A 72089-nucleotide genomic window follows, 5' to 3' on the forward strand; every position below is an offset into this window, starting at 1 on the left:
CAAGTAAGATGAGAGGAGTTATCCTTCAACATAGCCCACAAGCAAGAAGATCAAAGGACTTTATATTTTAGGGATAGTAAGACAGACCTTCACTAGTATACGCAAATAATTATTGAGGTGGTAGGATGTAATTCTTTCTTTTGCTATGTTCATGGCTAAGTATACAACTGGGTACCACTAAATACTTTAAGACAATAAATGAATTCAAAATAAAACCAAATGAGAAGGCCGTTACTCTACTTTCATAACTGAATGAAATCCTGTCTTTTATCTGAGGGGCTATAGTTCAGTCCTTTTTTGTACAGGTTATTATTCTATTAAGCTAGTTACTAGTGGCTGTACATCAACACTTGGCCGGCCGCGGTGGCCGAGTCCTTCTAGGCGCTACAGTCTGAAACCGCGCGATCGATACGGTCGCAGGTTCGAATCCTGCCTCGGGCATGGATGTGTGTGATGTCCTTGGGTTAGTTAGGTTTAAGTAGTTCTAAGTTCCACGGGACTGATGACCACAGAAGTTAAGTCCCATAGTGCTCAGGGCCATTTGAAGCATTTGAAACCCACTTGTTTTGGTGAGTGAAGAAATGTAATACGACCACTATAGTTTTAGGTTAAGTTTATTTAATGAGACGGGATTCGGTTTACACGATGCTACTCTAGGCTTAACTTAAGTTCATTTAATGGGACCGGAGTCGCTTGGTGGTGGGTAAACAAACAACTTTATAAGATTTTATGAGATATGAAATTAGTAAGGCAGATGCTGCTTCATAGGAACATTTATAGAATAAAAATCCCATTCAGCTGCCGGTAATTTCGTAATTTATACCACGACCGGTTCCGAAGTATAAAGCTTCTCCTTCAAGTGCCACCAACTGTGAACAAGAGGTGGGGCGGCTATCGTACATGTACTATTGCGTTCACAGATGTGAAAAGTGGTGTACTTAAATATGGGGAAGTAAATGTGTGGCGGTCGGGACAATAATTCATGGCGGTCACACCCACGTCAAAGAAACGCAAGGGCATGGAACAGAAATGCTAACTTTGGGGATTGTTCCCAACAGAAATGAACTTAGTAATGGCCGGCCGAAGTGGCCGTGCGGTTAAAGGCGCTGCAGTCTGGAACCACAAGACCGCTACGGTCGCCGGTTCGAATCCTGCCTCGGGCATGGATGTTTGTGATGTCCTTAGGTTAGTTAGGTTTAACTACTTCTAAGTTCTAGGGGACTAATGACCTCAGCAATTGAGTCCCATAGTGCTCAGAGCCATTTGAACCATTTTTTTGAACTTAGTAATGATGTAAGTAAGTAAGTTCCTGAAATCGCTGGTAGGACCAGCAACCACAGCGCCCGCTTGGATAGAGCGACACGGAGGTGACTGATGCAGACGGTCGGGAAGCAAGCTGACTATGGGGACAGAGGCGACTAATGCAGAAGCCATTGAGGTGGGGAACCGTAGCACGTAGTAAACGGGGGACGACTCGTCCGTCCGGTTACGTAAGTGTGGTTCACATGATCGATACAAAGTAGAAACACAAATTCTCTGACTCATACGCAGTTAAATATTTGTTTACCTTAACTGATAACTAAATAACAGCACCATCAGAAATGTAGTTAGGTAAAGAGTATAAAGATTACTCAAGGAAATGGAAGCAGTATCCTCAGAAATGTGGTTGAGTAAAGAGTGTAACGATTACTCAAGGAAGGGTAGCAAACTACTAACTACTGAAACAAAATACTATATGTGATCAAAAGTATCTGGACACCTGAATGAAAATTACTTACAAGTTCATGGCGTACTCCATCGGTAATTCTGGAATTAAATGTGCTGTAGGCCCACCCTTAGCCTTGAAGACAGCTTCCGCTTTCGCAGTGTTAGAAGGTTTCTTGGGGAATGGCAGCCCATTCATCACGGAGTGCTGCACTGAGGACTGTTATCGATGTTGGAAGTCGGCGTTCCAAAACATCCCAAAGTTGTTCTGTACGATTCACGTCAGGACTCGGTGCAGGCCAGTCCATTACAGGGATGTTTTTGTTGTCTAACAACTCCGCCACAGCACGTGCATTATGAAGATACTATCGCCATCCCCGAATTGCTCTTCAACAATGGGAAGCAAGCAGGTGCTATAAACATCAATGTAGGCCTGTGTTGTGATAGTGCCACGCAAAATAACAAGGGGTGCAAGCCCCCTCCATGAAAAACACGACCGTACCATAACACCACCGCACTCGAATTTTACTGTTGGCACTGCATACGCTAGCGGATGACCTTCACCGGGCATCCGCCACACCCACACCCTGCCATGGGATCTCCACGTTGTGTACCTTGATTATTCACTCTACACAACGTTTTTTCACTGTTCACTCGTCCAATGTCTACGCTCCTTACACCAAGCGAGGCGTCGTTTGACATTTACCGGTGTGGTGCGTGGCTAATGAACAGCCGCTTGACCATGAGATCCACGTTATCTCATCTCCTGCCTAACTGTCATAGTACATGCACTGGATCCAGATGCAGTTTGGAATTCCTGTGTGATGGTCTGGATAGACATCTGCCTATTACACATTACGACCCTCTTCAACTGTTAGTGGTCTCTGTCAGTTAACAGACGAAGTTGGCCTGTACGCTTCTGCACTGTACGTGTACCTTCACGTTTCCACTTCACTATCACGTCGGAAACAATGGACGCAGTGATGTTTAGGAGTGTGGAAATCTCGCGTACAGACGTGTGACACCCGACCACGTTCGAAGTCCGTGAGTTCCGCGTAGCGCCCCATTCTGCTCTCTCACGATGTCTGACTGCTGAGGTCGGTGATATAGAGTACCTGGCACTAAGTGGCAGCACAATGCACCTAATATGAAAAAGTATTCTTGGGGTGTTCGGATACTTTTGACCACCTAGTGTAGGTGTCATGGCTAGCAGCTTTGATATTAGAAACTTAAGGTATTGACCACGTATGGTCGTAACAAAATAGGCACTCCTCTTGTACGATGTGAGATAAAGTAATCTTGCCGTCTCGTGATCGGAAAATAATAAACTACGTCTAGTGAAATTAATATGACAAATGAGATATGAATTGATGAACGATAAGTTAACTTCATTTTAATATAGAGGTGACATCCTCATACAAGAAGAAATAACTTATAAAAGTGCTTATTGTATAACGAGTATTACTTTTCTCCTATAACTTGTTACTTTTTTTAAATATTAAATGGCCATTTGACAGTGTGTTACTTTATTTATCTTCTATAATACCTAGATTTCGGATTTTATGCCATTATTAAGTACAGTACAATGCTGAAGGTTGTTACACCGTTATTATTTCATATGTGTTAAGATTAAGGCAGACTTTACCTGCTCTGGACTGCCTTAACAGATAGACGTAATAATGGTCTAACAACTTTTATCATTGTACTTTATAATGGCACAGCCACACGTAATGGCCGAGTGGTTTAAGGCGAGATGTCACGAAATGCGCGGCAACTCCTGCCGGAGTTCTGAGTTCTCCCTCGGGCATGGGTGTGTGTGTTGTTCTTACCATAAGTTAGTTAAGTAGTGTGTAAGTCTAGGGACCGAGGATGATCTCTGCAGTTTGGTTCCTTAGGAATTCACACACATTTGAACACTTTATAATGGCACCAAAGCCCAAATCAAGATATTACAGAAAATAAATATAACAATACGCAGTCAAATGGCCGTTTTCTCTTTTAAAAAGTATTGCACGAGTGTGACTCTACACCATCGAGAACTTTTCTCCTTTATCTTAACGTGGAGCATTGCTTGGTTGTTACCACTGTGAACTCCACGCAAACGCTGCTGCTATCGGATGTTAACTCGGCCACTGCAGTTGTCCGTGGCGAAACTTAATGCTTGAAATTTCGTATACTCCGTACACTCTTGACAATGAGGATCTCGGAATACTGAGTTCCCTAATGATTTCAGAAATGGAATGTTCCATGCGTGTTGCTCCTACTACCGCTCCACAATCATAGACAGTTAATTTCCGTCGGCGGCCATGGTCACACTGAGCACCTTTTCACATGAACCACCTGAGTATCAAAGACAACTCTACCACTGCACTGCCTTTTTATACCTTGTGTCAGCGATTCTATCGCTATCCGCGTATGTGGATATCACTATTCCATGTATTTTGTCAACGTTGTGTAATATACGTCAAGTTTTAACATAAGGAAAAATGTTTCTAGTTGCTTTGGACACTGAAATGTAACCGCCCCCTTCCAGAATGAAGGGAACAGTGAAGGGACTCTATGATATTTTTTTCGTTTTCTTTCTTAGTCTTCAAAAGCTAATTTAAAGACATTGATGTTTCATTGAAGTGGAAATAGTACAGTTCCCTCAACAAAACGATTCTGATGCTACTTAACCTCTGGCTTGTATTTGAATGAGCATATAGTCCATGTAACCACAGTTAAATAATAAGTTATGACGAAAGCAGCGTATTGTTGCGGTACATCATTTTAATATAATTATTGCATTTTAACAGCTCCTCTAAAGGAACAATTGGTAAACTTTTACTGAAAAGAATTAGCCAGTGTGATCACGATTTCCTCAGCCGCCATTGCGGTCATCTTATTTATCACATAGGACCCGCATCTTTTTACGAAGTCTCATTTTCCAGTGCGATCAGAATTTGACTCCCTTATTAATAACTTCAAGCTAATCTTTTCTCTGGCCAACGTGACATATGTCTCATATGATGTGAAGCCCCGATTCGTTAATGAATCACTCCAACTTCGGACAATACTTGATCGGAAAGATTTTTAGTAATTTTTTTCCCTGCTCGGATCGGATACAAATGGCGTTACAACTGGTGGTAAATTGAAGCGTACACTATCTGAAATTACACCGTAATCCCCGTATTCAAAATAAGACGTATCTATCGTAACGTCTGATACTGCAGTTAGATGAGCAATTCCTAAGCACTGTCGTTGCAATTGAACCAACCTACGACGAATCTTCTCCTATTGATCGTACCTCATAAGAGTCACCTGCTCATATGCAGCACTCTAGAATCAGTCGAACGAAAGATTTGTGACCCTCTTCTTTCATGGTGAATTGCATTTCCTTAAGATACTTTGGAGAAAATACTTACGTGGCCTTCTATTTTCCGACAACTGCATTTACGTGGCAGTTTAGTTCAGGTCGCTCTGGTCGGTTCCGCGCAAATAACTTACGTTTACTGTTACCTGTGACTTGTTGCCGAAAATAAATCTAACAGTGTACGTCATATGAAGACGTTTTGTAATTCAGTGTTGAATCTAGATGTAGTTTTAATTTTTGGGCCAGTTCATTGTTGTAAATGCGCTTGGCACATGGTCTGTGCTAGCATGGCGTGTACTTACTACAACAAACGTAAATGGAATGAGACGCCTGTAGAGACGGATTTAACATCTCAGTGTGATTGAAAAATAAAAAAAAATGTCAAAATGCATTCTAGGAGAAATATGTATGAAATATAGTACAAATCGCAAGACGGCTCTGGTGGACAATTAGTACGACTGGTTAACAAGACAATTGCAGTGGTATTAAGTATTTGCAGGGACCTTAACAGACGACTACTTTAGTCAATTGTGTAGACAACGGCTCGTCAATAACAATAATTCTGCATGGATGGGCATTTAAACATTTACGGGGGGGGGGGGGGGGGGAGGTGGGGGGGGGGGACGTGGACAGAAATATGGAAAGACTATTGACACAACACACTACCATACCTATTACGGTGTAGGGAAACTGTTGGTTTCGAAACAACTTCTCGGAATAGTTACTTACAGGTCCCGAATGGTTTTCAATGAAATCTTGTGCCCTTATTACTGCAGAATAGTGGAAATTTCAAGTAACAATAATGGAGCTGAAAAGTGATTACGCATGCTCCCCTCAAAATTAGGCCACAAAAGCTGAGTTATATTGAGATCTAGTGATTGCGGTGGCAACCGGAAATGCAACAATTCATCTTAGTGCTCACAGAACCAGTCCTGGTCGATGTGAGCTGCGTGATCAGTGGTCGTTTCTGTAGTACGTGCCTATCAGTCCTGGGACACTACCACCTCCCATACTTTCAGTCCCATTTGTATGTCGAGCTTAGGTGTCCCAGGACTTGTGCTTGACATTCTTAGCCCATGAACGGCTAATATCCTGGGACTATTCCATCTTCAGCAAAGGACTACGTCTGTTTCAGAGACATATTTGGATTTTATTCTTGTATCTCCTAGGAAAATTCTATTTTCGTGTCTATGGACTAATTCTTTCCTGGAGCATAATATTCAGCACATGTCCAACCTATTTTCTGGGACACATTCGTGTTCCAATTTTATTTCAACTAGTGGCAACTAGGATCTACCAATTTTCCTGGACTGACAGCCAATGTTCCAGACGTATGTGTTCTATTAAACCGGCAAAAAGCGCCTTAGGAAGGAGATTCACATATACATATAAGCTCTGCAGTTCATCAATGTAACTAGAGTCCAAGCAACGTTGTTGTTTGAAAATACGTTTTATTTAACGACTTGCGGTCTAAATTTGTTTCTGTGGGAAAAGCGCCTGAGACAGTAATACCTAATCTGAGAAATGTGCAGTTGCGACGAATCGCTCAATTAATTCAAGTAGAGTGCACTGGTTATGTGAGAATCTGACATATACTAAAAGCCGTCTCATCACGGAACACAAGCATATAAGATGGATATCAACATTGTCTCTAGAGGCACAATCCGTATGGCCGGTCGTGGTGGCCGTGCGGTTCTAGGCGCTCCAGTCCGGAGCCGCGCTGTTGCTACGGTCGCAGGTTCGAATCCTGCCTTGGGCATGGGTGTATGTGATGTCCTCAGGTTAGTTAGGTTTAAGTAGTTCTAAGTTCTAGGGGACTGATGACCACAGCAGTTGAGTCCCATAGTGCTCAGAGCCATTTGAACCACAATCCGTATGAGGTGGGTACCAACATTTTCTCGAGTGGCAGAATCGACGTCAGCAGACGTAGCACCAGTGGTCGTGTGATTGGTTCCATAATAAGAGTGCATGGTGGCACAGGGTTACAACTAAAGGTCTGTAGTAGTAACCACAGATTAAATATAAAAAACAAGTATGTCTAATATACGAAATGCATGTAGCTTAGTCTCTTATGTAATTGATAATGTTAATCAACTGTCAGTGTGGCTATGACAGATAATGCCGTCGTTGAATACGTAATACATCACAGAGGTCTTGTTGGTATCGAATTAGACAAATACACAGCTACATGTGATCAAAAACATACACACATGGAGTTTGGCTCAAGTGGCTCTGAGCACTATGGGACTTAACATCTGTGACCATCAGTTCCCTAGAACTTAGAACTACTTAAACCTAACTAACCTAAGGACATCACACACATCCATGCCCGAGGCAGGATTCGAACCTGCGACCGTAGCGGTCACGCGGTTCCAGACTGAAGCGCCTAGAAACGCACGGCCACACCGGCCGGCTACACATGGAGTTCAAAATGTATAAAAGAAAATGTAAACAAAAACAGCAAGCGTTCTTGTCTTGCAAATGGGTGTCGTAACAAATAGATGAGTATTTATTGGAAAAATGTGTTTACGAAACTAAATAAAATGAATAAGTTATTTTAGAAATATGGGTGCTTAACTTCCAATCCAATATTCATGTACTGTTACATATAAGAGACGTAACTCTAGATTGTTACAGTGTTCTATGAGAAAGATGTGCAAGACTGCTCCTTAAAAGATGCGTGCATTGAGCTAACACAAGCTTCATGCATACTAATATCTCCAACCTGTAAAAAAAAAAAAAACAAACAAACCTGCTGTGTTAGTGTAACGTGCCTCAGTGCTCATACAGAAGTGCAATAAAATTATCTCTAATGTCAATTCAGTTAACGGTTTTCTTTTCTTTTATAGTACAATCTATGTGAGACACTCACATCTCCGTCCTTTGATGAAGGTTCAGTTCGATATACACAGTTTGTTGTTATGATGCCGCTTGCCTGAGGATGACATTGGCTGTTAGCCGTGTGGAGCCCAGTGCCAGACTGGTGGTTTGCAAATCTCATTATTGCTTTCTGTTGCAATACTTCTCCACTACTAATGATCAGTGGCCACGTGCCACTCCAGCGAAGCAAGCCAGCGACAGTCAGCGGATGGCTACTACCACCCCAGTGGGACAGTATTTATGTCTGCGCCCAATAATGCTGCCGTCACGCCTGGGAAAGGAGCGGGCAGCCAGAGAATAGACCAGGGTTCTGACGTAAACGCCACTTTCCTTCTTGTTGCCTCGCCCATCTGATATAGAATGCCCATGCCCTGGCGACCCTTGCGTGGCTCGCATCTTTGGCAGTTATAAGGGGCATGAATTGCTGCATGCTGGCAGAAGTTCGGTAGTGGCCGGCATAAACGAAAGGTCTATTGCTCTGTGGCATCAAGGTGTCCCAGAGTGGGCTACTGCTCCACCTTGGTCTTGAACCTACGGTAGCAGCTGGCTGTGCCCAGTCATATCGTCATATAAATAGTACTTCTGGGCTCCCAATGCCCCTCTCTCAGAATTCACGGTTATATAAATTGCTCTGAGTTGTATTAGTTGCACTATTGCCCAGCTGCCAGTCACATAGCTCATAATATACACTTCTCGATCTGGTGTGGTGTTACAGTCCTCTCCAATCTGGCTACAACCGGAGTGAGGTGGAGGTATTACAGAACGTAGCTAGGTTGTCTCGCAGTCCTTTTCCATACGTGTTGTTATAGTCAACGTGTCGCCACAGTCTACTTGATGGCCATTTGTGAGGTGAGGCCGTTGTGACTCCGCTTCTGAATATCTCTGAATGCAAGATTAAAGCTCCCATGACTGGAAAATGGACTGAAGCGTCCTATGTGGTAATAAGAATTTGCTCTTGACAGGAAGTGAAACAATTCGTATAATGAATAAAATCTTAATTAAGCTGATTTAATAAGGTGTAGACCCAACTTTAAAAGTTAAGACTAAAGCATGAAAGGCAAAGGTCAACTACCAGACAATATTAGATTTTAGATAAGAGAGACGACTAGCTGTTAAATGACGATTCTAGGTTGTAAAAGATTCTCTTTTATTTCCCTTAACAGCACTCATATCAAAAAATTCTAGGTTATAATGAATACAAGGTAAGGTAGATGACAGCGTGCGTATGTCGCAAGGTGGTTGCGTCTCCAAACTGACTACGTCTGACTGATTTACAGACCAAGAACTAAACAAAATAAACATCATTACTACTGGAACGCAGGATAGCGCACTAAGCTACAAAAATAAGAGTAAATAGCTTAAATTGCTTCATTATTTAACATAAAGTACATATTACATGTATGATATGCTCTTCTGGCAGCGAGGCTCGCAGAAGAAGAGGTAAGTAATATCTGTTTAATCGGTTTAAATAAACAAGATCGAAATATGTCTTTTCATAGATAGTGAAAATCTGTATATGCATAAAGCTGATTATCTGAGATCTCATCTCCAATATCAAAGTGTCACTTTAAGTCAAGGTGGCTGCTTAAATTAAAAGTTTCACTACATGTAGAAGATTTTGCAGATCAACAACATGTCTTGGAGATAGACTTGACGTATCCTGTTAGCTTGTGTGAAGCGGACAACCATTTGACGCTACGTCCAGAGCGTCAGATTCTGTAAAACTCTTGACAACTTCATTGAATAAATCTAGGAAGGTAATTCTATGTAGACGTGAAAGAATGTCTCAATTTATGAATGGATCAGTGTAAAATCGCCGAGGATATCGTCTTCAAGCTGACTCCCTGACTGAAGTCGTATGCTTCACGTCATTCAGTTTTGAAAAAAGAAAAAATTATAAAGTAATGAACAACGTGATTTTCCGACAATACTGCAGAATATTAAGAGTCGTTGCCAAATTCATCTAAGCAGGATGGGTGTTTTGGCGCTGGATATTAAATCGCCATGCCAATATTTAAACGGTCAACTAACTAGACGGTAATTTGTGGCTTTCGAAATGCCTAAGTTTTCAGCGCTGTTTACGATACCTGTGTATGTTGGTATTGGCTTACTATACCTAGCAAAACCCCACATATGATAGTTCCATTATTAATCATTTTGAAGACCCGAAATTACTTTATATGGATGTGGGCTGTTTAATGTCATGTGTGAAGGTTTGGCAAATGTATGATGTGATAAGGTGCCACTTAATATGTCTGGATATACAGCTGAACAAATGCAGAAAGTAATGATGTTGGCTTGATGAAAGAGGAGGCAAACGGACTGCAAACTGTGTAGCACGTAGGCCTGTGATCTGAAATGTAACATTAAGTATACAAGCGGGTCACACTGTATGATGGGTTGAGGGTGTGAGTTGTTCAACCAATATGCGTCATTCCGATTGGCGACTACCGGGAGTGCTCGTAGGATGATATTAGTGCGCCACACAGAGTGCGCCAGTTTTATTTTCGATAGAAGAATCATGTGATTTACAAACTCGTAGAACTGAGAATCAGTCTGTCACATCACGACGATCAGAAGTTCATTTGTGAAGATGGAATCGGAATTCTGCCGTGCCTAGCACAGCTGTGGCAAGCCATATCCTTTCTTGCAGTAGTGCTAGTTCTGCAGGTTTCGCAGGAGAGCTTCTGTGAACTTAACAAGGTAGGAGACGAGAGACTGGCGGAAGGAACTGTGAGGGGAGGTTGTGAGTCATGCTTGGGTAGCTCAGATGGTGGAGTACTTGCCCGCGTAATACAAAGGTCCTGACTTCGAGTCTCGGCCCGGCACACAGTTTTAATCAACCAGGAAGTTCCGTATAAGCGCACACTCCGATGTAGAGTGAAAATTACACGTTGCTATTGACCTTAGTTTCAAAGAGATAAGTGACAGTTTAAATCGTAGTACAATGGACGCTCAGTAATGCTCTAATAGTGAAATACTGAACTTCCTCTCTCTCCCCTCCCATCACACACTAGCTAAACCAGTGTCTATTTTATATATTTAAGGTCTACCCAGTTATTCTTACATAAGTATAAATTACTTGTCTGTTAACAAACCTCTTCCTTTCAGCATAACGTATGTGAGTGTTGCCCGCATCTCGTGGTCGTGCGGTAGCGTTCTCGCTTCCCACGCCCGGGTTCCCGGGTTCGATTCCCGGCGGGGTCAGGGATTTTCTCTGCCTCGTGATGGCTGGGTGTTGTGTGCTGCCCTTAGGTTAGTTAGGTTTAAGTAGTTCTAAGTTCTAGGGGACTGATGACGTCAGAAGTTAAGTCCCATAGTGCTCAGAGCCATTTGAACAATTTTTCTTTTTTAAATCATCAGGCCATACTACTTGTGTCAGTTAGCGAACTCAAAACCAACGAGAATATGTAAGTACCTACACATCTAAGATGGTGTCGTAAAACTAAAAATGTTCAAATGAGTATAATATGCTTCTTCTTCTTCTTCGAGCCTCGCTACCAACAGGTTGTATCATTCCTGTAACATGAACATCATGTTAAATAATAATGCAATGTAGATCATTTCTCTTTATTTTTGTAGCATACTACGAAACACTGCATACCTGTACTAATTAACTTCGTTTTGTTTAATTCTTGGCCTTTAAATAAATCTGAAGCAATATGTTTGGTTATGCAACGATCGTGCACCATAAGCGCACTATCATCTTCTTATTTCAATATTTGTTAAGTCGAAATTGCAATTTATGTTATTAAAGAAATCCGATTGTGATCACAATTAACTTTCTGCGGTATTGATTAAAAATCACACTGTTTTCAGTTACCAGGATCGCGGCTTTCCAACGACTACTGCATGGTTTGAAGCTGAAATCACTTTCTGCCACCAAAAAAGACTCTAAATACATACACTTTCTTACAAGTTTTACAATTACATGGTTCTTTTTCTTATTGGCAATATTATGTATCCCTTCTCTCGGCAACATTGTACATCCCGCATAAATTAAAAAAAAAATTTCTTTGCTGGAGGAAAGAGGTTACATTACACATAGTTCAGATATTGTTAGTTGATCTGGCAATCTAATCGTCTGTCAGGCATCGAAACCTTTGAACAGGTACAAAATGTTGCATTACACGTTCTTGCAGATTGTTAACATCCCCGTAGAGGTTGTAACTTGAGACGTCAGGTGTTCTGTCATACGATTCACTCGTTTGCGGATCATTTGCCTCGGCGTTTCTGCATTGAAGCGCCAAAGAAACTGGTACACGCATTCGTATACCAGATACGTAAAAAGGTAGAATACGGTGCTGCGGTCGGCAGTGTCTATACAAGACAACAAATGTCCGGCGCAGTAGTTAGTCTGGTTACTTCTGCTACAATGGCAGGTAATCAGGATTTAAGTGAGTTTCAACGTGGTGTTACAGTCGGCGCACGAGCGATGGGACACAGAATCTCCGAGGTAGCCATAAAGTGGGGATTTTCCCGTTAGACCATTTCACGAATGTCAGGAATCTGGTAAAACAGCAGATCTTCGACATCACTGGGCCGTAAAAGATTCTGAAAGAACGGGACCACCGACGACTGAAGAGAATCGTTGAATGTGATGGAAGTGCAACCCCTCCGAAAAATTGCTCTGAGCACTATGGGATTTCACGTCTGAGGTCATCATTCACCTAGAACTCAGAACTACTTCAACCTAACCAAACTAAGGACATCACACACATCACTGCCCGAGACAGGATTCGAACCTGCGACCGTAGCGGTCGCGCTGTTCCAGAGTGAAGCGCCTAGAACCTCTCAGCCACACCGGCCGGACACTTCCGAAAATTGATGCAGATTTCAATGATGGGTCATCAAAAAATGTCACAGTGCGAACCGTTAATGGATATGAGCTTTCGGAGCCAAAGGCCCACTCCTGTACCCATGATCACCGCACGACACAAAGCTTTACGCCTCACCTGGGCCCGACAACAACGGTATTGGACTGTTGATAAAGGGAAACATGTTGCCTCGTCGGACGAGTCTCGTTTCAAATTGTACCGAGTGGATGGACGTGTACGGGTATGGAGACAACCTCAAGAATCCATGGATCCTGCATGCTGCAAGGGACTGTTGAAGCCAGTGGAGACTTTGTAATGGTGTGGGGCGTGTGCAGTTGGAGTTATTAGGGACCCCTGCTACGTCTACATACGACTCTGACAGGTGACTCGTACGTAGGCATCCTGTCTGATCACCTGCATCCATTTATCTCCATTGTGCATTCCGATGGACTTGGACAATTCCACGAGGACAATGCGACACCGCACAAACCAGAATTGTTACAAAGTGGCTCCAGGAACACACTTATGAGTTTAAACAATTCCGCTGGTCACCTGACTCCACACACATGAACATTATTGATCATGTCTGGGATGCCTTGTAACGAGCTGTTCAGAAAAGATCCTCGCTCCCTCGTACTCTTACGGATTTATAGACAGCCCTGCTTGATTCAAGGTGTCATTTCCCTCCAGCACTACTTCAGAGATTAGTCGAGTCCTAGCCATGTAGTGTTGTGGCACTTCTTCTTGCTCGCAGGGGCCCTACACGATATTGGACAGGTGTACCAGTTTCTCTGGCTCTTCAGGTATATACAATGGCGTATTCTCACGGACCCCTCAGTCAAAGAACAGCAGCATGCCGATATCAGTTAGAGAATCGAGTTTGATGTTTTGTGTCCTTACTAATTTTGTACCATGAGAAGAGGAGTACTTTTGTGCCACGTAAATCAAAGCGTACTGACCTGAGATATTAAATTCCTGCCAAACACTTACCACATGCATGTATTCTGCAACCGTTGTGGTTTCACCTGTAGTCTACATCTACGTCTACATCCATACTCCGCAAGCCATCTGACGGTGTGTGGCGGAGGGTACCCTGAGTACCTCTATCGGTTCTCCCTTCTATTCCAGTCTCGTATTGTTCGTGGAAAGAAGGATTGTCGGTATGCTTCTGTGTGGGCTCTGATCTCTCTGATTTTATCCACATGGTCTCTTCGCGAGATATACGTAGGATGGAGCAATATACTGCTTGACTCGTCGGTGAAGGTATGTTCTCGAAACTTCAACAAAAGCCCGTACCGAGCTACTGAGCGTCTCTCCTGCAGGGTCTTCCACTGGAGTTTATCTATCAACTCTGTAACGCTATCGCGATTACTAAATGATCCTGTAACGAAGCGCGCTGCTCTCCGTTGGATCTTCTCTATCTCTTCTATCAACCCTATCTGGTACGGATCCCACACTGCTGAGCAGTATTCAAGCAGTGGGCGAACGAGCGTACTGTAATCTGCTTCCTTTGTTTTCGGATTGCAATTTTTTAGGATTCTTCCAATGAATCTCAGTCTGGCATCTGCTTTACCAACGATCAACTTTATATGATCATTGCATTTTAAATCACTCCTAATACGTACTCCCAGATAATTTATGGAATTAACTGCTTCCAGATGCTGACCTGCTATTTTGTAGCTAAATGATAAGGGATCTATCTTTCTATGTATTCGCAGCACATTATACTTGTCTACATTGAAATTCAATTGCCATTCCCTGCAACATGCGTCAATTCGCTGCAGATCCTCCTGCATTTCAGTACAATTTTCCATTGTTACAACCTCTCGATATACCACAGCATCATCGGCAAAAAGCCTCAGTGAACTTCCGATGTCATCCACAAGGTCATTTATGATATTGTGAATAGCAACGGTCTTGCGACACTCCCCTGCGGCACACCTGAAATCACTCTCACTTCGGAAGACTTCTCTCCATTGAGAATGACATGCTGCGTTCTGTTATCTAGGAACTCTTCAATCCAATCACACAATTGGTCTGATAGTCCAGATACTCTTACTTTGTTCATTAAACGACTGTGGGGAACTGTATCGAACGCCTTGCGGAAGTCAAGAAACACGGCATCTACCTGTGAACCCGTGTCTATGGCCCTTTGAGTCTCGTGGACGAAAAGCGCGAGGTGGGTTTCACACGACCGTCATTTTCGAAACCCATGCTGATTCCTACAGAGTAGATTTCTAGTCTCCAGAAAAGTCATTACACTCGAACCTACATCTCGCAGAAAGTGCGGAAATATTGGGTAGCGAAGTTTTATTTGTTCTTCAATCACATCCTTATATTAATATAGGAATAACCTCTTCACTGTAATTAGCTGAAACCGTAAATCATGGGAATACACAGGATTCAGGATTACAGCATGCTCTATTTAGCAAGCCTCTTCGAATATGAAATGTAATTCTTTACGCTCACAGGCAGGAAACTAAACTGTGCATTACGAATTTTTAAACCTATTACTTGCTCAATGACAAAATGAGCATCATATTCACTCACAGTACGGAAGTAAACCGGTATTAAATTAGGGAGTCGATATTTCAGGTTACGTGAGTTGTTGTTACCCCAAGAAACTTGCCGCTCAGCTGGAAGTGACCAAATACCCATATTTCATCGGAACTAGATAATGACTGAATACAAGTAGAACAGCTGATATCACGTTTAAACTGTTTCAAAAGTTTCCGAATTTTAATTAGAGGTATGTCAAAGTGATAAATCACACTGAATTACTGTGCAACTTCTTTAAGGTCAGTGGGCAACCATTTCGCAAAATCTTTTCCGGTGTATGATATACGAAAACTAAGACTCGAATCATATGAGCAAACAGCTTAATTTACAGGTACAAATGGTATGTACCATTCTATGAGAATTGTAAGAGATGTGATGTGCTACTCTCACAACCCGCCACAGGAACGAGGAGCCTTACAAAATCGGCTTAAACTATAAAACGGTGCTCCATCTTTGTGTTGAAAGTTATCATGCATTAAGAACGTTTTAGCGTTGGTGTGCCTATCAAGACTTACTGACTCCTGTGAAGAGGAATCCATAAAATGCTAAGTCAATTGATCACTAATATAAAATGCGTTCAGACGCCTGTGATAAATACACTCCTGGAAATGGAAAAAAGAACACATTGACACCGGTGTGTCAGACCCACCATACTTGCTCCGGACACTGCGAGAGGGCTGTACAAGCAATGATCACACGCACGGCACAGCGGACACACCAGGAACCGCGGTGTTGGCCGTCGAATGGCGCTAGCTGCGCAGCATTTGTGCACCGCCGCCGTCAGTGTCAGCCAGTTTGCCGTGGCATACGGAGCTCCATCGCAGTCTTTAACACTGGTAGCATGCCGCGACAGCATGGACGTGAACCGTATGTGAAGTTGACGGACTTTGAGCGAGGGCGTATAGTGGGCATGCGGGTGGCCGGGTGGACGTACCGCCGAATTGCTCAACACGTGGGACGTGAGGTCTCCACAGTACATCGATGTTGTCGCCAGTGGTCGGCGGAAGGTGCACGTGCCCGTCGACCTGGGACCGGACCGCAGCGACGCACGGATGCACGCCAAGACCGTAGGATCCTACGCAGTGCCGTAGGGGACCGCACCGCCACTTCCCAGCAAATTAGGGACACTGTTGCTCCTGGGGTATCGGCGAGGACCATTCGCAACCGTCTCCATGAAGCTGGGCTACGGTCCCGCACACCGTTAGGCCGTCTTCCGCTCACGCCCCAACATCGTGCAGCCCGCCTCCAGTGGTGTCGCGACAGGCGTGAATGGAGGGACGAATGGAGACGTGTCGTCTTCAGCGATGAGAGTCGCTTCTGCCTTGGTGCCAATGATGGTCGTATGCGTGTTTGGCGCCGTGCAGGTGAGCGCCACAATCAGGACTGCATACGACCGAGGCACACAGGGCCAACACCCGGCATCATGGTGTGGGGAGCGATGTCCTACACTGGCCGTACACCACTGGTGATCGTCGAGGGGACACTGAATAGTGCACGGTACATCCAAACCGTCATCGAACCCATCGTTCTACCATTCCTAGACCGGCAAGGGAACTTGCTGTTCCAACAGGACAATGCACGTCCGCATGTATCCCGTGCCACCCAACGTGCTCTAGAAGGTGTAAGTCAACTACCCTGGCCAGCAAGATCTCCGGATCTGTCCTCCATTGAGCATGTTTGGATGTTTGGGACTGGATGAAGCGTCGTCTCACGCGGTCTGGGCGTCCAGCACGAACGCTGGTCCAACTGAGGCGTCAGGTGGAAATGGCATGGCAAGCCGTTCCACAGGACTACATCCAGCATCTCTACGATCGTCTCCATGGGAGAATAGCAGCCTGCATTGCTGCGAAAGGTGGATATACACTGTACTAGTGCCGACATTGGGCATGCTCTGTTGCCTGTGTCTATATGCCTGTGGTTCTGTCAGTGTGATCATGTGATGTATCTGACCCCAGGAATGTGTCAATAAAGTTTCCCCTTCCTGGGACAATGAATTCACGGTGTTCTTATTTCAATATCCAGGAGTGTATATTACCCAAGGCCATCTTTAGCCAACTGCGAGGAAATTATTTTGGACATGTTTTTGATAAGTTACTAATAGTGTTGTTAACAGTTAGATATGAGTAGCAACCCTATACGTTTTTGCACTCTGATCCTGCTTAAATTAAACTAATCATTGAATTGTCCACAAATCTTGTGGACTGGTCATTCTTTGAAGCCATAGATGTGAACTGAAAAAGAAATTTGGAAATTTGTGGAAAGGTCTTATTGGACCAAACTGCTAACTTAAACTTACACTAAGGACGACACACACACACCCATGCCCGAGGCAGGACTCGAACCTTCGACAGGGGGAGCCCCGCGAAGTGAACTGAAAATTTTGTGGTTTGTTTGTCATATTTTGATACATCCTGAAGCTGTACAGGGAAGTCAATAGTAACAAAATTGTCATATTAATCCATACGCAATAAATGATACAGACTATATCTCTCAAAATCTAGAACATTCAATATTATGCTGCTTTCTCGTACCAAATAGAAATGTGATGTCCCAAGATATCATCTCATCTAAAACAGGAAAACTGTAAGTATTGTAAGAAATTCACCTTCCTTTTACATTCTGATCAATTAACGTCACACATTTTGATACATCCTGAAGCTGTACAGGGAAGTCAATACCAGCAAAATTGTGATATTAATGCATACTCTCTAGATGACGCAGACTGCATCTCTCAAAATCTAGGACATTCCATTTTATACATCCTTCTCACACCAAGTAGAAATGTGATGTCCTACGATATCACCTCATCTAAAACACGAAAATTGTAAGTATTATAAAAAAAGTCACCTTCCTTTTATACTATGATGAATTAACGCAAAGGAAACTGCATCACTTAATGGCAGTGAATCGCTGATCATTAAAGAACTTGGAAATCACACATTACCAAACACTTTGAACGAGATAGGATTATATACTGGTCAATGCAGGCAGTCGAGGTCCTGTCTCCAAATGCCGCTCCGACTACATACAACTGCAGACCTGTGGGATGATGGTTGCGGAAGCGATCATCTTCATTACTTCTAAGAGGGTAGGCTGAGACATTGCTGCTAGACGAATCAAATAAATGCTAATACATCTCTATTGACATGAGTTTATTATGTCCAATGTGAACATCTAGGTGCCAGACTCTAGTCTGTTCAAAATTGCTCTAGTACTGACAACGAGGACGTAAGCGTTAGGGGGGGGGGGGGGGGAGAGAGGGGGGGGGCGAACCGGGCCACCACCCTGAAGCTGCCAATCATGTACCCCAACAGACACTTCATGTTTGCAGCGGGGGTCAGTTGCAGCCATTTTTCTGTCCATGCGTGATCGTTGCGCTCTCTGAATTCTGAGTGTTCGTTGTTACCGTTATTCGTTATTACTGTTGTTCTTTGTTACCCTTACCTGTTGTTACTGTTATTTGTTGTTAACGATATTCGTTGTTTTCGTTATTCCTTGTGTGGTACTGAACGGGGAGTTCGTCGAAAGTTGTAAGTGGAAAAGCTCGACGTCGTTCTCTTGGATAGGGAATTGTCACACGAGGGTAGTCAGGAGAAATGGTTTGAGCGTGACGTGCCTACTTCGAGAATGAAAAACTTAATTTAGGTCCTTTGCTCTCCGTCACCAAAGTGATCGACAGAACTGCTGCAGTTTTGAATATAAACAAAAACACTGTTATGCAGATTGTGAAAGAAAAGTTCGAGAAAGAAAAGGAAGCTGAAGAACCATCGAAACTTAACACCGCTGGAATAAAACGTCTTATGGATAGGCGGATTACCGATATCGATTCGTTTGCAGAGGATGCGATTCGTCGTCATGTTTAGGATTACTATTGCAGGAAGGAACATCCGACGCGCCGGCCGCGGTGGCCAAGCGGTTCTAGGCGCTTAAGTCCGGAACCGCGCGACCGCTACGGTCGCAGGTTCGAATCCTGCCTCGGCCATGGATGTGTGTGGTGTCCTTAGGTTAGTTAGGTTTAAGTAGTTCTACGTTCTAGGCGACTAATGACCTCAGATGTTAAGTCCCATAGTGCTCAGAGCCCTTTTCGAACATCCGACGCCGAGGAAGTTACTGGTCACGCTTAAAGAATCAGGACTTTTCCGAGGCAGTCGCACATTCCCGTCCACCGTCTTAGACAACCTCGGCTTTCACTATCGATATTTCTGTGGCCGTAAGCTGTTGATAGAGAGGGAGCCTATAGATGCATGGCGATGCTGATTTTTAACGGACGCATAATAAACATCGGCCAAGTTGTACGTCTTGACGGAACGTGGGCCAGCTCTGGTCGCGTTGTCAAGTAGGGCCGGGCAGGTGACACAGCTAAAGGAACAATGGCAGTACCTTCTGGTAAGAGTGGCAGGCGCACCCTTCTTCATGCAGGCATCTCGCAAGGTATTCTTCCTAACAGTTGCCTGATTTTTAAAGCAAAGAAAACAGGAGATTATCACGAAGAAATGAACTACGTTACATTCATAAAGTGTTCCGAATATTCACATATATCAAATCTTGGAAAACATTCAACAATTGTAGTAGATAATACTCCTTATCAATCAGTTGTTGTTGACCATGGTAAACCGAAAGGAGAAAATGTAAGTGATGACCTTGTAAAGGTGGAGCTTATGGAAAAAAATATCTCTCTATAATCCATAGTTCTCCCTACACGAAATTGACGAACCGGCTAAAAAACATGGGCATAGAGCCGCTAGACTACCACGTAACCGCTGCCATTTAAACCCCATAGAAATAACATGGGGCGAAACTAAAAGTTACGCTGCCAGGAACAAAGTGATTAGTTTCTCCTCTCCTTCCTAACTCTACCTGTTGTCCACATTAGTTTTTTTATGGAGATTTGAAAGAATTAAAGATTACAGTAAACTTTCTAGTGTACTTAGCTCGTCATGTAGAGTTGGCTCCAGTTCTTCTTGTCTAGAGGTTTGGTTCTTGAGGCTGAAAATTTCACATTTAAGGATCTGTATAAACTTGAAATTTGTGGTTGCAGAATTTTTGTTATTAGGTAAATCTCTTTCCTCTTATTTCAGTATATCATACAGCCTCCTTATTTTTCATATTAACGAAGCCGAAGTTACATTATTCGCGCAAAATGCAAAAATACGCCCGATCACATTGGAAGTATGCTTACGACTCTCACACTCTCCGGAAGTAACCAATTCAGAAAGATTTACAATTTTTGTTAGCAAATGAATTTCTACTAGCTTCTATTACATTATTACATTAGTTAATATTTCGCAAATGAATCCAGAAATAAACATAGTAAGCGGTACAGTATTGTGTAATTAATAATAGAAATTTTAAGTTTGCCATTAGTTCGTAATTTTAAATGTTTCTAGAAAAATAATTTATCTGTACATTCAGGACCAATACTTATCGAGTTTAACATCGAGAATAAAACATTTTATAAAATAAATTATTTTCATAAATTTTTGCTTGAAATATGACATACTGTGTTAAAAATTATATGAAAGTTTGCAGGAAAGCAACTGAGATGATACTGGCCTGTCCAGAATTGAAAAAATAATACTGTTATCGACAACTATAATTGAGAAAAAGTAATGGAAATGAAAATGGAAATGAGCGTTTGGCGTCATTGGCCGGGAGGCCCCTCGCGGGGCAGGTCCGGCCGCCATAGCGCAGGTCTTATTACATTCGGCGCCACATTGGGCGACCTGCACGCCGGATGGGGATGAAATGATGATGAACACAACACAACACCCAGTCCCTGAGCGGAGAAAATCCCCGACCCAGCCGGGAATCGAACCCGGGCCCAGAGGAGAAAAAGTAATGCTAGAGGAGGATGTTACAAGTGACACTTCAAGAATCCGTCATAGCGACGAGAGCTACATTAGAGTATTTTTGCCATTATCCGCATACCAATAGAGCACAGGCGGGTCCAGCTACGTGTTCGGCGTGCGCTGTTCACATCTGTAAGTGCCCACATAACAAAATTATATCGTCCTAAGTTTTAAAATTTCAATAGCAATGCCTTAATAGTAAGTAATTTTAAAGGAAGTTTATTTTAGGGATTCAGTACGCATCACACAAAATATACAGTACTGTTTACAATATAACAGCTGTAATGCAAAGGCCCTGTTATTTGTATCAGTTTTGTGCTTTCTAAACAACTGTTGTTGGCCTAGTTAAGATATATTTTCCAAATGTGATAACCACGCTAAATCGTATGTTTGGTTGCATCAGAATTAAATAGGTGCATAAGAGAAGTTGATAACAGTTTCATTACAAATCTACAGCGATCTGTTTCTCGTTCCGAAACTGTACAGGTGCCCGATTAGTAGTTGACGCGCGAGCGGATCTTTATGCGTCAGATTTAAATCAAGTTGTCTTGCATTAGAGATCTCAGACACAGATCTGATTCCGAAAGTACGAAAATATGATACATTCTTAAGGTTTCATTCGCAGAATATATTAACGTAACTTTAATAATAGAAAAGTTTCCCTCCCGTCGAAAATTCGGTAAGGTAGTGAGAAAAAGCAATTTTAATTTATCCTAATATCGCCTTGATAAATTGTTGCCGCAAACAAAAATAAAATTAAAACGCAAAGTAGCTCTTTCACAACACACTGATGCCATTTCCATATTTACAGAGGGAATAGTTAGCTTGTTAGAGCGAGCTGAATGAAATGTAAGAGAACGCGTGTGTTCCGTGCGGGACGCGACAACTCTGTTCCGAGCCTCCCCGTGCTCCTGCCGAAGTGTCAATTCTAAAGTAATTTAGGACAGACTACAGGCTCCTGTTGTTGACAGGCGTTGGCAGGTGGCTGTGAAGAACTCACCTGTTGCAAAACACTGGCAGGTCGCTATGAGTGGCAAGGGGAGTTCCTGTGGCGTCTCTGGAGAAGGAAAAGAAAAACAGATAAAAGAAAGTCAACAACAATTATGCATGCTTTGGGAAAAAGTCTTCAGTTTCAGGTCAACAAGGTCGATAACAGTCATTGCATGTATATATTTAGATTGACAGTTACGTGTTGTACTTGAGGGACACTATCCTGCAGGTGCCAAAGCAGATAATTTTGAGATATAAACGTTGTCATCTTACACTTCAGGATGCTGCAGCAGCATCGCTATATCTTGCTTGATACCAGCTGACACATTCTGATAATTGTTTCTGCACTTACACCTACAATAAGAAAGTATTATAAAGGAATTTTTTACACAACACACACACACACACACACACACACACACACACACACACACACACACACACATACACGCGCGCGCGCGCGCGCACGCACGCAGACACATAAGTACTGAATACTGGCCCTTCTTATTGTGGATGGTGATGATGGGCTGGTAAATTAATAAAAGAAAACAAACTTTAGTCCATCTTTAGCCTCAAAAAAGTTTTACAGTTTCTGAGTGCACAATTATTCGTTTATTGACTCTTTTTGAATAGGGCTTAGGAGCCTGCCTGCGGTTTACTGGGTTGAACTGGCTTGCGTATGAGAGAAACAAATTCTCAGAGTGTGAACGGAAGAAAGAGATACATGAATTCGAAAATGATTTTACTAATCATGGCCTTTCACCATCATCGATGCTCTGTCTGCTGCAATCGTATTTTGGCCAATAGCTAATTTATGCCCACCCTTCAATGCTGTAGGCTGGTTTCTGAATTACCCTCATCCCATTACTCTGCTGAGGTTGGCCTCATTCGCCTCGTATCGTTGCTCTCTATTCGTTTTAGGGGCAGTTTCTTCAAACTCCACAACACAGCTGGCAATATGTAACTGGTAAATAATGTACTAACACATATATATTCTACACACGAATATGACAACAAAACACAAAGACAAAGTAAAACACACAACATCTACATGCCTGATCATTTGCATAGCTCCCTTTATACAGTAGTTCCTCATCAACATTATGGAGCCACAGCACAACTACCACCTATTCATGCACCTCTTCAGGTATTTTAGGGATGTATGCTGTAACATATAGAACAATTGCTTAGATAGCCAATCCACACATGTATATATTATACTTGCACATGAGTTAATAGGCAAAAATGCTATCATTACCTTTATGGAACATCTTGAACTACTTGAGAGAGTTGGTGGTGGAGGTCTTGGTGTTACGGCGATGAGTCGATTTCCAGAAAATGCTCTTCATTCCCATTTAGCACTTCGTCTGTAATATATATCAGATGAATAACCAGGTAATGAGTGAAAACACACACGCACATGACTTGAAAATAATATTATCGGTATTGACCTTCATGCACAACCACAATGGGAAAAGGGACCACATCATAATCATCAACTTAAAAAATTTTATATGTAAAATAACAAACACTAGATTCTTCAAAAATCGCAAACGTGCATCAAAATCATCACATTTGAGATAAGAAGGTTAATACCTACGTAGAGTAGGACTTTCACCCTTAGCTGCTATCAGTGTTTGCAGTAGCAATTCTGTCTCGACCACTGTCAGTGCTTGCAGAGGTAAAACATTTACAAACACTACAAAAAATTCACACTGACAGTCTTCTCCACCATACACTGATATCAATGGTGGGTGTTATTAAACTGACAGTGGTCTGAGTGATGCAGTGCGGACCGTTTACATCGCAGGATGATGAAACGCCGTTGGCAGTTTTATTAATCGGTGCACTCATGGATACGCTGGAAAACATAATATTTACATTTCCTGAGAATTGAAAATGTGACTCTGTAAGCAATCAGAATGTGATGTAGGTGCAGGAAAAGAGGAGGAATGATCGAACGGTGGTTCTGGCGAGTTTATTAGGATAAATTTACAAAATATATCATGTCTTCACCATGATCTTTTGACTCAGCAACATGCTGCATTTGTAACATATGATGGTCGACTTTGGTTCTCAATATATCGAGAGCAACCAGAGCAGCACATTGTCTTATACTATCCTTCAGATCAGGAAGTCTCCAGATGGATCCCTCATACACCCAGATAGAACCAGGAGTCACGTGGAGTTATGTCGAGAGATTTGAAAGGCCACATAGCTTGACATTTCTAAGACATAATGCAGTCATCATTGAAGATATCTCGAAGCGAATTTTATATCTGGCAAGCGACGTGATGTGTCGCCATATTTAGTATTAAATCATGGTGTGGAAACTGTTGCATTTTTGCAAAGCTGGAATTATGTATTGTACAGGGAGGTCCTTATAATGTGCGGGTATCACTGGACACCTAATAGCCCTGTGGGATACCATCTTATCAAAACAAAATGGACTGAGGAAGGAGGAGCTTGTGAAATCTCACCACACAGTCACATAAGCTGAGACCAGTGGATGTTCCTGCTCAACTTGCGGCACAATAGAGCACCACATGCAACAGTTCTGAGCATTTATGGCACCTTTTACAGTAAAATATGCCTCGTCTGTCCACCGAATATTTCCCGGCCAAGTGTCGTTTATCTCCATGAATGCCGAGAAACGTAGTTCAAATTAATGGCGTTGTAGCCCATCTTGGGGCCTCATTTGATGCACACTCTGAATCTTGTAGGTATACCAGTATAAAATTCACATTGAAATCTTTTGAACTGTTGGACTGGAGAGAGACATATTCCCACGATGCAGCTGAAGCATTTGCTGCCGAATTTGAGATGTGTGCTGCTCAGTCAGCTCTATCAACAGCAAATCCATCAAAAACTGCCTTCCTCTCCCTGTAGCAACACATTATTTACCATTTTCTTCAGACTTCTTGATCATATTCTTTAGTCCATTTATTAATATGAGGCCTCTGCGCAGTTGTTTCTGTCAGCGATAATCTTCCAATGCAGGGCTGCTATTGCTGCTTCGCACAGTCTTTCTGCTGATTAACCGTTGCATTTCGTACGGAAAACCTCAACCTTCGTAACCATTTACACCTTCATTAACCCCAAAAATAAAATTAACGTGTGTCATCGAGCGCCAAACAGCATATTGACATCAAAACAGGACAATTCACATTCTGACTCGTTACAGCCCTGTGTTTTCAACTGGTATCGGAAAGTGAAATTATAATTTCTTTCATCATATTCGACGAATACATTGATTAATGAAAATAACAACAATGTTCCAGTGTCCTGTGATTTATGAGCCTACACTGCAGCATTCGGAACACCATCAGTTAATTATAACCACATGGTATAAATTGTAACATGCATGGGAAAGAATCAGTAGATCGTGGACAAAAAAAAACAAAAAAAAACGCAGACATAATATCTCAGATGTACCATTCAAATCCTGAAGTGACTTCTTACATTCGCTGTCACTAACACGTCAAAACGTTTCTTCACTAGTTGCTAAGTGGTTAACTGCCTGGCAGTCAAATAGGAGATGACTACCACCTGAAACCGTTACTACAGAAATAGCTTTCAGGGGGTGTATGGGTGAGGTGTTGAACAGTATAACAGGTACATATTGAAAATCATTTACTCAATTATAAAAAAAAATTCACAGACATCTAAAAATTGCGTATTAAATAACGACATAAATCACTTCTTCAATACCTTCCTTGGTACTAAAAGCAAGTTTTCGTTCGAATTCATGAAGTGCTTCTTTACATTTTTCTAACTGGGTATTGATGGACAAATGAAGTCTTCATGATTGGTATCGATGCGTTTCTGTAGGAGGCTCTCATCGAAGTCACTTTTTTCACCACGTTTCATATAAAAAATAGTGTTTCCATGATCATAGCTGCTAAGGGTTTTTAAAATTTCAATGTAACTTATCCCTACCTCATCCCAGTGCAAGCTGTAATAGCTTCTTTTCAATGTCATGGCGGTTCTGCTAATTTGGGGAAATTTAATATCTCTCAACAAGACTGTCGACACAACTTTCGTACTAAAATTGGTAATAACTTGCCCAACAATCCTTAATGCTACGAAGCCAATACTTCTAATCATTAGTTCATCATTTTTGCGACTAAACCAATTCTGTGGCAGGCATGATATTCACTTCCTGAGTTTCCGATTCGAGGTGCTTCAGAAGTTCTTTATAAATGGCCCACTGGCGATTAGCAAGTAATCAGTGATTCTCTCAAGCAAAATTCGTTTGTGGACATGTTATCAGGGAAATTCTCTTTAGATTCACATTCAGTGTAGATGTCAACTGCATCTAGCTTCATAGTCTTATTCTGCTTTGAACAGACAGTTACAATAATAAGTATAACTGTCTTAAATTCAGTCAGATGTAGTATACACCAATCACCTTTACTGCCTTCATAATACGATGTGTAAAATCTTGAATACATATCAAGAGTAGATAGCAACTGTAAATTTTAATGTGGATGAAATTCAAAATTTAGGTACAGTTTCACATCCATTAATTTACAAATGGCAAATATTCTAGAATCATTTTTCAGGTTTGCTTCATCTCCAATGCTACAATTACGTAGTGAAATACTTTGAGATGACTCAAGTTTCCATAGTCCGTTTGTGTCGTGTAGCTGGAGGCCGTAGAAAGTTTTCATGCTTCTCCCATGAACGGAATAACTAAGGTGATCAGCCATCTCCAGCAGTCGTCTTGAATAAGGGTCTTGGCCTACTGAAATATGAGGAATTTTCCGTAGGAACTTACTGAGTGTGATTTTAATGAATTTATCATCACAATTCGCTCCTTGCTTGCGTAAATTGTTGTCTATTACACCAAGCATCAATGTCAATTCCTGCTGACATTAACAAGCACTCTGTTCGTATTTCGACGTACAAACACATGTTTTTAATACAAAATTGTTAAGTCTTTCGTGGCCACTTCTTGACAAACTGCCTATTGGCTTCTGTCTCGGGTTCTTCGGCCGACGTTCATCTAATGATTTTTCTGACGTTTCGCCAGCACGAGTGGCTGGCATTGTCAAAGCTTCACCCTCCATAGCCGGTGGTGAACTGGAGCACTGTCACACGCGCTTGTTCAGAGAAGCTGTAGAAATACAAAAACACGCGAACAGTTTGAACAAGAAAGAGGAAAGCCTTAAGGTAAATGGATCCTGGCTTCCCATACTGCAGCGAACGACCGTCGCAGGTAGCAAGAGGAGAACCGCGCCGGAAATTACCGCGGAGAAGCCGTCGGACGTTGGTGTGCCAGCTACATATAGTCTGCGCCCGCGAGCTCGGCTCAACTTCACCACCGGCAATGGAGGGTGAAGCTTTGACAATGCCAGCCACTCGTGCTGGCGAAACGTCAGAAAAATCATTAGATGAACGTCGGCCGAAGAACCCGAGACAGAAGCCAATAGGCAGTTTGTCAACATGTTTTTAAGGCTGACGTAAATCCAATGTTATGTCTATGGTCTATTTAGATCCCATTCAACAGATAAGTATCCTGAAACTGATATGTAAAGGCGTTATTTATGAGACGAGATGTCGTTGCCGCATTCCCAACTGATTTGACAAGTTTCCCTTCCAAACAGAAACAGCCTATGATCTTGGTGCTGAATAAGTACATGTATCACATCGTTGAGGCTTGAATTTTGCGTGAGGAAAACTCATGTACTGTAAGCTACTCGTCATACTCCATGGTTGAAGTTAACCTGAGAATCTACATATCGTTATTTCAACCCTATAGCCATAAGAAAATAATAGTCCCGCATTGTTAACATACTACGTTTTTGCTCTGAAGTGTTGCATGGATGTGTATACTGATTTGGTACAGTACCCCCACACCACTCCCTCAGATGTAAAGGTATAATGATCACTTCACCACGAAAATCTATGAGATAGTCGACTTGGTCAATAGTTCTGAACTCAAGATTCTCCAGTGTCTGAACATTTACCAGAAGGTAAATTGTATTCGCAGGAACCTAAATGATTTTGTGTCCACCAGCCACTGAGGGGGAGAAACTAAATTGTATGGATGAGTTTATTTTTGTGAAAGTGAGTTCACTGCAAAATTTCATTCACAATTAATTCTATGATTTGGTAATATATTCACCGTCCGATCTGAGTAAAGAGCTATGTTGTCTGGAGTCACCTGTTGTCCATTAGAAGACTTAAATGTTTTCCTATTGGGCCTTCCTTTCTACAGTCAGTACTCTCAAATTCCGTTCATAGCTCCGTTTTAAGAGTACTGACATTTGCACATAACTGTTGTTTTAAATATGTTTTCAAATCATCAATATTGTATACATTCTATAGTATATGAAAGGCTTTATGACATTTCATATGATGGCTGCAGTTTGATTTTGTGATGTTTATAACTGAATTACAGGCCTCAAGCCCTACCTACGCAACACAAGAGGAAATTTTGCTGAAATCAGCTGACGGGAAATAATTTGCTCTTAAAACAAGGACTGTCCCTTTTCATGTCAGAGTGCATAACATCATACATTTGTAAAGTCTGACTGATTAACGGAAGTATAGCACTCTCTGTTTTATATATAATTCCTCTTGTTCTTCATCACTGCAATTGTCGGAAGAGATGATAGACGTAAGTGTCCACAAAAATGTGTATCAGAGTTTTGACAGTGTAGAATATTACAAATTACGCAGTTGTAAACGAATGAACCATTGGAACTACTGACAGCCTTGGGAGAGCCAGTCCTGACAAAACTCTACCATCTGGTGAGCAAGATGTATGAGACAGGCAAAATACACTCAGACTTCAAGAAGAATATAATAATTCCAATACCAAAGAAGGCAAGTGTTGACAGATGTGAAAATTACCGAACTATCAGTTTAATAAGTCACAGGTGCCAAATACCAACGCGAATTCTTTACAGACGGATGGAAAAACTCGTAGAAGCCGACCTCGGCGAAGATCGGTTTGGATTCCGCAGAAATGTTGGAACACGTGAGGCAATACTGATCCTACGTCTTATCTTAGAAATATGATTAAGGAAAGGCAAACCTACATTTCTAGCATTTGTGGACTTAGAGAAAGCTTTTGACAATGTTGACTGGAATACTCTCTTTCTAATTCTAAATGTGGCAGGGGTAAAATACAGGGATCGAAAGGCTATTTACAATTTGTACAGAAACCAGATGGCAGGTATAAGAGTCGAGGGGCATGAAGGGGAAGCAGCGGTAGGGAAGGGAGTGAGACAGGGATATAGCCTGTCCCCGATGTTATTCAATCTGTATATTGAGCAATCAGTAAAGGAAACGAAAGAAACATTCGGAGTAGGTATCAAAGTCCATGGAGAAGAAATAAAAACTTTGAGGTTCGCCGATGACATTGTAATTCTGTCAGAGACAGCAAAGGACTTGGAAGAGCAGTTGAACGGAATGGACAATGTCTTCAAAGGAGGATATAAATTGAACATCAACAAAGGCAAAATGAGGATAATGGAATGTAGTCGAATTAAGTCGGGTGATGCTGAGGGAATTAGTTTAGGAAATGAGACACTTAAAGTAGTAAAGGAGTTTTGCTATTTGGGGAGCAAAATAACTGATGATGGTCGAGGTAGAGAGGATATAAAATGTAGACTGGCAATGGCAAGGAAAGAGTTTCTGAAGAAGAGAAATTTGTTAACAACGAGTATAGATTTAAGCGTCAGGAAGTCGTTTCTGAAAGTATTTGTATGTAGTGTAGCCATGTATGGATGTGAAACATGGACGATAAATAGTTTGGACAAGAAAAGAATAGAAGGTTTCGAAATGTGGTGCTACAGAAGAATGCTGATGATTAGATGGGTAGATCATATAACTAATGAGGAGGTACTGAATAGAATTGGGGAGGAGAGGAGTTTGTGGCACAACTTGCGAAGAAGAAGGGACCGGTTGGTAGGACATTTTCTGAGGCATCAAGGTATCACAAATTTAGCATTGGAGGGCAGCGTGGAGGGTAAAAATTGTAGAGGGAGACCAAGAGATGAATACACTAAGCAGTTTCAGATGGATGTAGGTTACAGTAAGTATTGGGAGATGAAGAAGCTTGCACAGGATAGAGTAGCATGGAGAGCTGCATCAAACCAGTCTCAGGACTGAAGACAACAAGAACAACAGCAACAACGAATGAACTGCATAATTCTTCAACTAACTATAAATTTTCAATAGAATGAAAGTAACAAATGACTAAATGGGCTGGAACACGCAACAACCACAATTACACTGTGTTTTGGTGAAGTAAAACGTTCTTTTACGACCTTATTTAGAAAATATGAGTTATATTTTCGTGTGCATCACGACACTTCACCATGATGCTGAGAATAAAATAGAAATGGGAGAATTATTCCTGATGTTTTAGGTAGAGGTAGAAACCTTCTGCTGTCAAATATGAGGGAATGCGTGTTGTTAAACAGCCTTTGGTTTATGTTGGACAATGTGTGGCATTGGTAACTCGTCAAAAACTTATTCTGTCACCTAATGTAGCTTTAGCGTCCATTATTTCGTCAACTGCTAATGCTACAACACACTACCCATTGCCAAAAGCCTTTCTTTTGCATATCTCTCTTGACCAGTCTTCCTGCACAAGCTGCGTAATGAACCTTACACACTCCATCCAATAGATAATCCTTTTATCAACTCGCAGGAATTATTTCTGAAGTTTAACACCTGGATCACAAAAATTATATGTCAAAATGTAAAATTTTGCTGATGCTTTTAAGTTAAATTGCCATTCCCACATACAGTGCACTTCGTCCACTTTCTCCTATGCCACAGCATGGGTTGATGTTTTATGCACCTCGTTAGATATACCATCCTAAACACCAACACCGCTGTTGTCTGATGACGGATACCTGAGGCATTTAACCAGTACCCTCTTTTCTTGTTTTCTAATAAGATGCCCTACAAGAAACATATCAATTTCCCAAATTTTCAGTAGCACTTTAATATAAAAACGGCCGGCTACTTTACTTCCTCATCTCATCTTTGAAGATGCATGAGTGAAAATTTGTTTGCTACACGCTTTAAACTGCTAGTATCTCAGTAGAATAGTTTGGCAAATACCATTTCTGAAATGCAGCCTTTCGTTTGGAGATTCAAATGAAATCTTCAGTACCAATTTCTGTTTCTGCAGACCTATCATCCTCATATGGTTGTATGCTGTATTTGGAAGATCATCATGAATATCGATTGGTTTCATACATGCCATCCGATGCGATGAGTGATTATATCAGGCAATAATTTATCTAACTATGTCAGTCCATTTATATTACTCACAAAGGCTGAGTTGCTACCACACATGATTTCTTGTTGTTCTCTTAAATAATCCCATAACTAATGCTTTCATGTGCATAAAACTGGAATAATGGTCTATTCCATACATATGCATTAAGACCTGGAAGTAATGATTGTGGAATTCACCACCAAATTGGTCTGTATGTTGTATGGGATACGGTTCATAATTTTTTAAAAAATTTGTGACAATTTTCCCAGGCTTTGGTTTCACAAGTACTGCCCAAGTAAAATTATCAGTGATCAATAAAACGTTTTTCAAACCTTTAATCATATGTACATATTGATTCAGATCTACAAGTCCTGGTAAATCGTCCAAACCATGAATTATAACAATTGTATTGGAAAACGCTTTGTGGAAATCTGGGGAGTTCTTTGGTAACTCTTCACCGAATTATTCAATAATGTATATTTCTCCAGGTTCGGAAACCAATGACATCATCTTGTACACATACGCAGTATTTGCCACAGATGTTGAAGCCATTAAAAGTCTTAAACGATTTACAATTTCATTAGCATCACTCCTTAGTTCGACAGTTCAATTTCTCATGCTGAATGTAGATTGTGATACACTTGCTATTAGCGTAACTACCATCCAGAGAAGGGAAGATAATGCGACTGTATTTCCACTGCGATTGTGTTTTGTGTTCCTATCACGTTGCTTGTGGTTGTTAATCATTGTTAATATTTGTGCGCACAGCTTTAAGGTATTCAACAAATAACTGTGTAGTTCAGAACTTTTTTAAAGACTGTTAGATCAGGCAAGACTGTGTTAAGTCAAACCCTCTTCATCTGACATGTATTGTACTTCTAGTTAATTTGACTGGGCATGTACATAGTCTAAATGATCATGCACTGCTAACGCCAAATGTTCTATCTAAATCAAAATTTATGTGTGTTTAAATGAAATTGTCTGTGATACTTTCATTATCCTCTTTACCAACTGTTTGTGAGACTCGTTCAGTGACTTCGGTGACTGCTCTAAAAGTTTATTTGAGGTTATGTACCCAATTCAATTGTCTAGTTGTTAGTAACTTTAAGTTTTGACGCATTGCCTTTAGTGTTTCGAAAATTTCCTGTTTTGTCGACATGTCACTGCGTACTATACACACCGTGTCTGCATGCTGCTTACATACACAACTCCTAACTAATTACAAGATGCGACTATAGTGAGGGCGTAAGTGGAGTTGGTTCTCTTTCAGGAAGCACTCTTCCAGTTTACTCTTTGCCAGTTTCCTTTGGAAGGATGGTGGCGATCTGTGGTTGCTGGTAGGCGCAGTGAAAGAAGTTATAGAATTAGTTACTTATTTCCGTAAAAATACAGGTAGCGTCTGGATTCGTGGTCGGCGTCGTCTATGCCCGCTGAGGAATCGCGTCGTAAGCGGCCTTCAGCCCGATCAAGGCAGTGTACACCGCACACTTGGTTCCATCAGGATGCTGCACTCGCAGTTCGCCTCTTCTGGTGGTCGCGGCATCGGCTGTACCGCGACGCCGCAGCAATGAGTGACTCTTATTTTCATTTTTGTTATGGACTCAAACTCATCAACCTACCCACTAAATTTGCTGATTCCTCTCTCAATACAATCAACTCTTACAGCCACTGTACTGTACGAACTCAAATTAGCTTCAATGTGCATTTTAACTCTTCATGATTTTTATTAATCAATTCAATTTTTGTATCTGCATATGGACGAATATTCTTTTGGTGGACTGCCGTGGGTCTAATACTTGATGTTCCAGCAAACCTGACCATCCTACCATTTTAATGATGTATCTACATTACTGTATCTATACTTACATCAGCTTTGTGATATCTATGCTGTTGAGAGGTTCTGAAAAGCGTTGTCTCCAAAGCTAATATTCTTAGCCAAGTACCGTACTAACTGTAGTGTGTCATGATCTCCGGCACTCGGCAGTGTGCACTGACCACAGAGAATCTCTCAAACTTTCTCTAGTCAATATTCGTAGCCAAGACTATATGAAAAGTAGTGTGTTACGGGTTCCAGCACTGGGGTGTGTGTTCCACTGACTGATGTACACTATATCTCATCATAACATTTGTGCCTTATCTTTTTCCTTCTAGTATGACTATGATTACTATATACTTTTTAGCTGCGAGCTTAGTGATTCTTTCATTCAGTGTCCTACTTTCATCAAATAACCTCGTTACGCGATTTTTTACCACGCTGATTTCTTCATACTGTTTAAGCATATAAAGTTCACTCTTTTTAAGAGCGTTCCTTAAATCGGCTCTGTTTATGTGGGTGTACCAATCTTCATACTTAAACATTATACATAACACGCTAAATAACGTTAACACAAAATTAGGTTTTAAATACTCTTGAAAATTCTGTCTGTACTGTCACTCAGTTTCCTAGTTTAGCGATTTCTATAAAGCTGTACTAATAGCAACTCATTCTGTCCTAACAAATACTCTTCAAGTCACTAAATTTCATATCCTTATCGACTTAAATATGTTTCAGATTCAAGTTCAGGACAACTTGATTCTGAAACAGATGCTATAACAAGGTTGGAATCATTTCATATCAACTGTATTGTGTCTGTGATATGTAGAAAATGTAAATTATTTTTTGCTGATCAAAGCAACAGTATTGAATATGGACACTTCATTTGGTTTTGCTTTGTCGGGAGGAGCGACTTAGCTACTATGACTGTGTTTTGAATCTGTAACTTCTTGAATACCATTAAATATTTTCTGTAATTGCTCATATATACAGTGGGATAGCGTTTTGGAGTAATTTAGAAGTGTCATTATTAAACTCATTTCAGCGTAGACTGCAAGGCCTGTAGTAACTGCACTTATGTACGCAGGTAGAAACGTTCCATTTCTATTAGTGTAAGTATCACATGACCACTCAATAACTATTAAGTCTGTGTGAAGATATTGTTCCATCAATACATACATGTATATAGAAAAATAGTAACTAAAATTGCATACATTCATAGCATAGACAAAAAGTGTAATAGTATTTACATAAATTTATTTGTTTGAGTTATGGATGTGGTACGTTTTATTTTCGCCCTTCAGTTACTGTTCTCTAACAGAAAAGTCTCCTTCAATGTTGTTATTATTAATGATTATAATCACATCTGTGCACTCCATCAGAATAAACTGAAACAACACGCAGCGTTGCAGGTTTCGCAGTAGCGCTTTAGGGGCTTCGTCCCAGTTTCTCCGATGTTTCTGTGCTAAGTAGATTGCGTTTTTCATCGCTGTGACTGTTTCAATGTTAGAGGGCGTCTTACCGTACTGTGTAAGATTCTATATTTTTTTGTGATAAAATGCATTATACAATATATATATTGGCCACAATTAAGACTGTTATTCTCATTCTATATTAATCGTGTTCTGTTCTTTGTATCTTGCTGCGTTTTTACGCTTGCAATATATTTTGTTAATCGTACAACAACGTTCATTTCAGAATAGAGTTTCGCGCATACTGTGTCTATATAAACTACACAATTCCTCTGATACATCTGGGATCCAGTTGTGCTTACAGGCTGGTGGGATCAACTCATTTGGCTGGATCCACTCTTCAGTGCTCATTACATGATTGCTAGACTAAGTACTGCCCACAAGTCGGCGTTGTGTTAATACGGGATGGGTTTGCCATAGATTGATACTGGTTGGAGCAACTCTCGAGACCTAATTTCAGAACTACCACCATTTCGTGACCGGTAGACTGATTAGGGTACTCCACAATGCTTGTTTCAATGGCTGCCACTCAATGGTGTGGTGGTAACAGTAACTGTTCCTATCCGCAACCTGTCCGGCAGAAGAAATGCGTATTTCAGAGTGTAGCACATTTCCGTACCAATATTGTGACGTCAATGATCTGAATATATTGTTCTAAGGCATAAATAGGTCATGGGTTAAACGTAAGAGTTCTTGGGTTAAAAATATGACTGAAACCCAGATGTTGTTGTTGTTGTTGTTGTTGTGGCCTTCAGTCCTGAGACTGGTTTGATGCAGCTCTCCATGCTACTCTATCCTATGCCAGCTGGTTTATCTCCTAGTACGTACTGCAACCTACATCCTTCTGAATCTGCTTAGTGTATTCATCTCTTGGTCTCCCTCAACGATTTTTACCCTCCACGCTGCCCTCCAATACTAAACTGGTGATCCCTTGATGCCTCAGAACATGTCCTACCAACCGATCCCTCCTTCTAGTCAAGTTGCACCATAAATTTCTCTTCTCTCCAATTTTATTCAATACCACTTCATTAGTTATGTTATCTACCCGTCTAATCTTCAGCATTCTTCTGTAGCACCACATTTCGAAAGCTTCAATTCTCTTCTTGTCCATACTATTTATCGTCCATGTCTCACTTCCATACTTGGCTACACTCCATACAAATACTTTCAGTAACGACTTCCCGACGCTTAAATCTATACTCGATGTTAACAAATTTCTCTTCTTCAGAAACGCTTCCCTTGCCATTGCCTGTCTACATCTTATATCCTCTCTACTTCGAACATCATCAGTCATTTTGCTCCCCGAATAGCAAAACTCATTTACTACTTTAAGTGTCTCATTTCCTAGTCTAATTCGAGTTAACTCGACTGCATTCCATTATCCTCGTTTTGCTTTTGTTGATGTTTACCTTATATCCTCCTTTCAAGACACTGTCCATTCCGTTCAATGTCTCTTCTAAGTCCTTTGCTGTCTCTGACAGAATTACAATGTCATCAGCGAACCATAAAGTTTTTATTTGTTCTCCATGGATATTAATACCTACTACGAATTGTTCTTTCGTTTCCTTTACTGCTTGCTTAATATACACATTGTCTAACATCGGGGAGAGGCTACAACCCTGTCTCACACCCTTCCCAACCACTGCTACCCATTCATATCCCTCGACTCTTATAACTGCAATCTGGTTTATGTACAAATTGTAAATAGCCTTTCGCTCCCTATGTTTTACCCCTGCCACCTTCAGAATTTGAAAGAGAGTATACCAGTCAACATTGTCAAGAGCTTTCTCTAAGTCTACGCATACTAGGAACGTAGGTTTGCCCTTTCTTAATCTAGCTTCTAAGATAAGTCGTGGAGTCAGTATTGCCTCACGTGTTCCGACATTTCTACGGAATCCAAACTGATGTTCCCCGACGTCGGCTTCTACCAGTTTTTCCATTCGTCTGTAAAGAATTCGTGTTAGTATTTTGCAGTTGTGACTTATTAAACTGATAGTTCGGTAATTTTAACATCTGTCAACACCTGCTTTCTTTGGGATTGGAATTATTATATTCTTCTTGAAGTTTGAAGGTATTTCGCCTGTATCATACATTTTGCTCACCAGATGGTAGAGTTTTGTCAGGACTGGCTCTTCCAAGGCTGTCAGTAGTTCTAATGGAATGTTGTCTACTCCCGGGGCCTTGTTTCGACTTAGGTCGAAACATTTCAATGAAAATATGTAGATCAACTGCTAAAAGTTGCACCCATCAGTTCTGGGACACCACACACAGACCTAAAACTAGAATGAATGTACGTCAATAGGTAGTGTCTCAGGATTCAAGGCTATTGCTGCTCTTGTCATCTACAAACACGGATCTGCCCACTGGGCAACAAACTTTGCACCATGTGCTGGGATTCATCGCCTAAGATAGTCACATACTATTTGGTAGGAATGCGACCTTGCATTGTAACATTCGCGCCCACTGAGCTCCACGATATGGCTTGGCAGATCATCGCCGATATCCCATCACGTTTCATGGTTGGGACGTAAACTAGGCCAGAAGTTCGAAAGAGCGTGAAATAAGATGGCATTGCTCCATAGACCAGGCTTATAGGCTCGCCATGCAACCTGTAGCTCCCTGATTCTGGAATTCCCTTCGTATTGTTTTGGTACTGAAAGTGTTAGCGAATTAGACGTTCAGTTCTGCAGTGAATTTTGTAGCCGTTGTCTTACACATACTTTCATCTGGGTTGTGTTTTAGTAGATGATACTCTCTGCTTTCTCCGTGTGCAGTATGAATCTTCTATACGGTGAGTACCTACGATTTATACAGGTTGGAATTCACTTACCTTAGACATAATGTGCTCACAATTAGAAAGTACAGCATTATAACCATAACTGTCATTGAGGACAACTCACGTGAGCCTTTCTTCGTCAAATACAACAGTGCAACCCTCAGGCCGGGTTAACACCTGCATTTATGTCCAAGCATTCATTTCTCGCCGTGTTTGCATATTTTTGTCCATCCCCAACACGTATAGGGAGAGCTGTAGCTGCCGGAAGAACGACCTGACTAGATAGATGTTGCGCATGCTTCGTGGAACTCAAAGTGTATACTCTTTTCAAGTCGAAGAACGTTTTTGGTGCCAGAAATTTCGATCAGTAGTGGCTGCATCTGTCGCGTTTCATGTCTTCTGGAATTTGTCGCACAGCCGCTTGATGTTGAATTCGTTTAGTGTATCGTTGACTAACGGCTGTGAAAATTTAATCTGAGTCCCGACATAAGTTGCAAATGTAATGTACTGGATAACAACGAATATACTACGCTGTAAGAAGTAATTAAACAGACATCATCACTGCAACACGAGAGGAACATTTCCCTACAAGCTTGCGTCTGTCTTTAAGCATCTTGTAATTTATGAAAAATCGAAACCTTTTAAATCCTTACATAAATCAATAAAATATAGCATTTGGTTGTACCAGTGACGCTCACTACTATAACTAACATTACTTCAATTTCTTCTTATATCATTTGCAATATTTCATGTGCTGATTCCCCAAGAGCTATGTGTACTGTCAGTTGATAGAAGAAAGCAGTTGAATGAGATATACCACTAATCCCAGGGACTCGAGTAGAAATAATTTTAAAATCCATTCATAATTGAGGCACTTATTTCGAACCTATATGAGAGTAGGGGAGATATGGAGGAATATAATAGGTCTCATACGTCTGTATATAATGCAGAATCATTTTAAAATTTTATTTTTGTGGGCATACAAAACATCAGTATGTTTTGTGAATGAAAATGTGGCCCAGGTAGGTTGCATTTTTTTTATTATCCATGCGATTGGCCAGTTTAGAGCTTTGGTCATTTTCAAGCACGTATCTCAAGCTTACAACTTCGTTTTACATTATAATATATTGCTTAAGAAACATGCTTGAAAATGACCAAAGGGTGAAATTGTTCCAGCGAAGAGGTAATAAAAAAAAATGCAGCCTACTTGGACCATGTTTTCATTCACAAAACATACTGATGCTTTGTATGCCCACAAAAATAAAATTTTAATACGATTCTGCATTAAATGCAGAACCGGGCACTGTGTGGAACTTCCTTCTTCAAAGTTCTCCCTGATATTAATATCGAGGTATTTTTTCTCCAATTTACCAGGGCCAGTTCGTTCAGTGCCCCGAAATAAGTATTAGAAACTGTTCAAATCTTGTTCTAATTAGCCTACAATGAATTTATTTCACCGGAAAAACTGATAGATATTAATGATTTTACTGTACACCTTACATAAATGGCACATTTTTTAAAAATTTTATGTAAATAAATTTGTTTATGTGTTTATGCATGCCAGTATTATGCGATTAAAGAATGAAACATACTGTAATTCTCTAATATACTACGAAGAAGACCATAGTATTGAATATACTGAAACATAAGAAAATATTCTAAATATAGGTGCAACACCAGTAGAGCGAACAGTGGGGAAGGAATGAGTTGTACGTGAGACGAAATAGCTGTGGCAGCGCACGTATCCTTCTTGGTGGCCATTTATCCGTGGAGGAGCAAGTATGTCGGAGAGATTACGCGAAGAAATAGAAACTGGGTCACCTTATTTTTGCCAGTGGAATGAACCTAGAAAGATGAAGAAGCAGAGGCCGAGGAAAGTGTATTAGGAAACTTGTATCTAGAGACTGAAGGAAACAAGAAACGACTCAATAGTAGACGGAAATGAAAACTAAACAAGAAAGAAGAATTACGTAATGAAAATTATATCCAGGATGACAGAGAGGCGTAGCGGGTATCACCCATTAACAACTTGAGTAGCAAATATTCCGATTTGTAAATAGGTTTTACGTTGAATTATTATGAACTTTGCATATTATGGCCTTTGTGTGACATTAAGGACAACCATCTCCACATAAAGAAATGAAAAAGATACGGAGACTACTCGCATTTGGTAGAAACTCAGTAACAGTGGACGAACAGTTTCCTACCGATGTAGGCAGTGTCAGGTGAATACGACTAATGTCGAAACCATTTACAGAAAAAGCGCCTTATAAATATAATTTCACCAGTGGAAGGAACGAACTCAGGCATGTGTGAGTGAAAAGTGATCAACATTATGTTAACTCCATATTGATGCTCCCAGCTCTCCGGCTTAAAATAGTAATCTTTCCAGCCACACAACTTCCGGGATCGCATACTTAAGTCATGATTGCAACTAAGTTTCAAACAGTTCCGTGCTGATGCAAGAAAATTGCTATATGCGGCACCAGGAATTAATATTATTTACAGTTACACAGAATTTGGTCTGCATATTGTATATACAGTAGAAGTATTACGTCCACCACGTGGGTAGGGTAATGGAACTATTTTGGTTTTTGTGAGTTACTGATATGCATCCCAGAGAGAGAACAAGATGTGTTACTGTTAAGCAATCTTTGGTTTTGTTATGGCACATTCTCTGGCGCTGTGCAGTCTGATATATTTTTAGTTGATTTGTGATTGGTGACGAACTTTTTCAGTAAATCTGAGTTTACTTCCGTGAATCTTGCATTAAGATATCAACCGATTAAGACGTTTGACTTTTTGAGAAATTGCCCATTAACATTGCACCCTTTTCAAATCATAGATCACTTTGTTAGGGATACCATTTTTCAGACCAATGTTATGGTTGAGGATCATGCAAGTATTTTACTCAGTCGTTTTGAATAAATACTTCATTTTGAAATATCGGAATATCATTTCGTAGGAATATTTACCCTCCCGATCCCACTGATTAAATTAGGTTTATCATTACACGTTACACAATGTGGCATACAACAGTGTGACTATTCTTTCGAAATTTTATTTATATAATAGAAATCTATCTTAGTCACTGCCTACTTCCTGTTAATATTGTTCTTTCGATAAATCTGCAACAGTGTTTTCGAGGTGCGACGTAAGTGGAAATTTTGATTAGGGCCAGATATCTACATTACTTCCGTTGTGCATTTAATATGAAGACATGTTATATTCCGACCCGTTACAGTTCAATTCAAGTTAGGTTCTGTTTAGTCAAAGGTTAGCATACCAGATGATGTAGGATAACCGATTGTGGGCACATAGTTTTGGTAATACATAAAATTTTTATAGAATGGGAGGTTTTTCTGGGCTAAGTTCCATACAGAAACTCATAGTGGGGAGTTTCTGTGTGTGTGTGTGTGTGTTTGAGACAGAGAAAGAGAGAGGGAGGGAGAAAGAGAGAGAGAGAGATCTGAAATAGAGAAATCAACCATATACATTCCAGCTAAGGACGCAATATAAATACTTACACAAATACAAACTATATTTTGTTAGCAGCACACATGTTGCTATACGTACAAGTTCTAACAGCTATGGAATAATTGCTTATAGATTTCTCCAAAATATATTATATGAAAATGAAGCATTCGATAACTGAATGAAAATCTGTAATCGTGCATTTGGAGAAGGGGAAGTAACTGTAAATGAAAGAAAAGTGTATTAAGAGAGATCCATTCGAAGAAAGAGTGTCTACATTTTCAGAACTTCACAAAATCTTATTACATGACTGTATGAACTTTCTGTGTAACGGTAAAAAAATTAGCCTTTTTTTTATAAAAGTTCTAAGAACTGTATCTCCTAGGAATTAGGAGACAAATATTTATCTGACAAATATTCATCGTCGTGGACAACGTCCATTGAAGAAACAGTACAGTAATGTTTCAGAAGAATAGTACGAAATACACGTAGCTCAAACGGCTGATTGCAGTTCATTCATAGGAAGAATGGGGACTATCTAACAGTGTATGATCTGATATCAGGGATGTCACAGGGTCAAATAAATCACAGGCACGTTACATCTCAGCAACTATCGCAAACACTATCTCCAGATTTATGATGAGATACTCATTTCCAGTTCAGTTGAAACATTCTCTTTTTTGAGAGATATTGCACATCACGAATCAAATTTTCCCAGTATCGTGGTCATCTGTCATAAACTCTGTATATGAATTTCGTCCATTGTCCTATTATCTGTCAGTATGTATCGACTATGGATTATTACTTACTTTATCAACGCTGCAAAACAAAAGCACTACTATTGCGAACCTGTCGCAACGCAGTTTGTAAGTCCCATTACTCTTTCACTGCTTAATTACATCAATAAAATATCGTTTCAGCAGTACACGGTAACGATCAAGTACTGTTCGTTTTTAAATCAGATTTTATCAGCTCACAAGCAGGTACTTTTTCTCCCCTCCGTAGTTTACAGTAGGAATGAGAAATGTGGTAATGAAATACTAAACATTGCGCGGTTATTTACATGTTCCACGGGTCACTACCACACTATCAGCATATATGAAAAAGACGTAGATTAAGTCAGCTTACGACTTTCAACTTAATTTACATTTAAATAAAAGTACATTCTTACCACTTACAGAAAAGTATACGCACATATATCATATAAGTGCACAATAATTCAACACTAAATAGGCTAGAAAGTTTTACAGAGATAAGCTTTTCGGGAATGGAAGGATTTTCAAATTAGCGTTTCTAGTTGTCAGACAAATTAGGTAAATGATCAAAGATTTTGGTAGCATCACTGTTCATTCTTATCTCAATCAAAGTTAGCTTTAACAAGTGATAGGAAAGATATATTTTCTTGTATTATCTTTTTATTACAGATTTCATTGTTCTTGTTGTTGTGGCTTTCACCACAAAGACTGGTCTGATGTCTCCGCTCTGGTCTGTTATCTGCAAGCCTCGTCATCCCTGAATAACTATTGCAAACTACATCCATATGTCTTTTATCCTCTGTATGTCGACCACCATCTGTTATTTCGCTGCTCAAATACCAAAACGCCGGCCGCGGTGGCCGAATGGTTCTAGGAGGTTCAGTCCGGAACCGCGCGACAGCTACGGTCGCAGGTTCGAATCTTGCCTCGGATGTGTGTGATGTTCTTAGGTTAGTCAGGTTTAAGTGGTTCTAAGCTATAGGGGACTGATGACCTCAGATGTTAAGTCCCATAGTGCTCAGAGCTATTTGAACCAAATACCAAAACCCAACTACCACTTACAGTGTATTATCTCCTAATCTAATTTCCTCAGCATCGCCTTATTTAATTCGATAACCTCCCACTTGCCTTCCTTTGTTTTTGTTGATGTTCATCTTATAACCTTATTTCGAGACACTATCCATTCCGTTCACGTGCTCTTCCTAGCCTTTTGCTATTTCTCACAGAACTAAAGTGTCATTGGCAAACTTTTAAGCTATTGCTTCTTGTCCCTGAACTCTCCCATTCCAAATGTATCCTTGATTTCCTTTAGAGTTTGCTAAGAGCGCAGGTTGAGGAACATGTGGGACATACTACAACCTAACCTCACTCCCACCTCTACTATCGCTTCCTTCGACGCTTATAACTTATTTTTTCTATACAAGTTGTAATAGCCTTTCGCTTCTTATATTTTATCACCAGTACCTTCAGAATTTCAAAGAATTTACTCTAGTCACCATTGTCAAAAACTTTCTCTAAATCTACAAATGCTATTGATGTATGTTTACCTTTCTTCAACTTATCTTCTAGAATAAGTCGTGGGGGCGGTATTGCCTGTTGTGTTCCTACATTTCCCGGAACCCAAGGTCATCTTCCACAAGCTCAGGTTCTACCAGGCTTTCTGTACTTCTTTAAATGGTTTGTGCAGATCTTTATAAACTGTAACTTATTTAATTGGTAGTCTTTAACTGGTATTATTCACACTTACCTTCGTTTCTATCCGAGCTGTTACATTCCTCTTGAACTCTGAGAGCATTTCCTTTGTATCATGCGTCAGGCGGACTAGTTTTTTCGTGGCTGGTTCTTCCAAGGGTCCTAATAATTCTTAGGAAACGCCTTCCACCCTAGGGATCATCCCTTCCACTGAGGTCGTTCGGTACTCTGTCAAATGCGTCTCGCAGTATCGTATCTTCCATCTTCTACTACTTTCTCTCCTCTTTCTGTAATATTCCTCTAAGTTTGTTTCCCTTACATGGACCATCTACATATTCCTCCCATCTCACATCTTTCCCTTCTTTGCCAGATGAGCTCTGTCTTTCATCTGGTCGTGAATATTTCTGCAGCCTTGCATCTGTCTATCCATTCCTTCATAATCATTTTGAATATTGTGTCGATATCATTTTAGACGTCTATTTCTTTTCGTCTGTTTCATTTGCTGCTTTCTTCATATTTTCTGCTTCCGTCAATCACATGCAATGTCTCCTGCTTTACCCAATATTTCTACGAGGCCTGTCTTTTTGAGTATGTTTTCTTCCTTGCCTTTTTCGTGGAATAGGATCTGTACCAAATACCGACAACTTTTTACGCTATTATTTAAATATCCCATCGATAGTTTATTTCGTAACAGCTGTATTCCTTAGTTTATAAAATAAAAGGCTGCCAATTAATCTACAGATCGTATAAATGTTCGTTTATATTTTTCAACCTGTCTTCCAAGATAAGATTTTATAAAACGGAAGGAATAGCTGTGAAGAAATTCACTTTAATTGAGGTTAAAAACATATCTTTGTGATCCTCCATTTCCGTCACTATTTCTTTTGTCGAAGGAAGTTATTTGTTTTTTATTGCATTCCTTTCCCAAGACACATTCTTAAAATTTCATTATTCTGTCATAATTCTAGATGCTTATTTGTAAGGAAATGCGTAACGTGATTCCGTAGTTGAAACACCTAACCCTGTAGTATTTGTCTGCTGAACGATAGTGAACAATATTTTTCTCAAATCAGAATTATCCCTGGGTATGTATCTGCATGAAACTAGTGAAAGAGGTGGCTTTTAAATGAACTGATTTTTGGTGCAAAATCGTGTGGAGATTCCAAATCTGGGGGTGGGAAACTGCCCCTAAAGGCGGAAGAATCAGCACTGACTACAGGAATGAGGTAGCAGGAGGCAATGGAAACCACTGCATTAAAGACACGTAACGTGTATCCACAGGACATGTGGCCTGTAATTGAAGAAGTGTCATGATGATCTCTCCATTGGCAAAAGATTCACGAATAGTCCCCCATTCAGATCTCCGGTTGGGGACTGCCAGAGGGGAGGTGACCATGGGAAAAAGATTGAATAACCAAAGAAAAGATAACGTTTCACTAGTCGGGGCATGGAATGTCAGAACTTTGAGCATGGTAAAAAAGCTATAAAATCTGGAAAGGGTACTGCAAAGGCTCAATATAGATATAGTAGTGGTGAGAGAAGTGACATGGAAGCAAGACACGGATTTCTGGTTAGGTACGTATAGAGTAATATCCACAGTAGCAGAAAATGGTAGAACGGGAGTAGAATTCGTTATGAATAGGAAGGCAGGGCAGAGAGCATGCTACTGTGACAGTACAGTGGTAGAGTTGTTTTTATCAGAATTGCCAGTAAACCAAAACCGACAACGATAATTCGGGGATACATGCCGACGTCGTAAGCTGGAGGTGAAGAGACAGAGTATGCATATGAAAATACTGAAAGAGTAATACAGTACGTAAAGGGAGATGAAAACCAAAGTAATGGGAGACTGGAACGCAGTTGTAGGGGAAGGAGCAGAAGAAAATGTTACAGGAAAATATGGGCTGGGAACATGGAATGAGAGAGGAGAAAGAGCAATTGAGTTTTGTAATAAAGTTCAGCTAGGAAAAGCGAATAAAATGCCGAGTGATACCGGACTTGTCACTTAGATTAGACAGAGATTGCGAAATCAGGTACTGGATTGCAAGGCATACCCAGGACCAGATATAGACTCCGTTCAAAATGTAGTAGTGATGAAGAGTATGCTGAAGATTAAGAGATTAGTCAGGAAAAATCAATGTACAAAGATGTAGGATTCAGAAATAATAAAGCCTGACGTGACATGCTTGAAGTTATCTAAGGCTGTATATACTGCAATAAGGAATAGCTCAGTAGTCTGTACAGTTGAGGAGGAATGGAAATCTTTAACAAGGGCAATAACGGAAGCAGGAAAGAAAAATATAGGTACAATGAAGGTATTGTACTGTATTGTATATTAACCAGGGACCTAGAAGCGACGGAGAGGCTCTGTCCCTGCCGCAGCCACAGTGGTCCACAACTCCACGACTACTACGGCAGTCCACTTCATCGCTCCGCCACCCCTCACCGAACCCATAGTTACTGTGCGGTTTGGCCCCAGGTGGACCCCTGGACCCCCCCCCCCCCCCCCCCCAGGGAACGTCTCACACCAGACGAGTGTATGCCCTGTTTGCGTGGTAGAGTGGTAGAGTAATGGTGGAGTACGCGTACGTGGAGAACTTGTTTGCACAGCAATCGCCGACATTGTGTAGCTGAGGCGGAATAAGGGGAACCAGCCCGAATTCGCCGAGGTAGATGGAAAACCGCCTAAAAACCATCAACAGACTAACCGACTCACCGGACTTCGACACAAGTCCGCCAGGCGGATTCATGCCGGGTATCAGACGCACCTTCCCACTATGGAAAGCCGTGCGTTAGATCTCTCGGCTAACCAGGCGGGCCCACAATGAAGGTGTAAAAAAACTTGTTCTCCTAAAAAACCTTTTAAATTATAAAACATGACCTATATAAGGAATCTGATTACCCCTCTTAGTCATGAACGAAAGAAAAAATAAATAAATTAGGGAATTCAGTACAATTATTATATAGATGCGATAAATCACTTTAGCTGGGGCCAAATAAACAATTAAAGACATTATAATTCCAGTAAACCTCCAAAAGTAAAAACAAATAATTGTAGGGGCCTACATAGACATCGTGCATCTGCTAGATGACTACGAAATATGAAATTTTGTTTTGAAGCTGACAGCCAAAGAGAAAATAGGTGCAGTTTTCAAGCAGTAATGGCAGACAGCATCAGCTGGTAACATACGTAATTTTATGGTAGCTAATTTTACTACACAAAAAATTAAATATGTACTCCCTCCAAAAAAAGTTACAAAAAACATTAAAATAAAATTATAATGAGCAGCAAAATGTCTGAGAAGAATTTTGAAAGGAAATTATTAATTGTACTTTAATTTGGTTGGCTTTCAACACTGTCAACAAGACGAAATAATGGAAAGAATATTTATTGTAACTAAACAAAATTATGATATAGTGACAGTGTTTTGTAAAATAGTTAATTTATCTGCAATTATCTTTAATTTTGAAAAGAGAGAGAGCGTAATAATTTTCTTTTAATGTCTTAACTGTTGGTGCAGGCAGTGCGATGACGACAGTGGTGGTCCGCGCGGACGATGTGTGAAGTGAATCCTGGTTCGTAGCGTGAAGATAATTATGGATACCCATGTTTCCTTAATATTCCAGTTACGGCGGTGGTCTGCGTCTCAGTTGCAGTCGAATCAGCTGGCAGCACTGGCGCGATAATAATAGTTCCAGTGTGCGCGTTGTCGTTACGCGCGCGACGTTATATTATTAAAAGTTTATTAATCACGCGCTGCAGGTAGGTCGGAATTATGTAATGTCTTTAGCATTAAATACATATGTCCGCTTAATGCCGATACTTCGCACAGTTCTTTCACCGTGTTGCCACAGGAAAACAGTCACATGTGTTTATCACTATAACAGTCCGTTAAACATCAGTTGAATTTACGTCGTCGTCTTTAAAACAGTTTGGACGATGTAGTAAATGTTTCTTGATCAAATCACAACATCGTTCTTTTACTTAACATGTTGGTTTGTTCCACTTTCACGCATGCCCATGCGCATGCCCATGCGGCTATTCGCGGATGATGCTGTAGTATACAGAGAAGTTGCAGCGTTAGAAAATTGTAGCCAAATGCAGGAAGATCTGCAGCGGATAGGCACTTGGTGCAGGGAGTGGCAACTGACCCTTAACATAGACAAATGTAATGTATTGCGAAAACATAGAAAGAAGGATCCTTTATTGTGTGATTATTTGATAGCGGAACAGACACTGGTAGCAGTTACTTCTGTAAAATGTCTGGGAGTATGCGTGCGGAACGATTTGAAGTGGAACGATCATATAAAATTAATTGTTGGTAAGGCGGGTACCAGGTTGAGATTCATTGGGAGAGTCCTTAGAAAATGTAGTCCATCAACAAAGGAGGTGGCTTACAAAACACTCGTTCGACCTATACTTGAGTATTGCTCATCAGTGTGGGATCCGTACCAGATCGGTTTGACGGAGGAGATAGAGAAGATCCAAAGAAGAGCGGCGCGTTTCGTCACAGGGTTATTTGGTAACCGTGATAGCGTTACAGAGATGTTTAATAAACTCAAGTGGCAGACTCTGCAAGAGAGGCGCTCTGCATCGCGGTGTAGCTTGCTCGCCAGGTTTCGAGAGGGTGCGTTTCTGGATGAGGTATCGAATATATTGCTTCCCCCTACTTAAACCTCCCGAGGAGATCACGAATGTAAAATAAGAGAGATTAGAGCGCGCACGGAGGCTTTCAGACAGTCGTTCTTCTCGCGAACCATACGCGACTGGAACAGGAAAGGGAGGTAATGACAGTGGCACGTAAAGTGCCCTCCGCCACACACCGTTGGGTGGCTTGCGGAGTATAAATGTAGATGTAGATGTAGAATTCTAACAGTTAGTGTCTCCACACGACAATGGTGTCTGATTCATGGTTAATTGTCACAATTTCACACTGTTTGTAAAATCGTCACCGCAAACACCCGATATACTTTTCAGGTACTGTTCACTTAATAATGCACGATCTCCTATTAACACTGCGGACGCACTGTATTTAATTGTTCCTCCGCAAATCACCGTCTTTCACGCCGAACTTTGCAACGTTTCTCCACGCCGCGAACCGGCCGCGTACAACAACAACTCGCTCGCTCTCTATCTATAGTCGTTCGCTCTCTATCTGACACAGTACTTCTCCTAGCCTTGTAAGTAGGCTGTTTAGGTTTTTATATTGGCAACGTTACGTGGCGCTCTGTATGAAAATCACTGGCTGTGCTGTGTGCAATCTGTGGCTAGTTTGCATTGTTGTCTGCCATTGTAGCGTTGGGCAGTAGGCAGTGAACAGCGCGTAGCGTTGCGCAGTTGGAGGTGAGCCGGCAGCAGTGGTGGATGTGGGGAGAGAAATGGCGGAGTTTTGAAATTTGTAAGACTGGATGTCATGAACTGCTATGTATATTATGATTTTTCAACACTATTAAGGTAAATACATTGTTTGTTCTCTATTAAAATCTTTCATTTGCTAACTATGCCTATCAGTAGTTAGTGCCTACCGTAGTTTGAATCTTTTATTTAGCTGGCAGTAGTGGCGCTCGCTATATTGCAGTAGTTCGAGTAACCAAGATTTTTGTGAGGTAAGTAATTTGTGAAACGGTTAAACGCATAGGTTAATGTTAGTCAGGGCCATTATTTTGTAGTGATTATTAAAAGTCAGATTGCGTTGCGCAAAAAATATTGAGCGTCAGTTTAAGCACAGTCATGTATAATTTTTCTAAGGGGACGTTTCATATGTCGACTCTTAGCCGAAGATACCTCACTGGAATCTTGTGATTTTTTTTGTAGTTTGTGTAATTAGTGTAGCTATAGTTTATTGCTAGCGCGTAATTGTAGAGAGAATCTCCTTTGTAGCTGCAGTCTTTCATTGTTGTACAGTAAAACAGTTGTGGCATGCATGTAGATTTGCACCAAGTATTTCGCAGCTGCGCTTGCAATTAACTAGGTATTATTTTCAGTGCTATGTTAATGTGTCCTCTTATTTTTGCTCTTCAAATTGTGTTTTTCTGTGTTGTCGTGTGAAATATTCTGACAATAATGGCGTGTGAAAAACGTAATACTAGGCTGCAAAGTAAACTGAGAAATGACAGTGAAGACGAAAGCAGTGTGTTAGCGCTACCATGTAATGAATTAACTAATGTTCAAAGTTGTAATTTGGTAACTGTGCATAGGGAAATGGAACGGGCTGCAAATAATGGTGTAGGCAGTGAAACAATTAGTGAGCAGGGAAGCATTATCGATCGATCGGTCGGCAACAGCTCGCCTCAGGATTCCAAAATGACAGGAAACAATCTTGCAAATACTGTAGATTCAGGTTTTGCGTCCACACCGTTTTCTCAAATAAGTCAAGACACATTTTCTGGTTTTCAAAATGCGAATATTGCCGGTTCAAGTGCACTGCCGAATATCACTGAGGAACATGTTTCAGATACCAGTGCACTGTTATTACAGTTAATGCAACAAATGGAACAAAGGCTACAAAAGTTAGACACAACGCTTGAACAAAATCAGAAACAAATGGGACAAAATCTTCTAAAGTTAGACACAATGGAACTAAAAGTTCAAAAGTTAGACACAATGGAACAACACCAGATACAAACACAGCAACAGTTAGACACAATGGAACAAAATCAGAGACAAACACAGCAAAAGCTTCAAAACTTAGACACAATGGAACAAAATCTTCGGAAGTTAGGCACCACACCTGAACAAACACGTGAAGATTTAACTACTGAGTTACATAACATTGAATCGAAATGTCAAAAAGTCTGTAATGACGTAAAAACACAAATATGTGAGCATTTCCAACCTATTTTTTCGCGTCATGAAAATGCATTACATAATCACGAAGGAGCCATAAAAGAACTGCAAACTATTGTTCATGAAAGTCACGACACCTAGCAAGCTAAAATTGACTCAGTTGCGTCTACCGATTCGGTTACGCAACTTGCAAAAACTCAGGAAAACTTAAAGGACACAGCAGATACGATTTCAACACAAATGGACACTCTGAAACTTGGTTCAGAAAACACACGAAATAATTTCACCATCGGATTAAGTAGCAGAACTTTCAGATCAGTTTGTAACAACCACAACGCTGTACTATTGTATATATAAATGATAATTTTTTTCCATCTGAATTTTCGATAAATTAGTGTAATTAACGTTCTGATTTCATTTCTTTTTTGTTTCATGTCATTATGTTAAGGAAACTGTAAACAATTTTCAATGTGAATTTTAAAGTTTATGTCAAATGTCAAGCAATATTGTAATAGAATTGAAGTGTAACAAATGTTGAGACTGTTGTAAGATGTTAAAATTGTAATTGTGCGTCTGGTCCATACGTAGGCAATGTGTGAGGATATGTAGAATGCAAAACCTCGGGTGAATACCCTGTCTGTAGGGGAGTGGTAAAAGGTGGATGGCAGGCGAGCGCGGGAAAATGCGCACGGGAACTGCACGGCACAATGGGCTCAGCAGTAGTAGTTGGAGTTTGGCATTGGTCTGAGCAACATGTTCAGGAGCGAGGAGGCTCTCCTGGAAGACGTAGTTTCATTGAGCCTCGGGTATGCCGTTCCAACGCCCATACAGCATGGCAAAATTACATAGGCACTAAACGGAAAAGTATTGCGACGCTATGAAGAAATAAAGTGCCGGTACGTCAAGAGCCATAGCTGTGGTTGTATGTGTGCTCTGTGCCTCGCCATCTTGTCGCCTGCCAACCGCCGCATCGATACAAACAGGTTGAAACTTTTATTACTGTATTCGTATGGACCAGTGTTACTGTTGTTCCATACTGTTCAATAACAACTTAAATTTTACCAGAACTTTCCTATCATTTAACTATCCTCACAACTAACCTAGACAGGGTTCATTCCAAATGTGGTGCAATCCAAGTGTCCCGAGATGAAAAATTAAAATGTGTGTTAATAATAATTACATGCAGACCGAACTATGTTAGAATGGTGTTTAAAGAACTGTTTTGTTAATGAACCAGTAAATGAATAACGAAGGTCTGATAAAGTTGGAAGATAACTGTAATATTGATTTAGTAATGAAGTTTAATTATTTCAAGACAGATATCAAGATATTTAAATGAGTAGGAAATAAGATAAAGAGAGTAGTAACTCATATATCGGAAATCTTCAGCACAAGATGGTGTCAGTAATTAATTTTTTTAATACAGTGATCATAACATTTTCAGGGTCCCCCCCCCTCCCCCTTTTTATTCATTTGAATTCTGAAGTGTTCTAAATTGATTTGACCAGCAAAAGTTAAAGTCAATATATATATGTCAAACGTTATGAGTGTTTTACCTTTAACAAAACTAACAATTTGTGTGTGGCCCCAAAGTGCTATTTCTAGGGTAACCTATGCCTGATTTTAATCAGATCAATAGACAGCACGAATTTTCGTAGTATACATTATAGTGTAGTGTTATGTATTCATGGTTTTTCCATATCAGTACAGAAAGTGAAACTATCAGTTCAATAGATTTTCTGGTTCTTAAATTTACTATATTATGCAGTGTTACTACATGTTGTTTTGCATGAATGTACATCAACTAGTACAGGGAAGAAACTCAGTTAATGCCTAATTAGGCTGGCGACCGTATTATTAACAAATTGGTAGCATCTGCTGTGTGGCCTTTAGTCCGTACTGACGTGTAGTTGCATTTCGGACTTATTTGAAGTATCATTGTTATTACAGAGTGGGTGTAAGTCTGATTTGCCTCCATTCAGGTACACGGGGTCAATATCTATATAAAAATCCTGTCTCGTAAAGTAAACCCCACTCAGTTACCATATTACAGGCTTTAATGAGTATTGTGTGCCCCACGCGCACGTTACAAGTGGCTTCCCGGTGACAGGACATCCAGTTGTTGTCGGTCACAAATTAACGCGAATACCGAACAGTAGATGATCAGTGGCACGAATTGCAATATTATTCAGTAAAGTAAATAGCAGTGAACGTCAAGTACGGTAGTGAGGTATAATTTGCTTTCGGTATGGACAAGAACGCAGACACAGTAGATGGGACGAGCATAATGGAAAATGCGGCTGGCAATGACAGGAGTTTACATGGCCAGATAACAGATGGCGTTTGTGGTAGTCAATTGGCGTACATACAATACTACGAACATGTTAACGAACAGATTGAAATGTCGAGATTGCCTAGAACACAGCAAGGAATAAAACAGGAAGTAGAGGGTGACTTTGTAGATGATGTGGGTATGTGAATGAATCCACTGACATGTTTGATTCACCACAGATAAATAAAGAACCAAAAGAAAATTTTAAAGTAGGACTGGGACACACCGATTCCGTAGAACAAAACAGTGTGAGAATTTTAAGCATGAACGATTTATTTGAACGATTAACCAAACAAATTGCAGGACAGGGTGAGCAGCTCAAAACACAGAATGATCAGCTTAATAGACACGTTGATGAGCAGCTCAAAACACAGAATGATCAGCTTAAAACACACGTTGACGAGCAGCTTAAAACACAGGTTGGTCAGCTTCAAGCACAGGACGAAGAACAAGGAATTAAAATTAGTAAACAAATAGAACAGGTAGAACAAAAAGTGGGTAATTTAAATTCTGTAGTAAATACTATGAAGTCTGTAATTGACGCAATTAATAAAAATAAGAATACAATGCAGGGAGATATTGATAACATTAACAGTAGGTTTGATGTTGAAATTCTCAACATCGAAGAGAAAGTAGAGCCACTAGTTGAAACAAAAGTAGACGAAAAAGTTTTCGGTGTTAAAACTGAGATCGTAAACGAATGTCAACACGGAATCTCACAGTTGAAAAAGGCAGTTTCAGATACTGAAAGAAATTTAGGCGAATATGTTATCGGATGTGTGCAAAAGTGTGAACAAAATACATCGAAAATTCAAGGCAAAATTTTCGATCTCGAGAGTAAAATCAAAGATAGGCCTGATGTTGTCTGTAATGGCGCGCCACTTACGAAGCTGTTGGAAGGTGAGTAGCGCTTCGATCCCGCCAAGAAACATAATGGGTGGCATCCGTTGGATTACATCAAAAATTGCGAGAGGATGTTTCCTGAACACTTGTCTGGTCAGGATAAGATAAACGTAGTAATTAGCACCTTAGCAGGTGATGCTGAGCGCTGGGGAATTAACTTGAATACTGAACTAATGACGTTCGAAGAGTTTAAACAAAAGTTTATGGAAGAATACTGGACCAAACAAAAACAGGATCATTTGTGGTGCGAGTTTATCATGGCCAAACTTTATGATAACAGGGGCAGGAATTCTTTGAAAGATTTCTGCGAATATTGGTACCGAAAGTTGACACATTTAAGAGAGAGAAGATCCAGTTGTGAAATCATATGGGAGCTATATAAAAAGCTTCCAGAAGATTCAATGAGATATGTGGGAAGCAATCATCGTAGCTTCCAAGCGTTTCTCGAAAGGGTCGAAGACGAAGATCACTGGCGCGAAAGTCGTGCCATTTATCAGAATTTTGGTAACGGAAATAATCGCAATAATGACGAGAGAAATGACGGCGATGAGTTTCGCGTCAACATGATACGGAGAGGTAGAGGCAGAGGAAGAGGAAGAGGGGGTTATCCAGGTCGCGGTAGAGGGTACACCGCGCAAAATAATAACGATGCAGGAAACTGATTTCCGCGAACATTGCGGGCCAAACGGAAGTGGACAGAACATACCGACCCCGATTTAAGAAATGTTACCGGACTCACAGTAAAGTTATAAGACACGTTAGAGACAGGCGTGGAACGACGCAACGTGTCGTTGCGAAACAAGCGTCAGATGCGAGCGCAGATGACTCATCTTCGCCACGCAGAGCGCTACATGTTAACAGGCGAGTGGAGCATCAGAGGGCAACGGCCCACCCTAGCAGAACAGCTGTTCAGAGAGAAGCTGCTAGCAAGGCGGCATAATTAGGTACAAACATTGCCGTAAGAGCTGGTGAATACATTACGTGTGGTAATTCCGTGGCGAAGGAAATAATAGATGGAACAGTGGATACACAGAGAGTTGCGTTTAGCAGTGTTAGTAATGAAGTAAATGGCGAGAATGAATTAGCAGAAGTAACTGATTGGCGTGTGCAGATCGACGATCTGTACAAGGGCCTCTAGCAATGTTTGTGGGAGGATTTTAAGAATCAGTATGAGGCAAGGAAGTTAATTAGTGAAAAAGGAAATAGTAGGGACATCGATAAGGTGATGTGGCCCAAGTTTAAAGAGGAGAGAGTAAATAGCGCCGCGCAAAGTACGCGTGCTGCTGATGGGACGATGGTTAAAGATCGGAACGAATTGGAGGATGAAATCCTAAGCATTGACGAGGAAGTAACTTCTGTTAATGATCCGCCAACAGTACAAGTTGTTACCGAAAGGTACCATGGGGAAGAGGCGGGTAATTACCTAAGAGTAACTGAAGTCCACGAAAATTACACTAAATATGAAGTAACAGTGGATGTGAGTAAAGCTGATAATGAGGCCGTTTTGCCAAAAGAGGATATTGAGTTAAAATCAAAGTCTGACGAAAATACAGTGGAAGTACTTAGTGCCTGTCACAGAAAAGCTTTTATGTTAGAACCTGAAAGCGATCCAGAATGGTCGGATTCTGACGATAGTTCTGATGAGTATTTCGGTACTAGTGAAAATAATGGGATTATTGCTAATTGCGATATTGTACCTACTGATGACGAAGTTTCAAAACAAAACCCAGATGTTGAGACTGAACACAGAAAGAAAGAGCCACCTGATGACTCAGTGTTTATTTTGCAAAGAGTTCTAGTAAGCAAAGACTTTGAACTCCTGAAACCTAGAAAGCCACCAGATATGAATGGTTCACAGGTCAGGAACGTATCTTGGGACGATGTCACAGTCGACCAAGGTGCGTTGCGGAAAAAACAGGAAGAGGCATGATTTAGAGTCTGCAGCAGATTTATATTGGCCTTTGAGAGTGCCATGAACACAGTACATCATGAAACTACTGGGTTCCCACCGGAAGAAATTTTGTTAGGCAGCAGAAGTAAAAGTTTAATTGAGGAAAGACTAGAGTTTCCACCTTGTACAATCTTGGGGTTGAGTCAAAAGAAAGAATTAGTCAGAAAAAGGGCAAAGCAAAAAGCTGAATCTAGATCTAAATGACACGATAAAAACCTGAAAGTTTCAAAATTTAAAATTGGGGATTATGTTCCTTTAAAAACCCACGAAAAATCTAGAGAACTGAACCATGAAATTTCCAAATTTAATTATATTTATAATGGACTGTATATAATACAGAACATTCCACACAATAATGCTTACTACCTGATCTACCCAAAATCCAAGAGACCTTTAGGTGTAAGAAACGTTGTGGACCTGAAACTGTATGTTCCTAGGAGTGAGTGACCTAAGTACACTCAGAAAGCAATCTGCAGTAAATGTGCTGTATCTAACGATGAAATTATTTTCTTCTAAATGTAACAAGTATTTGTAAATATATGTATACCAATGTCAGTGTGCTAATGTACTTAAGTGAGTTTCAGATTACCAAATGTACTATAAATGTAAAGATGTATGGAGAAAAGGGCTGAAAAGAAACAGTAAATGCTGAAAGCCAAATAAAAGATGGGACTGCCAAAAACCAAAGAGGGCAGATAAATAGTCAAAGGAGAATTTTAAGTGTGGTGCAGGTGATGTGATAAAATGATGTGAAATGGACTGCCCAAAGCTGAATGATAGGCACCAAGTATCTGTTGTGATTTTTCTAAATAATATTGTGTGTTTATTGGTAAATAAGGAAATGACTGCCATTCAATGCAAGTAGCAACAAATTGTCTTATGGTGTGTATAGGTATTGGTATATGCTTTGTAGTTAAGTGTTTGTGTTTCAGCTTTTGAATTTATTTTTCTGAGAAATTTAATAATAAGTCGTTTTGCTATTTAAATCATGTTCTGATAGGAGGTTGGACTGTGCCAAAGGCACTTAAGTAAATGATAGGTAAATGTTCTCGATATATTAAAAGGCTATAGACCTCTATAATGTGCGAGAAAGGAGGCTTAGTGATACAAAAATTTATGATGGTATATTCACTCAAAGATTCAGAACCATTGTATAAATATAAAGTTTAGTGCTCCCATCAAATTTGCACTTAGTGAAATTTACTGGAAACAAGGGCATGTGTAACAACCACAACGCTGTACTATTGTATATATAAATAATATTTTTTTCCATCTGATTTTTCGATAAATTAATGTAATTAATGTTCTGATTTCATTTCTTCTTTGTTTCACGTCATTATGTTGAGGAAACTGTAAACAATTTTCAATGTGAATATTAAAGTTTATGTCAAATGTCAAGCAATATTGTAATAGAATTGAAGTGTAACAAATGTTGAGACTGTTGTAAGATGTTAAAATTGTAATTGTGCGTCTGGTCCATATGTAGGCAATGTGTTAGGATATGTAGAATGCAAAACTTTGGGTGAATACCCTGTCTGTAGGGGAGCAGTAAAAGGTGGATGGCAGGCGAGCACGGGATAATGCGCACGGGCACTGCACGGCACAATGGGCTCAGCAGTAGTAGTTGGAGTTTGGCATTGGTCTGAGCAACACGTTCAGGAGCGAGGAGGCTCTCCTGGAAGAAGTAGTTTAATTGTGCCTCGGGTATGCCATTCCAACACCCATACAGCATGCCAAAATTACATAGGCACTAAACGGAAAAGTATTGCGACGCTATGAAGAAATAAAGTGCCGGTACGTCAAGAGCCATAGCTGTGGTTGTATGTGTGCTCTGTGCCTCGCCATCTTGTCGCCTGCCAACCGCCGCATCGATACAAACAGGTTGAAACATTTAGTGCTGTATTCGTATGGACCAGTGTTACTTTTGTTCCATACTGTTCAATAACAACTTAAATTTTACCAGAACTTTCCTATCATTTAATTATCCTGACAACTAACCAAGACAGGGTCCTCTCCAAATGTTGTGCAATCCAAGTGTCCCGAGATGAAAAATTAAAATGTGTGTTAATAATAATTACTTGCAGACCGAACTATGTTAGAATGGTGTTTAAAGAACTGTTGTTATTAATGAACCAGTAAATGAATAACAAAGGTCTGATAAAGTAGGAAGATAACTTTAATATTGATTTAGTAATGAAGTTTAATTATTTCTAGACAGATGTAAAGGTATTTAAATGAGTAGGAAATAAGATAAAGAGAGTAGTAACTCACATATCGGAAATTCTGAGCGCAAAATGGTGTCAGTAATTAATTTTTTTAATACAGTGATCATTACATTTTCAAGGTCCCCCCCCTCCCCCTTTTTATTCATTTGAATTCTGAAGTGTTCTAAATTGATTTGACCAGCAAAAGTTAAAGTCAATATATATATGTCAAAAGTTATGAGTGTTTTACCTTTATCAAAACTAACAATTTGTGTGTGGCCCCAAAGTGCTATTTCTAGGGTAACCTATGCACGATTTTAATCAGATCAATAGACAGTACGAAGTTTGGTAGTATACATTATAGTGTAGTGTTATGTATTCATGGTTTTTCCATATCAGTACAGAAAGTGAAACTATCAGTTCAATAGATTTACTATATTATGCAGTGTTACTACGTGTTGTTTTGCATGAATGTACATCACCTAGTACAGGGTAGAAACTCAGTTAATGCCTAAGTAGGCTGGCGACCGTATTATTAACAAATTGGTAGCATCTGCAACATGTAGTTGCATTTCGGACTTATTTGACGTATCATTGTTATTACAAAGTGGGTGTAAGTCTGATTTGCCTCCATTCATGTACATGCGGTCAATATCTACACAAAAATCCTGTCTCGTAAGGTAAACCCCACTCACTTACCATAGTACGGGCTTTAATGAGTATTGTGTGCCCCACGCGCACGTTACAAGTTCACTAACTTATCTACAAAGGTAGATGATGATCCGAATGACACAAGACCTATAGCCATCACTGACACAGAAGAATATGAACAAATTAAGAAATTCAAACAAAATCAGAATCAAATTAATACGCAATACAAAAGAGAAATCCGGGAAGTACAAGATCAGTTGGCACTAGTAATACCAAAATTACATATTTCAGAGGATACTCGCGCTCCAACACGGGAAGAGGAACTCAGAAATACGGAAAAGCCACATAATAATACCATGGGGCATTTCGGAAATTACGAAAGAAATTGGCAAGGTGCACCGAATCTTGAGATGGAACCGCTGACACGACGTAACAATGACCGATATGCTACTCGTCGACACGTTGATTTTGACTATAAGCTGTTCATTACTACACGTAAATTCAAAACATTTAAAAATTCTGGCAAGGACATTCATCCACAAGCGTGGCTCCGTCAATTCTCTCATTGTTTTCCTCCCAACTGGTCATTGGAGCACAGATTACAATTTGTGTGTGGCTATTTAGAGAATGAACCAGCTGTAAGAATGCGATCGGTCATTCAAGATTGCCACAGTGAAGGAGAATTTAATCAAGCCTTCCTCTCAGCATATTGGTCTCAAGCTACACAAGACCGAGTAAAACATAGTATCATAATGATGAAACATTTCGAACAATCTGAATTTTCCAGTCTTGTGAAATATTTTGAATACATGTTGCACGAGAATCAATACCTGTCAAACCCATACAGCCGCTCAGAACTCATCCACATTTGCTTAATCAAATTACCTGAACATTTACGACGTATTATTTTGGCAGGACGTTGCAAAGACGACATTGAAACTTTTCAGGGACTCTTACAAGAATTAGAAATTGACACAGACAGTCGCAGGATGTGAAAACAGGAAAACAATCACTACAGATCACATCCGTCACGATTTCGTGACGACAGAAACAATAACTGGACACGACAAGTCTATTCTTACAGCGAAAATCGTGACCAAGACAGACACCACCCATATGACAACCACTGGCAGAGTAATAAGAGTTAAGAGAAAGATCGCATATCTGTAGTAATGAATGTGACAGAGATTACCATAGACACAGACAATATGGGAACAAAAACAATTATTATCAAGGGAGATAGAATAATTTCAGACGCAACAGTTCAGCGCGCAGTTACGATTCAGGGAGAAATTCTCCACCACGTGACCGACGAAAAGAAACTGTGGAATCTACCGACATGATGACAGACGATATAATCATAATTAAAGACCCGAATTTTATCAGAACTGGCGGGATTCAAACAGAGCAGGGCACTCTCGACAAGGTGACTTTGTAGAAGTTAGGTCTCCTAATCCCAATGACGACACGCGCCAACAAAGGGACAGACAATGACTTGCACCGCAGGCAGCGGCGTGCGCCTGCTGGCTCCGAGAAAATTAACATAAGACGCTAGGCTTGTGATAAATTTTAGCATTCCCTACCGACTTATACAACATGACAATTGCTTTGAAGTTAAAACTCTGCGTACTAGGAAGAGTAAAGGTTTACACCACATTTCACATGTAAAACCGTTTATTGAAAGATAATCTGCTTTTTAACTTGGTCTTTGCCATATAACTTATCACTTTACATTACTAGTACTCTTTGTCAGACTTAGAATCTGTTAACATGCAACAATGTTTGAAGTTAAATATCCAGTCTACAACCTAGGGAACATATTTAGACAGTAATTACGAATCCATTGTTATAGTGAACAGACGACACAGTGTTATTGTGTGTGTACATTCCTGCTTGTTAGTGGCATGTGATCAAAACGACCATAAGGCTTACATACTTAGTACATATGGTGGTACTGCTAATGAGATTTTAATGCAACATTTTGGTTTACTTGAAAATACATTCTTTATTTAAAGTACTTTCTGTGAGATACCAGATGATGCAGTGGTTAGTTTATGTGACAGCTACACGATTTTATCACGACGCTACTACTGAGTGACAATTTACAATGTTGCTTTTGAGTTGTTTCTGTTTCATATCAGCACAGTTTTTCTGTATTATTCTGGAAAGTAAAATATGTTTTAGTAGTAACTTTGTGGTATAGCTACAATATGACAGCCTTTTTTGTAGCACAACAATACGTTACAGTGTAGTACTTTCTTGATCACGGTACTGTATGTAATAACTACGATATCTATATGCATTGCATTTCGCTTTTGTGTATTATGAGGTAAGTACATTGACTTCCACAGAGATTATCTTACAACATGACGCACAGCTTAGCGCCACAGTACACGTATTTGAGTGATTAATTTTGTACTTAAAACATTCATTTTTAAAGATATTTGAAGTACAATGATACAAAGGTTTTCCGTGATACATTTCATTCCATTGCTGTAATCTGTAACAGCTGAGGGTATAATTACATTAATCCTCAGGGGGGTACACGCTTACTTTGTGTACCATGTGTTTGGCAAGCACAAGGAGCCCTAGCTAATATGGTATTTGCTTATACAACTTTACACGTGGGTACCATATTTCTGTAACACACAAATTACACACCTATCTGATCATGTAACTGAGAGATAAACATTTTTTTTACTACATCAGTACACATATTTACGCAATTACACAGTTGGGTAAGTTCACACTTATGAAATTGTATTTTGCTGTACTTTGTGAACTGTTCGTATTTTTTCAGAACCATTGTGATGATATGAGAGCTTTGAATGATATATTTGGTATGGGATAACGATTTTTAAAGTACGTTTGAGGTAGATGACACTATTGAAATGAGCAGAGAATTTTTTTTAGGTTTTGAAATTATTGGAGAAAGCTACAACGATTTTGAGAATTAACTGATATGTTACAATATTATTACGACGATGATATGTATTATGCTGTTGAGGTATGTTTATGATCAATAAGATGATGATACCGTAAATGAGGAATTGGATTATGCTACATATTTATTTCGATGAAATATTAAAGAAGTGTCGACAAATACGTATATGAATGATGAGAAGTGGTTAGGGACTCTGGTTTGTGAGAAAGGATGTTGGAAACCGAGAATCGTACTTTAAGAGTTATGAAATGTGTGTATATGCGTGAATGTATCACTATGCTGGCGAAAATTTTTTGGACACTGTTATATTTACAGAATTTTGTTTCTACAGATTTGAAACGCAAATTCTCGATCTGTGAAATTTTTATATGAGACTGTCACTGTAGTGCAAACTGGTGTCATAAATATTTCAGTAAGAAAGTTAAGTGACCACCTTCACGTAATGAGTCGTGGGCACCCAGCTGCGTGACAGTCGCCTGGAAAAAAGCCATTAGTGTGTGCCTTTCAGAGACACAGGTGGAGCAAAAAAAAAGGGGCCATTATCGTCGCTATTGACATTCCTTTGTACAAAGCATCGCAAATTCGACACGCTCAAACTTGGAAACATATGTTAACACCATGGAGCTCTTAATTTATGATATTTACTGAAATGCCTAATGAAATGACGAGAAATATTATTATGTCTATAAACCTGATTATGACTACTGTCTTTCCAGTTGAGAGATTTTTTCACTACCTTATGAAATGCCATATGGCTAATGAATGATGTTTCATGCCTTCCTTTGTACATATTTGCTCATTTTCTTTAATATCTAGTTTCTAGCTGCACTGCTGCATTGGTTATTATAAAATTTAATAGATGTACTAATATTAATATTTTCAGTCTACAGACCCAGTAAAGAATACGTTTATGATATACTTTCTTAGAAAAGAGGGCACAAATAGACATTTCCCTTCACAGGAATTGCTTAAATAATTTTTCAGTGACTTGGTAACTTTCTTGTAGAGTAAGTGTTTATGATGCATCACTCTAGTGTTAAGATGTGACATAGCTATTAGACATGGCCATTTTAGTGTAATATTTTCTATGCTTGAGTTTTGTCATGTTTAGGTATAAGTTACTTCATTTGCTGCTGCTGCTGTTTGCCAGGCATAGTGTTACTGAATTTGACTTTGTATTACTCTGTTAAGCCAGTGTTACTACTGATTTAGTTTTATTGTTTGCTGCACATAGCCTTATATTAGTTGTAATATTGCAATTGCTCTGCTAATTTATTTTAGTGCTGCTTGCTTTGCCAAATTGAATTTTTTTGTCATTGCTGTTTGTGTTAATTTATATGTGCTGCTGCACTGCCTCGTCCCTTTGTATATATATCTGAGCTCAGTAGATTTAAGTTAGCTTAGGATGGGGTAGACTATATAAGAAACTAACTATGATGAATTGGAAGAAATGCATTGAGAAGCTATAAGAAAATGGTTTGGCAAAAGAAAGTAGTGTACAGTCGAGAAAAACTATTTTTGAAAGAGGATGTGAACAAAATACAGAAAGTATGTTTGGATAGGAGTTTTTGGAAATAATGAAGAACGAAGGGAGATCTCCAAGAGGTAAAGAAAGTTTTGTCTGCAAAATACTGCAGTAAAACAAACCCTGTCCTTTCCTTGTGTAAACCCACTATGTGTTTGTGTACTGTTGTGTATTTGTCTTTTTCCTGTCTTTACGTGTTTAGAATATTTATGTTGTAGAATTTTTCTGATGATATGTTATTTTCTTTGTAAAGATGTTTAGACATTATTCATTCTGTTCTGTTTTAATGCTCATGTGTGAAGTTGATGTTTCGAAAGTTATTCTGATCTTTTATGTATGTACTCATTATTTTATATATTTACTTATGTCATAATTTTTGTAATACTGATCTGCATGTTTATTTCTATTCTTTTGTAAAATCTGTGTTACTACAAATGATATCTGTACTGTTATGTTCTTTAATGATGTATTTTGTACCTATGTTATTGTATTCTTATGTACAAAATTGTAATTGACACCAGTTCATCATATTATTAACTTGTTAGTTCCATTTTACTGCATACGTTTCTGTTGGTCATAGTATATGGACAATATATGAAAAGAAGGAGGGCTGTTAGTGTTTGCATGTGTGTTAATAATTCAGCAAGGGACTGGATAACAGCATTGCTGGTTTGAAGGACATTTCAAAAAAAAGTGGTGGTTCATGGACTTGCTATATTCTCTGCAAGGCTCTTCAATGGTGATTATGCACCTGCACAGTCACAGCAGATGGCTGCTAGCAATCTCTACAAGGACTATGGTGGGTCTACACCTTTGATGACAAACCAATACCATTATTTCTACAAGGACTGCAGTGTGTCTGCACCTCTGGTGGCCCACCAATACCATACTCTCTACCAGGACTACAGTGGGTCTGCCCTGTGATGACCTACCTACCAATATTCTTCAAAACTTCGAATGACTCTGCTGTGGTTTTGCTCTGTTGTGACCCATTACCTGTCTGCATGTCGAGAGTCAGCACTGTCTTTCCGTTGGAAGGAAAACACTACTTCTTCAAGACTGCATGGAAATTTACTACTTCCGTATGCATTTTCTTTTACTGCTCAGCCTTTGAGAATAACACTGCAATTTTACTGTGATGAATGATCAGGACTGTCTTTATGGACTGTGAGAAAATATTAGCTGTTGACCAACATTGAATCAATAGGTGTGTGCATTTGATATCTTTGTTATTGTAATTATGAAAAATTTTATCAAATCATTATTGGGCACAGCCCAAAACAATTTGTAAAATGTTTTGTGGGGAGGATGGGGGCTATGTAAGTAGGCTGTTTAGGTTTTTATATTGGCAACGTTACGTAGCGCTCTGTATGAAAATCACTGGCTGTGCTGTGTGCAGTCTGTGGCTAGTTTGCATTATTGTCAGCCATTGTAGCGTTGGGCAGTTGGCTGTGAACAGCGCGTAGCCTTGCGCAGTTGGAGGTGAGCCGCCAGCAGTGGTGGATATGGGGAGAGAAATGGCGGAGTTTTGAAATTTGTAAGACTGGATGTCATGAACTGCTATGTATATTATGATTTTTCAACACTATTAAGGTAAATACATTGTTTGTTCTCTATTAAAATATTTAATTTGCTAACTATGCCTATCAGTAATTAGTGCCTTCCGTAATTTGAATCTCATATTTAGCTGGCAGTAGTGGCGCTCGCTGTATTGCAGTAGTTCGAGTCACCAAGATTTTTGTGAGGTAAGTGATTTGTGAAACGAATAGGTTAATGTTAGTCAGGGCCATTCTTTTGTAGGGATTATTAAAAGTCAGATTGCGTTAAGCAAAAAATATTGTGCGTCAGTTTAAGCACAGTCATGTATAATATTTCTAAGGGGACGTTTCAGCCTAACCAAAGATTTACAAAGCATATAGTACCAGAACATTCATATTCGTACAATATAAAGTATAAAACAGTAGCAAAATGAATGAAGAAACAATGTGATTTGTTAACAAGTAAAGAATAGTTGAAATAAACGATATATACGTTCTATGACATGGTTATGCACAAAAGAAAAAAAGATATTATCGACTTTCGGGGAAAGCAATGTCTTTACAAAGGTAACTGCGAAGAAACCATAGGTAACAGAAGAAATACTTCAGCTGACTGATCAAAGAAGGAAGTACAAAAATGTTGAAGGAAATTGAGAAATACAGAAACACAAGTCGCTGAGGTATGAAATAAACAGAAAGTGCAGGGAAGCTAAGACGAAATGGCTGCGTGATAAATGTGAATAAATCGAAAAAGAAATGATTGTCAGAAGGACTGACTCAGCATATAGGAAAGTCAATATAACCTTAGGTGAAATTAAAAGCGAAGGTGGTAACATTAAAAGTGCAACGGGAATTCCACTCTGTTAAATTCAGAGAAGGGAGTGAATAGGTGGAAAGAGTACATTGAAGGCCTGTATAACGGGGAAGATTTTTCTAATGTGATAGAAGAAGAAACAGGAGTGGATTTAGAAGGGATTGGGGATTCAGTATCAGAATTAGAGTTTAAGAGAACTTTGGACGACTTGAGATCAATTAACGCAGAAGGGATAGATAACATTCCATCAGCATTCCTAAAATCATTGTGGAAGTAGCAACGAAACGACCATTCATGGTGGTGTGTCGAATGTGTGCTTCTGGCGCTATACGATCTGACATTCTTAAAAATATCATCCACACAGTTCCGAAGACTGCAAGAGCTGACAAGAGGGAGAATTATCGCACAATCAGCTTTAAATTCATGCACCGTGCGGGCTGTGAGGTGACTGTCTTCTTACAATTTCTCGCCTCAATAACTCCACAAAGGTAAGAAGGCGGTGGGACGCTCATGTATTCTCTAGCTTTACTCTTTTCCGAGAAAACGTGCTCAAAGTTCACAGAAATGACTCCTCTCAGCCTCCCAGTACAAGTCTCAACAGGTCGGCCTGTCATTTGACCGCCTAGCAACCACATAACAATACAGGGACTATGGTCGGTTCACAGCCTTGCGAGCGCGTACGTGACTTTTTTTTCTACTCGTCTACTTCAGAATGTAAGTATTTATTTTTGTTATTCCTCTACAAGTTCCCACTTTTATGGACTCTTTCCGTACTCTAATGTCTACGCATTGCTTTAAAAAAATTTTTGTTTCAATATTTCTACTTTTCTTCTTGGTTTTGCATATTTTCATTTAAAGAACTTTCTTTAGTGCAAAGTAACAGTTATTATTATTATTTACAGGGGACGTGGGTGCCTTACGTCTGATGGCAAACACTGAATTTTTGATGAACTAGATAGGGAGGTAGCAGTGGAGAAACTCCATGAGTAATATATAAAATGTGAAATTTCTGATGACACACATTATGAACAAGTTTGGATTGAAGAGGAGATACGTCTAAGTGACTTAGAGATTGATCTGGATATCGCTGAAGACATCAAGAGTTAACAGCAAGTGATTTGAGATTTTATGTTGTCGGGAAGGCTAACCAGAGACTGCGTTTGATTGACAGGACACTTAGAAAATCTAACAGATCTGCTAAAGAGACTGCCTACACTTGGCTTGTCCGTCTTCTTTTAGAATACTGCTACCCGGTGTGGGATCCTTACCTGATAGGACTGACAGAGTATATCGAAAACGTTCAAAGTATCATCGCGAAATAGTGGACTGAGTGACACTGAAATAATACAAGATTTGGGGTGGGCACTTTAAAATAAAGGCGTCTTTCTTTGCGGCGGAATCTTCTCACGAAATTCCAATCACCAACTTTATCCTCCGAATGCTAAAATATTTTTTGACTCCGACCTACATAGTGAGAAACGATCACTATGATAAAATAAGGGATAGGTGTTGATTCTATCCGCGCGCTGTACGAAATTGGAATAATAGAGAATTGTGAAGGTGGTTCGGTGAACCATCTGCCAGGCACTTACATGTGATTTGCAAAGTATTCACATAGACCTAGATGTAGATATATAGGTAAGCATATTAAAACTATATGGATGATCACTGCCAGTTTTGCTGGCAAAATAATAATAATAATAATAAAATCAAGACATACCAGGCCATAGATGAAATGCTAGACAACTTAAAACTCAGCTGGCATGATTTCAGTGTAAAATGACTCAAGAAATGGTAGAAGGAATCGTAAGATGGACGAATACTTGTATCGAAAGGAAAACACTGGCACGTAAAAGCCTAGCGGAAGGAAGCAATAACTTAAGAGGTACGCGGTAGGGGTTGTAGACCAAGAACAGTGGCTGAAAATATTATCGTTATTTGGTTCCATGTTTTTCATTGGGATGAAAAGGCGGAACCGTGTCAGTTTTGCCGAATTTTTCAATAGTGATGAAATAGGTCTGACGATTTTGTGAGTCAATTTCAGCCTTAATCGAATTAGATCTTTGCTACGGGCTGTGAGATTTGATGACTTAAGCACGAGGTTGGAACGTCAAGCAACGCACGAACTTGCTCCTATCCGAGAAGTGTTCTCGTCTTTTATTGCAAACAGCAAAAGATCGTTCAATTTAGGAGAATTTGTTACTATTCTTGAGATGTTCGTCGCTTGTAGAGGATACCGTTCATTCGTCCAGTGTATGTTCAAAAAACGAGACAAATATGGATTAAAATGTAGTTCATTGTTTGACACACGCATTTTTTATACATGCTATTTATACGTTTACTGAGAAAAACAAACTCGAGGCTCTAACGCACTATCCGACAAACCGCATGACGTGGTGGGTAGATTGATTGAATGTATACAAGGGACAAATAGAAATATAACAACTGGTAATTAGTTTCCAGTTACCCGTTGGATGAATACCGCCTTAGCAAAGGTCTAATACTTTAGGTACAATGAGAAAAAATAAAACAGAAATTTTCCCCTAATTCGTGGCAGTAAATAGAAATGCAGTGGCAGGGGATGTCAAGATGTTAAAACTCTAATGTCTTTGATTACAAAAGAAAGGATAACTGTAGTAGTCCTGTCAACCATGCATGATAAGCACGCCATTGATGAAGTTACCAAAAGCCTGTAGAAATCACTGACTATAATTCAAGCAAAGGTGGAGTTGATAAAGTCGAAATCAGTGCTCTCGAATTTCCGCATCAAGAAAGGCGCAAAGGTGGCCTGCGTTTATATTTTTCCTCTTACTGGACTTGGCAGGAATAAATTAGTTACGGATTTTCCAATTCAATACAGGTACTGAGCAAGACATAATGACAAGGCCATTCTTATCCGAGTTACCTTTGAAATTGATCAGCGAAAACCTGAAGAAAGAGCTAAATTAAAACATCTACCAAAAGATTTGTTGGTATTTTTAGGAAAGTACAGGGCTCGATCGTTTTGCGTCCGTATATTCTCGTCACCACCGGTACCAGTACTCATGGACAGTGGCTGCATTCCTGCCAAGTCTTTCTGCAGTTTCGCTGAAGAAACATCCAGCCTCTGGTAGCCCTATTACACGATCTCGTTCAAACGCAGTGAGGTATTAACAACGGCGTCTATTTCGCCTTAAAGGCATTCTTGACGAACATCAACTCACCACGTCGATTTTAAGAGGTAATTAACGCCCACGACCGTTACAGCGTGTATTTAAAGCTAATCTGATTTGCATCCTCATATTAGCGCTACTATTGCCGCTATTCTGTGACTAGAGTAATACCTGAACAGACATAATCTTACAGATATAGGAACACGCCTACCTACTTTCACTTATGTAGCACAACTCCTTCTTTGTGTTGCGATTTCTTTCGTCAGTGTATGTAAATGATCTAGTAGAAAGCCTCGGAAGCTCTTTAAAACTGCTAGGAGATGATACGATTGCCTATACGAACGTGGTAGTGTCAGAAGACAGTTTCGATTTGCACAATAATCTGCTGAGGATCGATGAATTGCGTGGCCCTGAACGAAAATAAATTTTGGAAATTTGTCGTAAGTCCTTACGGGACCAAACTGCTGAGGTCATCGTTCCCTACGCTTACACACTACTTAATCCAACTAACTTACGCTAAGAACAACGCATACATCCATGCCCTAGAGAGGACTTGAACGTCCAACTGGGGGAGTCGCGTGGAGCGTGACAACGTGCCCAAGACCTCTCGGCTACCCCGCGAGGCAGGAAAATAAATGTGGCATATCGCGCATACGTCGCAAAAGATAGCCACTACTGTGCAGCTATACTATTGATGACAAACTTCTGGAAACGTTATCTCTAGGAGTAACTAACTATCCGCCGGCCGGAGTGGCCGAGCGGCTCTAGGCGCTACAGTTTGGAAGTGGGCCACCACTACGGTCGCATGCCTCGGGCATGGATGTATGTAATGTCCTTAGGTTAGTTAGGTTTAAGTAGTTCTGAGTTCTAGGGGACTGATGACCTCAGAAGTTAAGTCCACTGTGCTCAGAGCCATTTGAACCAATTTTATGAATAACAATCCATTGCTATATAATATATAGAAGGGGCTATGTAATAGATACAAGGGGAAGCAGATACCTGACTGAGATTCGTAAGTAGAATGTTAAGGAAAAATTAATTCATCCACGAAGGAAGAGGTTGGCGAGCCCCTTGTTCGATCGATTCTGAAGTACTGTTCATTAATCTGGGACCCTTACATGGTAGGACTAATAAAAGAGATAGAGAGTATCCAACGAAGAGCGGCGGGTTTCTCCACAAGATCGTTCAGCCATGCGACAGCATTGCAAAGAATCTCAACTACCCTCTGCGGCAGGCGCTACATGTGATACATTCGATCATGGAGAGGTTTACTACAGAAATTTCGAGAGAGGACTTCCTTGGAAGAGTTGAACAATGTATTACTTTCTGCCACATACATCTGTTGAAATGACCAATATGAGAAAATTCGAGAAATTGAAGCTGAGACGGAGGTCTACCGTCAATCGTTCTGCCCATGCGCCATTCCCTTGTTGACCGTGATAGGGGGGATCTGTTAAGGCCACTAGAACTATCCTTATATTAGGAGGCTTACGGAGGATGATGCAGATGGAGATAGCTGCAGATATAAGAACTAACTTCCCTGTAGAGTAGTTCATGGTGGCTTTGCAACCAATCCATGGTACACATTTCAAAGAAAGGATATGTCAAGGGAGATGAACAGCGTACGAATATCGGTAACGTCGACAGCAAGAAGTTTCAACATTATAACTCAGCCTTCGGGTTCTGAAGTACGATTCATCCTCATCTGTGTAGCGAATCGGAACGGAAATCATAGTTCTCGTATTAAACATTTCCCGCCGGAAAAACGTCCGTGAAGGGCCGTCCTTCTGTGACGCGATGCTTGGATTTTCTGGTTGCTAAAAGAAACTAGTCCTATAGAAAACTGTTGCATCGAACGGAACAATGGATAAATGTTTTGATCTAATAACGTTCGTACTTCGTGTTAGTGTACGACTGAACTGATGTGCAAAGTAATGGAATTCCAAAATCTAACTTATTAAACTAACGAGAAAAAAAGGAAAAGAGAAAATGCAGCATACATTCAAATGACGTTGAGCGTCATTAGATCCCCGATATAAGAAGAACTGATGAATCAGAGGCAATTACGAATTACATTAAGCGTTGAGGCGTCAGTGGTTGACATACCTCGTTGTCACAGCAATAAAACATATCAATGCCTAAATGTTTCTTCTACATAAAATTCCATGAACCTCGTTAGGCAGTACAACTGTTAGTGGGAAGGAAAGCAACCACGAAGAGAATAAGCAAGTAGTAGGATGCACTTGTTATTTAAAAAACCGACAGAGGTGTCGCAAAGAATTCACAGTTCCGTTCACTCGTCTTCAAAAAGCTGCGAACTGCATTTTGATCGTTGTTACAACCTTGCAGTGCCGGTGTTGTTCACAAGTACACACTGAGGAAGGTCATTTAAATTTAATACTCCCAATAGTTTTTATTGTTGTTTATGAGCAGGCAAAGTTGTTACTGATATATTCTTGCCGCGTCAACTACACATTAAACAGCGTTGTCTGAAATATGTTCTTGTATCCACCCACGGCCAGTCTACACGAGAATGTGAAAGTAAATGTGAAGATATTGTCTCTGATTTATTATAATCGGCCGGCCGGAGTGGCCATGCGGTTCTAGGCGCTACAGTCTGTAACTGAGCGACCGCTACGGTTGCAGGTTCGAATCCTGCCTCGGGCATGGATGTATGTTATGTCCTTAGGTTAGCTAGGTTTAATTAATTCTAAGTTCTAGGCGACTGATGACCTCAGAAGTTAAGTCGCATAGTGCTGAGAGCCATTTGTACCATTTTTTATAATTATCGAATAAAAACAAGCCGTCAGCCGGTTTCCTACATGCTAAAAGAACTAAATTTATGTTTTATAATATTAAGTGATTTAAATAACGTACCCATATTCAACAGTTCAAGTTCCTAGGCGTTCGGATGGATAGTAAGCTGTTGTGGAAAGCTCATGTCCAGGATTTTGATCACAAACTAAATCTTGCTTTATTTACCATTATAACAGTATCTGAAAGAAGTGACACTTCAACACGAAAAGTAGTCTACTTCGCATATTTTCATACCCTTATGTCGTATGGAGTTATTTTTTGGGGTAATTCTTCTTATTCATAGAGGGTATTTTTGGCTCAGAAACGGGCTGTTCGAGCTATATGTGGTGTAAGTTCGAGAACCTCTTGTCGACCCCTATTCAATAGTCTGGGAATTCTGACATTGTCCTCACAGCATATATTTTCTTTAATGTCGTTTCTTGTTAGCAATATTAGCCCATTCCCAAGAGTTAGCAGCCTTCACTCAGTTAATACTAGGCAGAAATCAAATCTGCATGTGGAATGCACTTCCTTGACTCTTGTGCAGAAAGGAGTGCAGTATTGTGCTGCATCCATTTTCAATAAGCTACCACAAGAACTCAAAAATCTTAGCAGTAGCCCAAACTCTTTTAAGTCTAAACTGAAGAGTTTCCTCATGGCTCACTCCTTCTATTCTGTCGAGGAGCTCCTGGAAGAGCTAAAAAATTAAGCAAATTACACTGTTATATTGTTGATTTTCTTTGTTTAAACTTACGACTTGTCACCTGAATATGTTTTTTTACATTTCATTTTATCTGTTTCTAATATCGTGTTATAATTTCATGTATTGACTCGTTCCATCACCATGGAGACTTCTCCTTAAATTCGTCCCACGGAACAATAGTTTAAAAAAAAAAAACAGTGTCTTTCGTAATTGATTCAGTAATGGTTATTATAAAGACTTGATTAAAGTAAAGGAGGATTCCTAAGTAAAGGAATTTACTACGATCCGCCATCGGTGAATATTGTAATTACTATATCGTCTCATAAGTGGCTTTACAGGCAAAGACCAACCTAAAGATATATCTCGTGATGTCGAACTTCAATACAGCATTTCTCAAGCACTTCGTATC

Source organism: Schistocerca piceifrons, chromosome 5 (genome assembly GCF_021461385.2).
Source record: "Schistocerca piceifrons isolate TAMUIC-IGC-003096 chromosome 5, iqSchPice1.1, whole genome shotgun sequence".
NCBI lineage: Eukaryota > Metazoa > Arthropoda > Insecta > Orthoptera > Acrididae > Schistocerca > Schistocerca piceifrons.